Source organism: Hetaerina americana, unplaced genomic scaffold (assembly GCF_022747635.1).
Source record: "Hetaerina americana unplaced genomic scaffold, ioHetAmer1.1.p SCAF_7, whole genome shotgun sequence".
Classification (NCBI taxonomy): domain Eukaryota; kingdom Metazoa; phylum Arthropoda; class Insecta; order Odonata; family Calopterygidae; genus Hetaerina; species Hetaerina americana.
Genome location: NW_027287316.1, coordinates 22,438,741 through 22,510,829, shown reverse-complemented (window position 1 = coordinate 22,510,829; position 72,089 = coordinate 22,438,741). Strand labels below are relative to the sequence as shown.

At 39.9% G+C, this 72,089-nt stretch overlaps 1 protein-coding gene across 1 annotated transcript; it reads left to right on the top strand.

The window, feature by feature from the left end:
- Positions 1 to 41,418: 41,418 nt before the first annotated feature.
- On the top strand, positions 41,419 to 69,917 carry LOC139696568 (multiple epidermal growth factor-like domains protein 6). Its single transcript, XM_071595372.1, has 25 exons — positions 41,419 to 41,524; positions 46,321 to 46,455; positions 46,907 to 47,041; positions 47,493 to 47,627; positions 48,079 to 48,213; positions 48,665 to 48,799; positions 49,251 to 49,385; positions 49,837 to 49,971; positions 50,423 to 50,557; positions 51,009 to 51,143; positions 51,595 to 51,729; positions 52,181 to 52,315; positions 52,767 to 52,901; positions 53,353 to 53,487; positions 53,939 to 54,073; positions 54,525 to 54,659; positions 55,111 to 55,245; positions 55,697 to 55,831; positions 56,283 to 56,417; positions 56,869 to 57,003; positions 57,455 to 57,589; positions 58,041 to 58,175; positions 61,811 to 61,948; positions 62,391 to 62,531; positions 69,808 to 69,917. The coding sequence occupies exons 1-25, from the start codon at positions 41,419 to 41,421 to the stop codon at positions 69,915 to 69,917; spliced, it is 3,330 nt and encodes a 1,109-aa protein (XP_071451473.1).
- Positions 69,918 to 72,089: the final 2,172 nt, after the last annotated feature.

Below are 72,089 nucleotides of genomic sequence, written 5' to 3'. Positions count from 1 at the left end.
CCAAATCAATATTTTGTGACTCCTAACAAAAAACAAACCCCACATTCTACTCTACACACCTCCGATTCTACTCTTCATCTCTGAGTACTTCCTTCCTCCATTCATCCCATCCAACATCCCTACCCTGATCCTGCCCTTTCCTCGTTTGCATAACATTCTCCCCTCTATTAAAGTCTTCAACATCCCACCGCCAATCAATATGCCCTTCATCCACTATTCCCGCCTTCATAGGATTTCTCCCACCAAATCCCTCTATTTGCCCACCATACCAAGTACTTCCTCAATTGTTTTCTTCTCTGTCCATTTCACCTTCTCCATTCTTCTCCAAAACCACATTTCAAAAGCCTCCAATCTACATCTATCCTCCTGCTTCAATGACCACGTTTCCGCACCGTACATAGCTATGCTCCACATCAAAATTTTTGCGAGTCTTTTCTTAATATCCTTACTCAACATCCCTCTCTTCAACTCCCTCCTCCTTGTGAAAGCCTCTTTGCCTAATGCAATTCTTCCCCTTACGTCCCTACTGCTTTGACTGTGTTGATCCAAAACACTTCCGAGATACGTAAACTGTTCTACCTGCTCTAGTTTTTGCCCTCCTATTTTAATGTTTAGCTTAGCCTTTTTCTTTCTAGAACATTGCATTACCTTTGTTTCATTAATGTTTATTCTCAACCCATACCTGTCGCACTGATTTCCAATTCACTCAACAATGCTTGCAACCCCTTGCCTGACTGACAAACTAAAGCTTGTTCATCAGCAAACCTAACTGATTTTATGAATTCCCCGCCCACTTTCATCCCTACATCCAGTTCTTCCCATGCCTCTTTAATCATTTCCTCTGCATACAGGTTGAACAGTAATGGTGATATTGGGCAGCCCTGCCTTACACCTCTTCCTAACACTGCCCATCCGGACTCCCTGTTCCCCACTCGCACCTGAGCAGTCTGAGACATGTACAGGTTGCGGATTAGCCTCCTTTCCCTCCAATCTATTCCTATTTTCTTCAATATACTCATTAGTTTTTCCCAATTCATTCGATCAAACGCTTTTTCGAAATCAATGAAACAGGCAAATACCTCCTGATCCTGAAGAAAAGATACTCGCATATGTAGTTTTGACGTTTCAAGGGCACGGCTATCATGATCAGAATCTGATGATGGCCATGCTGTCAAAACATCAAAACTAAATATGTGACTATCCTTTCTTTGTGTCTCTTTGTTTTAAAAATTTATATCAGTATTTTTACATATTTGTATGTCATGACAGAGCATTCTATTTATATATATATTAACCATAAAGCCATAAACAAAGTAATCAACCCGAAGGTCGGTTTGATAGGTGATGGTAGAGTTCACTCAGTACCAAGGCCAACAGCACGTGAAATTTACACATCAAGGTAGGGGGCCAGTTCCTTTCCCTGTGCCGTTTATGGTTATGGTTTTTTTCTAGAGAATCGCATAACCTGGTACCCAAAAAATCACATAGCTTGGGTGGAGCTGCAGGGGCCTGGAGTGCTTTGCTCAGGGATCGAACCCGGGCCCCTCCAGTTGGCAGTCCAATGCTCTACACCCTGGACTACCACGGCCCACATATATAAATATATAAAAATATACATATACATACACACACACATATATACATATATATATATATATATATATATATATATATATATATATATACACACACGAGGGTCATCCGGAAAGTAGTACCCGTTCGTGAAATAAAGACACAAAAGTAAATATTAACAAACATAAAAAATTTTATTTGAAAGAGGATACTTTAAACTACTTCTCAACATAATCTCCAAGCAAATTAAGGCATTTGTCATAACGTGTGACAAGTTTCTGTATTCCTGCTGCATAGTCCTTCGCCGCCAGCTCATTGAGATACGCGAGGGACCCATCTTGCACAAATTTTTGCATAATGCAGATGGTGTTTAACAATTTCATGAACAATTGTTCGAGAAACATTGGGAAAATGCTCACAGATGTCATCAATTGTGACGCGCCGATCGTTCCTCACGAATTCGTCAACTGAGCTCACCAGTTGGTCTGTAATGACAGACGGTCTCTCCGAACGCTCATCGTCGTGTGTGTTCCCCCTCCCCATGTTGAAGTTGCGACACCACCGCCGAACAGACGACTCGTCCATTACATTGTCTCCATACACCTCCTTTAATTGGCGATGAATATCACATGGGCGAACGTTTCTTGCATTGAGGAATTTAATCACTGCCCTCACTTCACAACTGGCGGCGTTCTCAATTTTTTTAAACATTGTAAACAATCACAGAAACAACACAGGCAATGCTAGCGTCACGCAACTTGGCTCAGAGAAGGCAGACAAGCCACTGAAGCTATCTGACCTCGTCCAGCGGCTACTCGCGTCGTCAGCACTTCATGCGGCACGAACGGGTACTACTTTCCGGATGACCCTCGTGTATATATATATATATATATACATATATTTTTATTTTTTTTAAGGTAATCTACCGGATAAGGTAGGTTTTTGGATGGACACAACTACCAAACAAATATTTTATTACTCCTAACAAAACAAAAAATCCATCATCCTACTCTATATCAGGTCCCTCTTCATCTCTGAGTACTTTCTTCCTCCCTTCATCCCATCCAACATTCCTATCCTGTTCCTTCCCTTTCCTCTTTTGCCCAACATTCTACCCTCTATCACAGTCTTCAACATCCCACTGCCGGTCAACACCCCCTTCATCCACTTTTCCTGCCTCCTTAGGATTGCTCCCAACAAACCCCTCTCTTCGCCCACCATACCAAGTACTTCCTTATATACCCTACTATATACCTGTATATACATTATTATTATTCGGTAATCTACCGGTTAAGGTAGGTTTTTAGATGGACATAAATACTAATTAAATAATTTGTGACCCCTAGCAAAACACAACATCCTACTTTGCATCAGGTCCCTCTTCAGCTCTGAGTATTTTCTTCCTCCCTTCATCCTGTCCAACATCCCTATCCTGTTCCTTCCCTTTCCTTGTTTGCCTAACATTCTCCCCTAAATTACAGCCTTCAACATTCCGCTGCCAGTCAATACCCCCTTCATCCATTATTCCTGCCTTCACACCCATATTTCAAAAGCCTCCAATCTCTGTTCATCCCCCTGCTTCAGTGACCACGTTTCCACAATGTACGTAGCAACGCTTCATATCAAAGTTTTTATGAGTCTTTTCTTAATATCCTTAATCAGCATCCCTGTCATCAATTCCCTCGTCTTTCTAAAAGACTCTTTGCCTAGCACAATTCTTCTCCTTACGTCCTAATACTTTGACCATGTTGGTCCAAAACACTTCCAAGATACGTAAACTGTTCTACCTGCTCTAGTTTTTGCCCTCCTATTTTAATGTTAAGCTTGGCCTTTTTCTTCCTAGAAAATCGCATAACCTTTATTATATTAATATTGACTCTCATCCCATATGATTATGATTTCTCCCAACAAACCCCTCTCTTCGCCCACCATGCCAAGTATTTCCTCATTTGTTTTCTTCTCCGTCCATTTCACCTTCTCCATTCTTCTCCACACCCACATTTCAAAAGCCTCCAATCTACGTCTATCCTCCTGCTTCAAGGACCACGTTTCCGCGCCATATATAGCTACGCTCCAAATCAACGTTTTTACGAGTGTTTTCTTAATATCCTTACTCAACGTCCCTCTCATCAACTCCCTCCTCCTTGGGAAAGCCTCTTTGCCTAGCGCAATTCTTCTCCTTACGCCCCTACTACTTTGACCGTGTTGGTCCAAAACACTTCCGTGATACATAAACTGTTCTGCCCTTCTCTAGTTTTTGCCCTCCTATTTTTATGTCCAGCTTAGCCTTTTTCTTTCTAGAAAATCGCATAACCTTTATTATATTAATATTGATTCTCATCCCATACCTGTCGCACTGAATTTCCAATACACTCAGCAATGCTTGCAACCCCTTGGCTGACTGACAAACTAAAGCTTGGTCATCAGCAAACCTAACTGATTTTACGAATTCCCAGCCCACTTTCATTCCTATCTCCAGTTCTTCCCATGCCTCTTTAATCATTTCCTCTGCATACAGGTTGAACAGCAACGGTGATAATGGGCAACCCTGCCTTACACCTCTTCCTAACACTGCCCATCCGGACTCCCCGTTCACCACTCGCACCTGAGCAGTCTGAGACACGTACAGGTTGCGGATTAGCCTCCTTTCTCTCCAATCTATTCCTATTTTCTGCAATACAGGTATACTCATAAGTTTTTCCCTATTCACTCTATCAAAGGTTTTTTGAAATCTACGAAACAGGCAAATACCTCCTGGTTGTGTTCTACATTCCTCTCGATTAATAATCCCATTACTGCAATGGCATCACGCGTACCTCTCCCCTTCCTGAACCCAAACTGATCATCCCCTAAGTAATCGTTACCCTACTCTCTATCCTTTTGTTTATGATCCTGAGAACAACCTTAGCTGCGTGGGATATCAAACTAATTGTCCTGTAGTCCTCACATGACGTGGCCTTTACCTTTTTCGGAATATGGACTAAAACTGATCTCACAAAATCTTCCGGCCAGATTCCCTCCTCATAAATACTACGGATCAGCCCATATAGCCTCTTCCTCCCACATTTTCCTAAGCATTTCAAAAGTTCCACGGGAATGTTATCTACCCCCACGGCCTTATATAGTTTCATCTCCCTTAATGCCCTTTCTATCTCATTGTCCAGTATGCCTGGACCTAAGCTATCTTCTTCTACGTCATGTTCCTTTTCAATGTCTAACTTTTTTGGTCTAAGCTCTTTACTATACAGTTCTTCTACATATTCCTTCCATCTCTCTTGGATCTTTCCTGCGTCAACTATTACCTTACACGCCTTATCTCTAACTGCTATCGTTGATCTCCCTTTATTACTTCCCGATAACGATTTAACTTTGCTGTAAAGCGCACCGATTTCCCCCTTCCTCTGCAGACTTTCCATATCCTCGCACTGCGTCTTCCACCATGCTTCTTTTGCTTTATTTGTTGCCCGCCTCAATTTATTTTTTAATTCTTTGTACTTCATTTTGCCTAATTCTGTATTTACATTCTTCCATTTTCGTCGCTCATCCATCTTTGTAATCATCTCATCCGTGACCCATGGTTTCCTAGTCCTTTTAGTGTTAATGGTTCCAATAGTGTCTTTTGCGGCTTTAGACAACCCTTTCTTGAAACTTTCCCATTTTTCCTCGATATTACTTAGTTCTTTACCATCCTCCAAGATTTCCTCTACTGCCTGTTTGTATTCCTTCCTTTTCAAACCATTTAATGCTTCTACATTCCATTTTCTAACTTGCCAGCCCTGCCTTATCTTTTTGAAACGGACGCTACATTTCATAACCACTAAATTGTGGTCAGAGTCCGCATCCGCTCCCGGTAAGCTGTGCGAATTTATCACACTGTTCCTAAACCTGTGTCTAACTAGGATATAATCTAGCTGATACCTTTCTGAGTCACCTGGCATTTTCCAAGTATACCTGCGTCTTTTGTGGTTTCTAAACCTAGTGTTGGTGATGAGTTACCCCTGTCTTCTGCAGAACTCAACTGCTTTCTCCCCGCGGTCATTCCTCGTGCCTAAACCGTAGTCCCCGACCTCATCACCATCTCGTCCTTCGCCTACCGTCGCATTCCAATCCCCCATCACTATCAAATGTTTCCCTGCAGGAACACGCGATTATGTCCTCTAACTGGTCGTCTATCCTATCGACCTTTTATTCTTTATGGTCGCTCGGTGGCATGTATACCTGAATAATAACTAAGATCGTCGGTTCTGCTTTTATCTCCACTAGTAGTATTCTATCCGTTGCCTGCTCTATGTTGACTACGCTTCTTCCTACCTCTTCATTTAATACTATTGCAACCCCTCGTTGGCTCTTGTCCCCACCGCTGTATATTATTCTTTACTTATCACTCCATTAATCCCCGCCATCTTTCCATCTCACCTCGCATAGACCTAAAATATCTATATTTCCCCTTTCCATATATCGCTTAACACTCTCCAATTTCCCTGTCCTCATCATTGTCCTAACATTCCACGTTCCTATTCCAACTAATGTGGTCTTCTTCTCCTTCATCTTCTGTCCTGCTGCTGCTGGTTTTCCCTTGGAAGGGTTTCGTGGGGTGAAGACCGCGGAAGCCTTGCCTTTCCCGCTGCCGGGCGCGACACATGGCCAATTAGGCCGAGCCCTGTATTTGCCAGGACTCCAAATCTCTCTATTATCCATCATATTTGATCTTGGGGTTAATAATTGAGATGGATTCCCGTTGCCTTCCTCAATAGTGTTTTTAAGGCGACACCATCACTTACTGGCCGCCCCACTGGGGTCGCACGCCTTTGCAGGCGCCTCTCTGAGGAACCGACGTTGCGTGGACTACCTTTCGTCCGGGTCCTAGCCTTCGACCTATCTGGGTGACCCTACGAGGAGCAATTATTATTTCTCCCGCCAGCACAGCTCTAGGGGTCATCGGAACACCCAAGCACTTCCACCACGTCAAGGTTGTAGTCCGGGGAGGGTTGCAAAAATATGACTAGGAAAATGGAAGGGAAAAAAATTCAAGTATGTGAAAATGGAAAATTGCAAGAAATTATAATTGCATTATGTGAAAAAATGACTTGGCCAAGGATGCATGGTGTGGTTAGCTGAGTAACTACGAGGAAGGGAGAGAGGGTCACACAATGCAGGAAATGCAAACTTATTGCCTGGAAGCAGAAATAAAGAATATGATTCCCTCTATTATAGAAGTATCATTCAATTTGGAATAGTTTCATACAAGATTATAATAAGTGATATATGAAATAGAAATATTTTATAGCAGAATTATCAACTTGATTATTCACAAAGATAAGCAGATAAGCTAATAGGAAAGATAGAGAACAGACATAGGCTAATGCGTCACAGAAAACGGAAAAATAGCAGGAAAAATAATGTTAAAAGTTTTGTCAAAATTAAACCCTGCTATTTTACTTCATCTACATGGATTTTTATATATCTTCCTCGGTAATAAATTGAAAATTAACTTCATTTTCTAAATATTCACTATTTACAATTTTCATAAGCAAAATTGTTGCAATCATCATAAACAGTCTGTATTCTGTTTAATTGGGAGAAAAACGTGCTACAAAAGTCATAAATTCATTATGGAATCACATTTGTGAACTGATTGCGGTCATTTTTTGTCAAAAATGACAACGCAGACATTTTTTCTGTGATACACTAAGGTACCGTATCATCCCACAGGGAAGAAAACAACACTAGCCAAACTTTTTTCTCTGTGGTGATCCCCTGTGTGTGAAATACAAATTTACCTACTCCACAAACATATGTAGACCTAGTCGTGATAATTCCTATGCTATTAGCTGTAGGTTTTTTCAAAGTAATCGCAAAGTAAGTATTTTCCCTGAATAAAGCAAATTTTATGGCAAAATTTGAAAATACTAGACTTATATCCTTGTAAATTTTAATCTCATAAGTTTGTACAAAACAAAAAAAGAGAGACTGGATTTGGATTCGAAGGGTACAAGGTGATTAGTCTGCTTCCTCCTCGAATCCATTTGATCCCTCTGAGTTTATTTTTTTCACTCATCCGCATAGTTTTGGCGTACCTTTGCCTTAACCCCCAAAGTTTCATATTAATACATAATTAACATACACATTACATAATCATTAGGCATACATACATATTATACGTATTATACATATTAACACACGTTAATTGGTTAGAATACAATTGTTCAATAATGTCACTTTATCTTGTTTCATAAATAGTTTGCGTAGGCTTTTCTTCTTCTTACTCCTAGGTTGTCTTCGTCACAGGCGTGAATTTTTTCTTTCAGGAATTCTTCAATTGTTTCTAACTTTGTCGACAGTAGTCTTCAACTGTCTTTCAGGGATGTTATTGGACCTGTATTTATTTCCTCTAGCTGTCTCTGGTTTTCTGTATATAGTATATAGGGCAATGAAGTTTGAGGTGTTCGACTGTATCTTCGCCCGTTCTGCAACTGTATTCCCCGTTTTTGGTTTTACCAATGCGTTCAAGATAGGCCCATAAGTTCCCATGTCCTGTTGAGAGATCCGTTTACTTTTGGCTCATTTCAAATTTAAGTTCAAGGCATGCCTTAATGTCAGGGAAGAATTGGTGGATCAGCCTTCCTGTTGTTCCCGCATCCCATCTTTTCTGCCATTCGTTTAAGACCAGGGTTCTAATTTGTCTCTTGACTATGCTTAATCGGTTTTTTCAATTGGTTTGCCTAGTAGGTTAGTTACCCCTTTTCTCTTTGGATCTGAAATAGCTTTTGGTAGGGTTGTTGGCGTGATCCAAGTTATAACAGGTTGCCAACGGTTCTATACCCTAATACTATCCCGAGTAAACAGCATCTTTGGGCCTCGTTCAATTTGCAGTCTATTCTTTTCAAAGTTAGTTTTTCCCAGCAAATTTAGCATGCGTACGATAAGATTGGTAGTGGCACTGAGTAATAGAGGATATTTATACTATTATTATTAATGGACTAGTGAATTTTACAATATATTCGGAGGGTATGAAATATTGTTTTTATTTTTGCAACAATGTAGTTCATGTGTGTTTGGAAGGTCAATTTGTCGTCGAAAACGATTCCAAGGTATTTAAAATGAGAAACTCTCTTGACATTTTTCCCGAACAGTTTTATAGTAGGATTCCTTTGAAGGCTCCTCCCGAAACACACATATATATGTACAGTAATTCACGGTACTTTTTAGGTTGATTTTGCCTTAAAGCAAATAAAAAAATGACAGTGTGAGAAAAATCTAAAAAAATGCTACTACGAAGCACCAATTTTCGTCACTCTAGCATTAGAAAATACACATTGCTTTAGTAAGAAACCGTATTGATGTTTTTTTTCAATGAAAAACTAATTAGCTGATATGTAATAAACACTTCAGCTGTATACCAGTAAAAGGACCGAGGTCCTTATCATTAGGGTCGACTTGAGTTCAATTGGTTTCATAAGGAATAAACGGCCATCGTAATCCCATCGCATAGAGTTCAGTGGTACTTTTACAGGACTTAAATTTAAACTAGTATCTAATAAATCTGCGTCGATTGTTTCCTTTTACAGTCTTTTAAAATTAACCCAAACATTTTTCTATGCCCCAAATAATGAATTGAAAAATCTGGCAACCATGTGCCCTTTTTTCAGTAGAAATATATATAGATCAAAGAAATTAGACGCTCTGGAATTAATTATTAGGTTATAGACGAGATTGGTGACATCAAAGGTATGGGTAAAGCTGCTTTCCGAGGGTAAGATTGGTGCCCGTGGTGAGCATAGAGGAGAGCCATTTAGGAGTTCAGGAAGTCAGTCCATGGTGGGACACCGTCATTGGTGACGTGCACCACAAAAACGACCGAAAAGATTTCCAATATATCAGCGTTCGAGTGCATGAGAGAGTATCCTGGGTGCTGGAAGAGTATACTTGGTGCCAAGGGCTACTTTGTGTCCGTGTAGTTGATTCTAGTGGACTAACTGAAGATATACAGAGGGGGAGTGAAGAAAGGGGGCGAGGAAAAGGAAAGTCACCTGGAGGATTTAGATGAGAAAGATGCTGAGGAGAAAGTGAAACTGAGAAATGATTGCACTTGAAAATGGAAGCTGTGAAAGGTGAAGAGCGAAGATTAGAGCAACATATTTCTGACAAGAAGGAATATTAAATTGAAGGATAAAGAGAACGTCCAGAGAAATTATGTTGTGGACTGAGGACACGGAGAAAAAGAGGCCATAAGAAGGTAGTGAATAAGGATAAAGTGAGTAATATGGTAGTGACAGAGAGCTAGAGCGTAGATAACAAGAACAGCAATTAGTTTCAGAAGTAGAATTGTGGGGAAAATGAAAAAAATATGGACGGAATGCAGAGGAAAAAGGGAGCATAAATGAGAGAAAGGATGAGAGGATTATCAAATTTTCAAGTAGGCTTTCCTTCAAAGCCATAGCTTGATGAAATATTTCAAACTCAAATGATTTAAGTTATTAATCGATTATATTAGTAGCTTTGACGAATGGTTTTGTCAGGGCATCAGTAATATTAGTTAAATTTACTTTTTTATGTGAGACATCCAGGATTCCAGGGACAGAACTTGGTTCCAGGTCATTCGTTTTGCTCTTTCTTTTCTCAGATTAGGAAGTCATTCGCCGAACGAAACGTATTTATGATTGTCTACTTTAACACTCCACTCCCATGAAACAGCTTGGCAAGCATAAACTGAATGTCCGCGTTGCAGAATAAAAGATGTTATTGTGAAGAGCGCAGAGAAGCGGAAGCTAAGGACATTTGTGCAATTACGAATGCGAGGAGATTTTGAAACGAGGGTGGAAAATTGGTAAAAGCAGAAAGGGTGGAAAGAAATCCGAATTCGGCTTTGATCTATTGTTAACCAAATGTGTCAAGGTGTCACATTGTTCGATGTCCTACATTAGTTCACGAATTACCATCCAAGTGCGAAACCCCTCCTCCCGCGATCAAATCTCAGTCAAATCAAATGAATTTTCCTTGAAGGCTTACCTACAAAAGCGCACGGAACATTCATTTAAATTTGTGCATTCGCTCAAATGATCATGTGATTGTCCAATGACGCCTCAGGGATAAGAAGTAAAAATAATGGATTCTTATTGAAATATATTTTCCGAGTGTGATCTCATGAAACGGAATGTGTTAATCAAGTTTCCTTGACTTCAACGAGGCAATAAACACTTCGAAAATTATCGCGCGTACTTTCAGAAAATAAAGTTACCTCGTAATTTTCATAGCTTATCAGATAAGGGAGTTTAAAAGATCCTGCGGAGAGATTGACTATCCCTACACCGGCTGCAGGCGGACAGTCAGGAAATTGCCCATATGTAAGGATATGACGGTTTCTGTTGAAACTTTGAAATAAGGTTGCGCGATACTTGGGTTAGGCTGCGATAAGCGATTTAGATAACATTGTACTTGCGATGCCGATTTGCCAAAGCAACCGAATTATAGTTTAGCGGTATCACGATGTAAGTTTGGTCCACTCGCTCATTCGTTTCCAATATCGTTCCACGATATAATAAGGATGAAGAAGGGTATTCATGTATCGAAAATTTCGATACATGAACTATGCATTCCTATATTACTAGAGTCCATTTTAAGGTCGCTAAGGGGAAAAAAGGACATCGCTATTGACATCACTCATCATTCGTACTTTGAAGAGTGTATCCACCCAATTTTTATATTGGCTAACCACTTCACTTTCTAAATAAGTACAACATAAGCGCTAATTATAATTTCAAAGGGAAACCACTTCAATTATTTTCACAGAAAGTAAAAATGGACCCGAATACCTCTAAAAATAAAATGTTTTGGAGAAAATATCAATAATAAAGTGTATTTTCTAATATTATTCCACAAAGTGTCGGTCTTCTGATTGATATTTATTTGAATATTGAGTCTATACGTGTAAATTAGTATCTCAAATACTTTCATTAAATGTAAATCCGTTTATGAAAAATGTTTGCTTCGTGAATTTTGTAAAAACAAAACTTCAATTGAAAATATGCACGCTATTGGTGGAAAAGTTGACGGTAAAAGTATGAATTACGATTAATTCAATATAACAAAATCTCCGTTCTTTTTTACTTTCCACGTGGTTAAGGGGACATAATATTAAGTATATTACTGAATTTGGTGTTCTTCATTCCCAAACACAAAAAATAGTTTATATGCTAACGCTTTTCGTCTCGTTCTTCTGATAACTAGGAAAGTGATTGCAAAAAGGTCGCTGATCAAATCACCATCCCAATGTTAAAAGTAACGAGTGGGCATTCCTGATAGTCAGGGGAAAAAGTAAAGGGTACGATCAGTGAATATCCTGATGCTTGATGAACAATTTTTCTTTATTTTAAAGTTGAATAGTCATTTTCATTTAAATAGCATAATTTAATGAAATAACGTTTTTGAAAAGAAATATAAGTAGCTTAATTCTGCATCAAACATTTCTAATTGTCGGCTAAGTGTCACTTATCTTTGAACAGAGTCCAGGATATTTTCTTAAGTTTTAAGGCCCTTAAACATACTAGTTAGATTGCGTCGAACATGAATTTACTAAACTCAAACGGCATACTACCTTGATCAAAAAGTTCCCGGAATAACCACCGTGTGGCGCTCCCATCGTTCCGATTTGAGTTCTGTTTTTTTTGTTAAATTGGTACATCTGTTGTTGATAAACCCTGTAAATCTTAGTGTCATAACTTGACATTTGCAAAAGTTACGTAGCCAAGAGTACATCTATCTCTGTGTGTGTTGGCGATTTTTTACAATTGCAGAAATGGATTTAAATTTGCAACAACGAACTTGTATTAAATTTTGCGTAAAAAACGGATTTAGTGGCGCACGGACGTTGGAAATGTTGGAAAAGTGTTTCGGCAACGATTCTCTAAAAAAAACGGTCGTTTACCAGTGGCACGAGCGGTTCAGAAGTGGTCGTGAGTCAATCGAAGATGATGAACGCAGTGGCAGACCATCGACATCGAAAGTCGGTGAAAAAATTGATAAAGTAAAAGAAATGTTGGTCAATAACCGCAAATTAACCATCAGAGAAATAGCGGAGGACTTGAACATTGCCTATGGATCCGCCCAAGACATTGTGGTTAATGATTTGGGTTTCCGTCGTGTAGCAGCAAAGTTGGTGCCAAAAGACCTCAATTTCATGCAAAAAAAGAGACCGTGTTGACGTCGCAAAAGACATGATTTGCGAGGCTGAATCCGATCCCACATTCATCAAAAGGATCATTACTGGAGACGAGACGTGGGTTTATGAGTACGACACGCAATCCAGACATCAGGCAAGTGAATGGCGTTCACCAAATGAGCCGAGACCAAAAAAACCACGTCGTTTTCAGTCAAAAAAGAAGGCAATGCTGACGGTTTTCATGGATTACAACGGTGTAGTGCATCATGAATTTTTGCCAGAAGGCCAGACAGTAAACAAAGAGTATTATTTGGGCGTTATGAGACGTTTGCGTGAAGCAATTCGCCGAAAGAGACCAGAAATGTGGGCAGAAAACTCGTGGATTTTGCACCATGATAACGCACCGTCGCACAGTGCTATCATTATTCGTAATTTTTTGACGAAAAATGCAACAAATACCATCCAACAGCCACCGAATTCACCTGATTTGGCTCCCTGTGACTTCTTTCTGTTCAATCGAGTTAAAAAACCATTACGGGGAACGCGTTTTAGCAGCCGAGAGGAAGTAATGGAAAAATCGCAGGAAGCACTGATGGACATACCGAAAACCGAATATAAAAAATGTTTCGAGGATTGGATCAAGCGCTGGCATAAGTGTGTTGCAGTCGATGGGGATTACTTTGAAGGGGACAATATAGATTTAGATGAATAAACTTGATGAATAAATTCCGGGAACTTTTTGATCAAGGTAGTATGCCTGTAATTAAAGAAGCTGACTAACTAAGGAACCAGTGAATAGAAATCTTTTTATGGAGTAAAGTATAAGACGAATCAAAGGTGTGGACCATAGGTAAACAGACTAGAGAAGAACAGTCGACTACAAAACTTTGCCCTGGTGAGGAATTACTACAACTGTATCGCATGCATTAAATGTGAGGAAATACAAGAAAAACTAGGAGCAATAAGGGAATTGGGATCACTATACGGAAAAGAAATAGTCCTTATTTTGAGACACAATGGAATTGATGGGAAACTAAAAGAAAAAGAGAGAAGTTCCGAAGAAGGGGGGGGGGCAAGGCTCTACTGCGTAGAGGAAATAAAGTGGGAGATGAAGAAGTGGGGGAGAAGAAAAGTAGAAATGATGAAGAGAGGGTTGCAATTAACATCCAGACAAAGGGTCTAATGAATTCACTCTACCACAATCAGCGACGAATCTGGTGGAAATGGGTGAACATCTAAACTATTGGTGGGTGCACCTTTAAATTTTTTAAGATTTTTTATCTTCAGTAACTGTTTGCTTCTCTGATGGATCCATGACACAAGTTCAAAGTAAACAGTTGATTAGCGAGTCCACTGAAAGATATGGGAGCATATGAAGGAGATAAAAATCTCGTGAAAAAATGCGTCGCAGAAAAGCGTCCGAAAGCACAGCAAGCCAAAATGGCTGACCAGGCCTCTGGTCCAATCCTTCAGATGTTATGTTAGAATGAATATAAAAATCTAAGCAGTTGAGACGGTTTTTGATGAAAAAATAAAAGATTAAACTGTCGAAATAATTTTCCTAAATCCTTGTTTAAGAAATCTTTTATGTTTCCTCCAACTCCCGGAGCTTCCTCCGAAGTAATTCAGTTTTTTTTTGTATTTCCATAGTCTCCCTAATGAACCTTATTCAGTATTATTTCTTGTATACCAATATATTCTGTCCTTTATCACCATGTCGTCACTGTTGTGTCACTGCTTACTTGGGTATGGAGAATTGACGTCGGCGCCCCAGTTTGACGGCACTCTTGTGTTCTTCTATTCACACATGGTCATTCCTGTTTCCCCGATGATGCATTGCTGGCATGTTTCAAACAACTTCTTGCATTCTGTGTGTTCCGTCTGTATCCAGAGTATCCCTCCCTTTAAATTAACTTAACTGTCCCCTAATCCAGTTTGCAATTCTTTCTCGAATTTTCAAATAATTTCCACATCGCCTCAAAGGGAAACTCAAAAACATGTACAAAGACTCCTTCAATCCACATTCACTTACCTTAGAGGAAGTATTGGAGCAGAAACAAGGGTCCCTTAAAAAAAACACAAGGGAAAACTCAAAGTATTTTGCTTATTTATACGTGAAATTAGTTCGCTAGAACGCAACGCGTTGGAAAAATGTAAATTAACCGGGAGATGCACTTCTGTTCCAGTGAATACTTACATATATACTACCTTGATCAAAAGGTTCCCGGAATAACCACCGTGTGGCGCTCCCATCGTTCCGATTTGAGTTCTGTTTTTTTTGTTAAATTGGTACATCTGTTGTTGATATTCCCTTTAAATCTTAGTGTCATAACTTGACATTTGCAAAAGTTACGTAGCCAAGAGTACATCTATCTCTGTGTGTGTTGGCGATTTTTTACAATTGCAGAAATGGATTTAAATTTGCAACAACGAACTTGTATTAAATTTTGCGTAAAAAACGGATTTAGTGGCGCACGGACGTTGGAGACCGCTGATCGACCACCTGCACCTGACCTGACCTGACCGGTGTCTGATTCGGAACGTTGGAGACGGAGGATAGACCATCAGACCTGGATATACCTACTGAAATTTCGACGTACGCCTCCCTTGGAATATACTACTGGATACTTCTAACCCTGGTTGCTGACATCATTAAATAATCGAGGGACAGCGAAGCAAGGCGCCGGTGGCGCCCAATATGGACATCGTGCCGCTGCCAGCGGACACTATAAGGACTCCTCTCGACCAGCAGCTGGAAAATACTTCTTCAAACCCTGTTCATACTGCCGGCGCTCTAAATATGGACGTTTCCATGCATCAGAACGGGCCGTCTGCCCCTGCCGCGAAATTCAACGACTGGCGACACGTCAAGGATCCCAGAGGAGCCGGGAAGCGTAGCGCACCATTCCTTTCCATTGAAGAAGCAACTAATAAGCGCCCGGTAAGTACGAGTAATAAATTCTCACCGCTCGTCACGGATCCGGACACGGACATCTCTTCTGCTCCCGTGGCGATGGAGGCTGAAAATTCATCTGCACCATCTGGATCCCCGGCAAGCCGAAAAAAGGAACCACGCCCCCCGGCACTCATCATATACGATGTAGTAGACCACGCGGCCTTCCTGAAACTTGTCCGATCCAAGGCAACGGACAAGTCCTTTACTGCAATCCACACAGCCGACTCGACGAGACTTCAACTAAAGACTGCGGCTGATTATGCGGCCGTAAAGCAGCTGTTGGTGCAGTCAAATGCACAATTCTCGACCTGGGGCCCGAAATCCCTACGAGCCAATTTCTACGCGGTTCGTGGACTTCCGTGCACCTACCCAGTTGAGCTACTGAAAGAGGATATGGACGCCATGGGGATTCCGGTGGAACGAGTGCATCTGGTGCGGCAGGGAACCTTCTTCCTTGTCGTTGTCAAGGAAAACCCTGAATGGCAAACAAAAGAAATGCTTGCCATAAGATACATCGGCAATTCCCGTGTCAGGGTGGCAAAATATCAGCACAGGGAGCCACAAATGTGTTACCGGTGCACCCGATTCGGACACGCATCTTCCAACTGCACGGCAGCCCCGCGATGCTACAAGTGTGCTGGTGCACATGAAGGCATCCAATGTCCGGATACGGAAAGGAAGAAGACTTGTTGCTGTAACTGCGGAGGAAACCATCCTGCATTTTTCAGGACCTGCCCTGTCTACGCCAAACAGAAGGAGATGAAAATGGCTAGCCTCCGGAGGAAAGGCGCACCAACCCAGGGGGCGAAGAACACCGCCGCTGAAACAGAGCTGCCTTCTCCTCAATAGAAGACGCTTGGTACCTTCAACGCGTGGAAGCCGGGAGACCCAACCAACGCAACCCAACGTCTGACCATGTGCAAGCATCTTGACTTTCCTCCACTCTCGACGCCGGCTCCGGTCGCCAGGGAGACAGCAGAAGAAATAAAAATTCCTCTTCTCCAGAAGAGGCGGGCTGCAGACTCGCAGATGCCGACTCCAACTTTGGCTACATCCCTCTCTTCCATCCTGGAAGCATTGACGTCCTCTGCTGCGCTATTGCAACAACAGCTGCAAGCTTTAACTGTCGCCCTTACCACTATTTTCCCAAACCAAAATGGACCATAGGCGAGAATTAAATAAATCTATCATCCTAGCCACATGGAATGTCGGCGGCGCATTGAAGCGAAAGACCCCTGAATTGCTTGCCTTTCTACGGAAGGCAAGAATCTCAATCGTCTGTCTGCAAGAGACTCATCTCCGTCCTGGAACTTCATACGGCGTTCCAGGCTATGCAGTTTACCGAGATGACCGGCAAACAAGAGGAGGGGGCACGGCGGTCCTCGTTTCGCTTGACCTGGCTGCGAGAAAAATTGACCTACCAGCTCGACTGCATCTAGAGGCGACAGCCATTGAAGTAGATACTTCGATCGGCTCTCTCACAGTGGGGTCACTCTATCTCCCCCCAAAACGACCTCTAGCCACACAGGATTTCGAAGTCATCTTCTCCGGGTCACGGCCGTCGCTTTTTCTCGGGGATCTAAATGCAAAGAATGCTGCATGGCATTCAATTACACCGAACCCTCGGGGTGAAGCGCTGCTCACATGGGCTCAGAACAACGGAGTACGCGTCGCGGGTCCACATGGGCCAACGCATCAGCATCACGACAGGAGCGAAGACGTCTTAGATATTGCGCTGCACCGTAGGCTCACGAGTTCGCTTTCTCTCGTGGCGACACCGACGTTGGACAGCGACCACTACCCAGTCTGCGCCTATTTGGGATGCTGCCCAACGTTACTTCCCCCACGGCCGGTGCGATGCCTGGATAAAACAGACTGGACAGGGTACAGGCAGATCCTGTCCGACATTTTACCGGAACAGCCGCCATCACTGACGTCACAAGCTATGCTGGACGAATATGCTTCTGTCATAACAGCTGGCGTGGACCAAGCATTACAGAACACCGTGCCAATAAAAGTGATCCGCCCTTCTGGACATCTGACGCTGCCTCATTCCATCCTTCGCCGCATCCGCGAAAGAAATCGGCTTCGACGACGATTTCAAAGAACCAAATGTCCCGCGGATGGGGCACGGTTTAGAAGAAAACGAGCCGAAGTGAGGCAGCTCATCCAGGACCACAGGCAGACGACGTGGGAAAGGAAGGTTGCTTCCCTCCGAACCGAAGATGGGAGCATCTGGAGAATGGCAGCTTCTCTTCGCCACAACATTCGGATCGACCCACCGATCGACTCACCTGGTGGCCCTCCACCCTCCTTCCATCACGGAAGAGGAAAAGGCTGAATTTGCAGCAACTACGCTGGAGGCCACTTTCACATCGACTCCGGATCCACTGGTACCAGATGATCCTAGCGACTTTCCTGAAGAAGATGAAACAACGGAGGAGGGCACCATGACGGTAACGAAGGTTACCGAAAACGACCTGAGAGCAGCCCTTGGACGACTACGCTGCAAGAAAGCACCAGGAGAGGACAACATCCCGAACGAGGCCCTTCGACAGATGCCTGTCTCGCTCGCAACTCACCTGATTACGCTCTTTACGGCCTGCTTCTCCATGGGACATTTTCCGGCCATCTGGAAATCGGCAAAAGTCATCCTATTGCCGAAGCCGCCGAAGTCCGCTAGGAACGTAGAGAACTACCGCCCGATCGCCCTGCTAGCGACCCTGGGAAAGCTGCTTGAGAGGGTACTGCTGCCACATCTCCTGAAGCACATCGCGGCCTACTCAATCTTGCCGGCATCACAGTACGGTTTTCGAGAGGAACACTCCACCACACACCAGCTCGTCCGTCTCGTGGAACAGGTGACGGCCGGATTCAATCGGCGATGCTGCTCAACGGCGGCGTTCTTTGACATCAGGAAAGCCTTCGACCGGGTATGGCACGCTGGTCTCAGGCGAAAACTTGCAATACAGCGGTTTCCAAATTGGCAGCGCCGCTTGCTAACATCATACCTGACAGGAAGGACTTTCCGTGTCGCCTGGGGACGCGCGCTGTCACAGCCGAAACAGGTCCACGCAGGCGTGCCGCAAGGATCGGTGCTCGGACCGATACTTTTTAATCTATATATGGCGGACCTCCCGGTAGACCTTGGACGACATACCATGGTTGCCCTGTATGCGGATGACGCAGCAATAGTGACCACTTCGCGGAGAGCACACATGGCGGCAACATACCTACAGCGAGCAGTAGGCAAACTGCTGGAGTGGTACGCCCTGTGGCGAATCAGCGTCAACAGCGCCAAGACACAGACGATTCTTTTTTCACCTGGAGGACTGCGAGAACCAGGAGAAATCCTCGTGGGCACCGAGGAGGCGCCATGGAAGGAAGAGGTGACCTATCTAGGCGTGATACTGGATAAAAGACTAACATTCAAAAGTCACGCCCTCGCTGCCACCAGGAAGGCAAGAGGAAGACGACTACAACTCTCGCCGCTGCTGCGTTCACCGTCCCTCTCTATCAAGACAAAGACGTATCTGTACGTGGCGGCAATTCGCCCAATCTTGATGTACGCTTCACCGGCATGGAGTGGCAGAATGACTCAGACGGCCTTCCACCACTTGGAGGTGACGGAAAGAGGGGCACTCAACAGTGTACTTGGGCTTGGCTGGAACTATGCCGCAGAAATTCTCCACGCCTTAACTGAAACTGCGCCCATTGGAGATGTCATCAAGACTCGCGCGACGGCCTTTTATGAGGAGCTTGAAGGAAAAAAGAAGAGCACTTGCGGTCGATCGGTGGCTTAAAACCTGTCTCCTGGGAAAGGCACAAACGCCCAAGAGCAGCAACGGGACGGGACGACGACCAACCACCATTGAAAAGGAAAAGGAGTTGATTGGACCTTCCTTCATCGACGGGCTAAGAAGCCGCAAACACAGCAGCGGAAGTCGGTGAAAAAATTGATAAAGTAAAAGAAATGTTGGTCAATAACCGCAAATTAACCATCAGAGAAATAGCGGAGGACTTGAACATTGCCTATGGATCCGCCCAAGACATTGTGGTTAATGATTTGGGTTTCCGTCGTGTAGCAGCAAAGTTGGTGCCAAAAGACCTCAATTTCATGCAAAAAAGAGACCGTGTTGACGTCGCAAAAGACATGATTTGCGAGGCTGAATCCGATCCCACATTCATCAAAAGGATCATTACTGGAGACGAGACGTGGGTTTATGAGTACGACACGCAATCCAGACATCAGGCAAGTGAATGGCGTTCACCAAATGAGCCGAGACCAAAAAAACCACGTCGTTTTCAGTCAAAAAAGAAGGCAATGCTGACGGTTTTCATGGATTACAACGGTGTAGTGCATCATGAATTTTTGCCAGAAGGTCAGACAGTAAACAAAGAGTATTATTTGGGCGTTATGAGACGTTTGCGTGAAGCAATTCGCCGAAAGAGACCAGAAATGTGGGCAGAAAACTCGTGGATTTTGCACCATGATAACGCACCGTCGCACAGTGCTATCATTATTCGTAATTTTTTGACGAAAAATGCAACAAATACCATCCAACAGCCACCGAATTCACCTGATTTGGCTCCCTGTGACTTCTTTCTGTTCAATCGAGTTAAAAAACCATTACGGGGAACGCGTTTTAGCAGCCGAGAGGAAGTAATGGAAAAATCGCAGGAAGCACTGATGGACATACCGAAAACCGAATATAAAAAATGTTTCGAGGATTGGATCAAGCGCTGGCATAAGTGTGTTGCAGTCGATGGGGATTACTTTGAAGGGGACAATATAGATTTAGATGAATAAACTTGTATTTTTAATTTTCTGAATAAATTCCGGGAACTTTTTGATCAAGGTAGTATATATATATATATATATATATATATATATATATATATATATATATATGTGTATATATATATGTGTATATATATATATACATATATATATGTATATATATACATAGGGTAAATACTGTGAGTACATATATAATACATATACATGCATGCCTTACATATAAATATAAGTTATAAACGTATACCCCCTAGGCCTCGGATTAATGTGCAGATTAATATTGTCGAAGTAAATTCGAATGAATAACCTAGAGGTATGACCACTGAGCTCTTCTAACTTGAAAACTTCGATTAGCACTCGTATTTTTGAACACTCAAATTTCGTATAACATAAAGGAAATTAAAGGAAACATAAGTTTTGAGATTATGATTTGGAGAGATCAAAAACGCAAATAAGGCCGCAAAATGTTAAATGCGCTTCAAAACCCTACCTTGAATTAAATTGTGACGTTACAAGGCTTTCATCGCAGCTTACCAAATCCATGCTACGTATTTGTATGAGTGAATAAAATGAACGAGTAGAGTTTTTTTTCTGCCCTCGGTATGACTGAAGATAACGAAAATTGTTATTTTTTAAAACGTTTTAAAATATCTGTATCAGTAAGTATACAAACTATATGGTGTAATATCTCACACTGTGTATTGCAAAAAAGTAGTAAATCCACTGAAATGTACTTTTTGTGCATCTGGAGCCTTGAAAATGTTTTCAAGAGTGAAATGAATTCATGATTACGATGTGGAAAATAGTGAGAGGGAGAGATAGGTAGGTGTGAGAGGGATACGGAGAAACTTAAATTGTCTTACGCTGAGAAAGGGGGGTTATAATGTGGTCTAAACGTACGTAATTCTTGCACGATCCCTTCATGGAATAAAATTCTGCTACGTTTAAAAACTTATTTCCGGAGAAAGAAAGAGAGGAGGAAGAATTTCTCATTTCGAAAATTAGGAACGAGTGAGTTTGAAAATAATAATTCTGAGTAAAGATTTTGGAAAGAAAACTTTTTATACACTCTTTTTTGTTCAATACATTTTATTGTAAAATATACCTGTTTTAAAAATAAATCATCGCAAGAAAATTAGTAGTCTTTCTAAAATAATATGACGACGACATATTTTTCATAAGAAAAGAAAAAGAGCTTATGAGCATGAAAGGAAAATCGTCGAGATATATCACGTTTGGCTTAAGATACAACAATCAGCAGAACTGTGAGCATCGCTCTAAAATAAGACCGTTAAATTCCTATTCTGACAAAGATATTTTAATACTGATTCATTCGACTGCTCGAAATTTGTTAGCTATTAAATGTTTCGAAATATTAACGACCACACAATTCAAACTGTGCCTAAGAACCTTTGAGTACACACGTCTCTATTTTCCCATTTTCGACCAGTAATATAGCATGTAAAGGAGCAAAGAACTACATTTTTGGTGTACATTGTGGTGCATAAGGATTGGCTGGTTCTATCGACTGTTAAGATCTTACGTCTTTTTATGCACATATTGTTTCTGGTTGATGACGCGTAATGAAGATGCCTACTAAAAATTCGTGCATTTGGGAGCCCTAGTGGCTCGGCCGTTCAACAGCCAATCATCAAAAATTATATAAAGAGTGATCTCGAAATGTATTGCAGAAATGTATGCCATAAGATTACTTTGACTAACGGAAAATATTTACTAAGAAACTAACAAAACCCCAAGTTGAAGTGTTTTCCCATATTCTGGAGAATAGCGATCTTTCTGATATAGCTTATGTTCGGGACATACTCTTTCCGTCATTCAGCAGACTTGGTTATCTTTTCTAGTTTGAGAACACTGTGGCATTGCTGCCTTAAAATTCGTTGATATCAATGAAAAAATCATAAAAAAGCAATGAAAAACGGAATTCGTCATAAACTCCATTTACAAAGTATTGTAATTATTAGACCTGTACTCCAAAAAAAAGGGTAAAAGAATCATGGTCGAAAGAGCACTGTGAGAATATGGGATATTTACAGAAAAAGGGCGTAATGGTAGGAAGGTGGAGCCAGAAAGTAAGAGAGGAAATTCCGTTTGCACTATTAGAGATACCGCGGGTGAAATATCAATCGAAGAAGAAGTTCCGACAAGATGAAAGGGTGCACATAGGAATTTTATGGTCAAGATAATAGGTCGGGTAGTTAGGTCATAAAATGGGACTATCATATTGATAATGATAGCTTAGGGCCAGGAATAATTGAGTTCCAGATAAAAATGGAAAAACAAATAAAATGAAGGCGAAGAAGGCTGGAATGAATAGATATATCCATGCAAAACCACTGAAGAATTTATGAAAACGAGTTCCCGTTTTCCTTTGATGAGCTTTTATGGGCTCATGTGTATCATTTATTAGAGAGAAATTTGTCCGAAAAACTTTGTTAGATCAGTTTATACCCATTCCAAAAAACAGAAAAGCAGTAGCATGTGAGTACTGCGGGACATGGTTGGATTCCACTCACCGAAAATTATAATAGGATATTCTACAAATGAAGGGAGAGGAGAGCAGAAGTGTACTTGGGAGGTGATCAGTTTGAATTTAAAAAGAGGATGATACGCGTTAGAATAAGGCCACTAGTACAAAGGAGCATGTGTATAACTAGAATGTGTATGCATGCCTCGTGTATTTGGAAGAGGCATTTGACAGGGAAAAATTAATGAACATTTTCAGAAGGCAGGAGTAGACTAGAGCGAGAGCCAATTTATCCAGAAGCTGGACATGACCCAGACTGCACAGGTGTAAATGGTGAATATTTAGTCATTATGGGCAGTGTTAGACAGAGGATAAAAGACTCTGCAATTCCCAGGTATGTCCATTATCACCTGTGATTTTCAATATATATGCAGACGAAACAGAAACAGAAGTCTGGGAAGGGCTGGAGGCAGGAGTGAAGCCAGTCATCCAAAGGGTTAGAACCATTACCCTGCGCATTGCGGAATCAATGTGATGGGTATGTGATGATAAATTAATCGCAAAAAACACAAAGGTAATGATGATATTCTCAAGAAGTTGGAATTAAACTAGGGTGACTTAAACTAGAGCAGATAAAACAGTCCACCAATTTGGGATGTGTTTTGAATGAGGGTAAACAGAGTGGTGTGGACATTAAAAAAATTGCGTTGGGTAAAGAAGCTTTTATAAAGAGGGGGAAGAAGATGGCAGGCTCTATTTATAAAGATAGAACGAAAAGACTGTTGGAATCTTAATATGGAGTACAGTTATATATGTATAGTTCAGAAACTCATTCGTCGAGACAGGAGGATAAGCTCAGATTTGGAGCCTTTGAGATGTGAGTGTGGAATAGAATGGAAAACATACGACGGCGGTCCAGAAAGTAACTTACGTTTTAAAATGAAATATTAACTTAGCAACAACTTAAAGTTTATTATATATATGAGAAATGCACATTTTAAAACTATTTTTCTGCATAGTTGCAATTTATATTTAGGTTTTTATTATAACGATACACAAGCTTTTTAGTTCCGTCTCTGAAGAGATCTGCCACCGTACATTTTAACCACTTGCTTACACCAACATGCAATTTTGCATCACTGTCAAAGCTCTGTGTTGCAAACGAGAGATTTGTTATCGTACACCGGCAATTTGCGCGATTTTTTTCATTGATTTTCACCCTCAATTCATCTGTCACAAGGCTAGGCCGATCACTGCGGTCCTCTTCGTCACCTTGATGCGGCCATTTTAAAATTGAATGCACCACTGCCTCACTCCACCTTCACTCATTATTTCGTCTCCGTACACTTCTTAAATTTGTATATAAAATTTAATTGGTTTGTGGTTTTTTTGCCAGTGAAAACTTAATTACAGATCGCACTTCACAACTCGCGGGATTTTCTATTGCAGCGTACATTTTAACAGTTTGCAGTGAACAAAGTAGGCACCGAGTTTAGACACCAAGATGGTGGCTCAAGCCCTACCCACCGCCACGCTAGACCGAAACGCAAGTTACTTTCTCGTCAGTCCTCGTATTCTGGGTATACCCAGCTACCATTATCTTTTCTTTAAGGCACTTCCGGCAATAATTCCTATTTTTCCTAATTCATCAAAGTATTACTATTAACCTAATTGAGACCCTGCGACAGTGGTCGGCAAACCGCGGCTCGCGAGCCACATGCGGTTCTTTGGCCCTCGAATGTGGCCCTTCCATAGAATACCACGTACGAGGGCGTGTGTACAGTTCAACTGAAACTTGCCCATGCGAAAGCGATGGCCCATGCGAAGAAGTCTATTTTCGACCTGGGGGAGTCTTATTTCAGCACCTTTAAATACGAGGAAAGCTTTTCTCAACAGGTTTCTATCATCTAAATCTCGTGCAGCCCTGCATTTACATGGAATAAATGGTTTCCGAATGATCATGAGAAAACTGAAATAGCCAGAATTATGGTAGATTTTCATTTAAGAGTTTTTAAGCATGGTTGAATTTCAGTTATTAATCTGATTTTGAACTTCCAGGGATCCCAAAATTCCCACTTTGAGATGATGGATGTCTGTTTCATAAAAATTTGATTACGCAGTTTTTCTCATCATGAATATATATATATATATATATATATATATATATATATATATATATATATATATTTATATATATATATATATTCTAGATTTAGCTTTCATTCTTTTTGTGGTATAGTCAGATATATATGCGTCTTCTGTCGTGAGATTCCTCTTCATAATCTTCAAACACACAAAAATAGTCGGAGAGTGACACGGAGCAATGTGACCCTTGAAACCAGCCCAGGCTCCACTCCACACACGGCGTGAGTATACCGAATGTACGAAATATTCAGTCCGCGTAATTCAGCCTGTCCAAGAACTCGAAACCCCAAATGCAGAACAGTTAGGAAATCCCCGAGCCAGATTTTTCTATAATCCAAATTTTCTTTCTGCCCCCAAATAAATTACTCGTCCCACATACAGGCATTTTCCAACGATAGAATTCCGAATAAAAGGCTGGACAGTCTACATGTTATGGACACCGCCATTTGGACGCCTCCTTAGGAGAGGAGGGGGTAGAATAAGATAAGAATTTTGCGGAGACGTGTGCTCACCTCGGCGGCTCGAAGTCCACCAGTCCCATCTCTAAAAGATGAAGAAATAAACGAGATAATCCCAAAATTGAAACATTTTAGTAAGTGTTTGTTAATCCGAAAGAAGGAGGGTGACTGATCTTCTTTTTTTTTACTTTTTAGGGTGGGATAGAGAGGAAAAGATATCGTTATCAGGTAGATTGCCGACGGTCCGAAAAATACCAAGGGCGAATGAGACAGACGGTTTTCAGCGTTATCACTTCGAGGAAATATTTCATTTTTAGGCATCACGTGAAACGTGATATCTCAAATTACTTTGCCGTCGAATCTTAGTATTAATGACATATCAGTCACAAATACGTAAGCCTCTCATTCTGCGGGAACCCATACCATTACTATTTCATCTAAAAGATTAGTTTACTGAATTTATTCACTCTTTCCTCACTATAGAGAAAAATACCTATTTTGGTCCATACAGGGATATTTTCAGGAGTACTCTTAAACGATTTCATTAAAACCAGCGGCGTCGTGGCCATGTTTGCTTAGATTGGAATGGAAAAATTAACTTTTCTACTGCCTGAGTAACGGAGGTACACCCGTGAAAGCAATTCAGGAGGAAAAATTGGAGCAACTTGGGTTTTAAGTTGACTGTAGATTCACGAAAGTTTTATCCAAATACCGAATATTTCATTAGAGTCGAGCTTGCTATCTCATTTTCACATAATTCGAATTTGGTAAAAACTCATAACATTGTTTTTTTTACATTGGTTCTCACTCCATAACTAATGCACTGGTTTTATAATGCGCTAAGTAATGGTTGTAGAACATGTAGCTGATTGGCTAAAGCTTAATTATACGCAAACCTAACTGATTTTATGAATTTTCCACCTTTTATTCCTGTATCTTGTTCTTCCCATTCCTCTCTAACCATTTTCTCCAATTACACATTAAATCTCCAATTGCACGCGAGGTAATGGATGCCTCTGTCTCATCCCTCTGGTCCATCTGCCCATCCCGACGCGCCTTCTCGTGCATCACTGGTTCCTGAGCTGTCTGAGATGCGCACAGATTGTGGACAAGTCGTTTATCTCTCAAATCTACTTTCACTTTTCGCAATACGTTCATTAAATCTGCCCAATCAACTAATTTGAACTCGTTCTCGAACCTAAGAAACAAGCAAATACCTCCTGATTGTATTCTGTCACAGTGTCTATCAGTGAGCTCGTTACTGTTACTGTATCACGAGTTCCTCTGACCTTCCTTAACCAAAATTGACCAATTAAACATTTGTTTCTGTACCTTTTGGGTGTTTTAAAAGTAAAAAATACATCTATACTCTCACGTTATACGTACAACATCATCATCATGACTTGACGTCAATGATCAAAGTGTATGTTCTTTCGCCTCATCGTAAAAGTCCAACGTTAAGATATTAACAACAGAATTTCGCGGAATGGTTATTCGTCCGTCTTTTTCGTACTAATCACGTGGCTCCGTCATGATCCGCGTTTAACTTCAAGGCCAATCAGTATCAACGTTATCGATAATCAGCTCTGACGGTCGTCACGCGTTCTCCGGCCTTTGCGCTTGTTTAACATATTTTCAATCTCCCAAATAAGGCCGAGAGTGATTTTCTGAATGTGAATTGCCTTCATTTAACTCGCACTATCACAAAATTGCCATTCTTGTCGAGGATGGAAGATTTGCATGGAAAGTGCAAGCATAAAAACAGAGAATGCTTTCCAGAGACCGAACATCAGTTTTCACAGTGTTTTTTTGAAAATCAAATCGGTGAATAATAAAATAAATGAAGGCGGATTGGTATTAACTTGAAATGCAATTAAGGGAATATAAAAATGACAAAGGGGGATTAGTTTTGAGATAACGAAGTGAGTGTTCATACTTTTTTTTTTAGAAAAACGACTTGCATCAGTCCATAAGACCATAGATCTACTAAGGAAGTACGCTCAGGCACCGACACCGTTGACACTGATAGTATTATTGGAAGGCTACGCAGTAAAAATGAACAAAATATGCCACTCTTCCGATTATCGATCGCCATTGAAAAAGGGTTAAACTTCATATTATTTATTATCCGTTTTATCAATGCACCATCGGATGATTTGAGTCTCTCAAACTACTTGCGGATCGTGGATTTAAAACTTAGGAGAAGAAAAATAGCGAGAGCAAAAAAGAAAATTATCAATGGATTTAAAAAAATAATCGGTCTCCGACAGGATGATTTCAACATGCACGTATTTGACTACTGCAATATTGATTTTTTGCTATTGGATTTTTGAGGGAGATAAGCGGGGTGGATATCGCATTCAGATTTTCATCTTGAAAAAATCAATTTTACACGGAGCTCTTACAAAACTTGCCAATGGAATTTTTTTTTTAAATTCGACGGCGTGCAAGTGTGTGCGCAATCGCGTCTTTCACAAGTGAAGATTATTGAGATAAACGCCGAGGTAGCATGCACGGGTACCGGCCCCATTCCTAACGAAGTCAAACTTTTTCCAAATCGAGAGTAGAGCATGGATCATTAACGGGAAAAATTGAAAATTTGCTCAGAAGAGAATGTCTCCGAATGTTATGTTTTGTCTTAGCGTTCCACCTTGGAGGAATCATGTAACATATGCAAAGCCGACATTTCCTTTTAGCAAAAAATAAAAACACTTATGTTACAGCAGTTACGTTTTTCGCCAAACGGGTTAAGTTAAAAAATAAAAATGACAAAAGACACAATTTACTTGTCTGTAGGATTTCAAAAATGGATGTTCACGTCAATAACCCCAATTTTGTTTTCCAAACATTTAAATTTGTCCCTCATAAATGGCTCAATATAAACACACACAAAAGCACATATATATGCCATGTGTATGTGTGCGTGTGCGTATATATGAATGTGTGTATTTATATACATACATATATATATATATATATATATACATATATATATATATATATATATATATATATATATATATATATATATATATAAATATATATATATATATATATATACACACATAATTTCTTCCTTCTCTTCCTTGAGAAAGGTGCCTTGGACCACCGAAAGTTCGAAAACTTGTGAGTATCTTTTCTTTTTTGTGTGTTTCAGTGTTTTTATCTTTGTCCTCTTTGTCCGCTAGTGCTAACTTCATATACATTATTATTCACATCTGTGAGACTTTCACATAAGTTATATATACAGGAATTATTATTATTGTTAGGTAATCTACCGGTTAAGGTAGGTTTTTTGGATGAACATAATTACTAATAAAATAATTTGTGTCCCCTAGCAAAACACAACATCCTACTCTACAATAGGTTCCTCTTCAGCCCTGAGTACTTTCTTCCTTCCTTCATCCCGTTCAACATCCCTATCCTGTTCCTTCCCTTCCCTCGTTTGCCTAACATTTTCCCCTCAATCACAGTCTTCAACATCCCGCTGCCGGTCCATACCCCCTTCATCCACATTTACGGCCTTCTTATGATTTCTCCCAACAAACCCTTCTCTTCGCCCACCATGCCAAGTATTTCCTCATTTGTTTTCTTCTCCGTCCATTTCACCTTCTCCATTCTTCTCCACACCCACATTTCAAAAGCCTCCAATCTACGTCTATCCTCCTGCTTCAATGACCACGTTTCCGCACCGTACATAGCTACGCTCCATATCAAAGTTTTTACGAGTCTTTTCTTAACATCCTTACTCAAAGTCCCTGTCATCAACTCCCTCATCCTTGTGAAAGCCTCTTTGCCTAGCGCAATTCTTCTCCTTACGTCCCTACTACTTTAACCTATAGTTCTCGCATATTGATGTCTACCCTTTTTTTGGGATGGAGCTAACACTAGTCTGACTGAATCTTCCCTCCGCTTAATGCTATAAATTTCCCAAATAAACTCTTCCTTCCACTTTTTTTCGAAAGCCTAAATTAGTTCCAAGAGAATGCTATTAATTCCCATAGCTTTATTTAGTGAAATTACCGTAATGCTATTTCCATCTTGCGGTCAAGTATGGTTGGACCTTGACTATCTTCATCTCATGTAATGTCCTCCATATTGATCCTTAGGCTTCCGCGCCGTCTATCTGATGAATCCATGCTGGTTTCCGGGAATTACCGTCGCGTAGGTTAGTCGGTTGACAATTGTTTCGCCCCCAGTCCTGGAGGCGTCTTCAGGTCGAAGTGATGTGCGTTGATTTCGATTTTTCGATTTAAAAGGTTTTTATTTCCGTAAAGAACAGTATACAAGAGTGAATAAAATATAACATTGAAACATAATAAAAACAATACGGAAACCCCGTTATAGGATGAAACTCCTCTTCGGGGCGGAAAGAAATAAATAAGAAAAGGCTACAAAGGTGGTAGCGGTTGCGGAAAACCTTTGATATCTTTTCTGCGGGAGCGGTATTGGCCCGGTATTCACCCACGGGCGGAGGGAAACCCGCAAAACCTCCGCCAGGCCACCGAAGAAGAAGGAACAAGAAAAAACAGTAACCATAAGGCTAACATAACAAGAGTAACAGAGAACAGATAACAATATATATATTGAGTTTTTAGAGTGTCACTTCACTTTAGTCACTTCACTGGGGTTAATTCACTGGTTGGGTAAGGTCGGTCGACGGGCTCTCCTGCGGATGTGCGTTGCGTTTTGGCCGCTATATAGTATATAGGAGACGCTGGCTGGCCGGGAGCTCTCTGATTGGCTCTTTCTTGACGGCGAGTGGGAATCACCTCGCCACAAAAGTACCTTTGTCATCTGGCCACACGGGAAAGAAGAATTAGAGCTGTTCCTGAAACACCTCAATCAGCAACATCCTGCCATACAATTTACCATGGAAACTGAGCAGAATGGTGTTCTCCCTTTCTTAGATGTGTTAGTGACCAAAAAACCGGATGGCAGCCTTGGCCATACGGTATATCGAAAGAAAACCCACACCGACCGGTACTTGGATGCGCGATCACACCACCATCCCGCCCATAAGAGCTCGCTAGTAAATACACTAGTGCATCGCGCCTACGCCATCTCCGACGCCGAATCACTCCCATCAGAAAAGAGATACCTCGTTTCCACGCTGGGGAAAAATGGATACCCAGAACACATGGTCCGAAAAAGGACCGTCATAAAGGAAATGGAGTTGACGAAAGAGGGGATTCGGGCAAAAGAACAGAACGAGGAGAAACCTGGAAAAGAAAAACCAGCGGCATATGCTACCATCCCCTATGTCGCCGGAACGGCTGAGAAGATAAGCAAGCTACTACGGAAGCACAACATAACTACTAGGTTCTCCACAGCCAGAAAAATCAGCGACATAATATCAAAGCCAAAGGACAAAATCCCCGATCTCATGCACGAAGGTGTATATGAGATAAAGTGCACGTGTGGGAAGTCATATATCGGTCAAACAGGGAGGTCCATCAGTTGCAGGACCAAGGAGCACCAAAGAGCCACTGATAAGAAACAATTCCGACTTTCGGCAATCGCCGAACATGTGTGGTCGGAACCGGGACACTCTATAAAGTTCGACCAGACTAGAGTGCTGGCAAGAGAAAGGCGATATTTTCCGCGACTCATCAGAGAAGCGGTGGAAATAATAAAAAATCCATATAATTTCAACCGTGAGGACGGCTACACCCTGACCTCCACTTGGAAAAGGGTGATTCCAACTCGCCGTCAAGAAAGAGCCAATCAGAGAGCTCCCGGCCAGCCAGCGTCTCCTATATATAGCGGCCAAAACGCAACGCACATCACTTCGACCTGAAGACGCCTCCAGGACTGGGGGCGAAACAGTTGTCAACCGACTAACCTACGCGACGGTAATTCCCGGAAACCAGCATGGATTCGTCCTCCATATTGGTCTAAAACAGCCTTATATTCATTAATTAATATGTTTACTACGCATGCCCTCTATGCATTACTTCCACTCCGTTGAATCTCACTTGGTCCAGTTAATAATTTTGCTGTCGTATATTTTATTGTGTGCAAGGATTTTACGTTCATACTCCCTAATAGTTATATTCCCCTTTCCCTAAATGATGCCGATTTTTCCTTCCATTCAAAAATCTACATTTACATAGTACCCCGCAAGTCGCCGTAAGGACGTGTGGCGGGTGTTTTTAGGGCACCACCCGTAAAAAGGAACAATGCCACATGCAAAAACAATAACATGAAAAACTACACCCACAGCAGCGCACACACTCATGCAATAAACCCTCATCCAACACTCATGCAAACACATATACCTTAAAACAACAAACCACTGCACCCGAGGATGCAGCACTAAAGCCATCCAACAACACGCAAGCCAGGACCCAACAAGCAAGAATGCGAAACTCCATCACCACATGAACTTAGAACACGAAACACTCTCCCCCCGAGGAGACAGTGAAAGGCAGGGAATGCTACCCAATGTTGCAGGTAAAGGGCAGATCCCCCGGCGGAGAGGAACGAGGGATTGAAGGGAACTATCCACATTCTTGTACTGCTTCATTTGCAATATTAGTTTCCCTCATCTATTGATTGTTAACCTCTTCGTACTTCCTTCTATCTAATCCTGGGTTTAGATTCTACCAATCCTTTCTCTCTATTTTCCTAATCTTCTCGTCTGTAATCCATGGTGACTTTATCCCTTTCCTATTTACTCATGCTATATTTTCTTTTGCGGCTTTCGATATCCCTTTTTCGGTATGCTCCCATTTTTCCTCTGTAATACTCAACTCCCCTCCCCGGACTACAACCTTGTGTGGGGCGGCCAGTAAGTGATGGTGTCACGTTAAAAACACTATTGAGGAAGGCAACGGGAAACCACCTCAATTATCATTCCCTAGAAAAATATGATGGACAATAGAGATATTTTGAGTCCTGGCAACCACGGGGCTCGGCCCAATCGGCCGTGTGTCGTGCCCGGCAGCGGGGGAGGCAAGGCTTCCGCGGTCGTCATCCCACGAAACCCTTGCAAGGGAAAACCAGCAGCAGCAGGACAGAAGACGCAGGAGAAGAAGACCAAATTAGTTAGAATAGGAACGTGGAATGTTAGGACAATGATGAGGACGGGGAAATTGGAGAATGTTAAGCGAGAGATGGAAAGGGGAAATATAGATATTTTAGGTCTATGCGAGGTGAGATGGAAAGATAGCGGGGATTACTGGAGTGATAAGTATAGAATAATATACAGCGGTGGGGACGAGAGCCAACGAGGGGTTGCCGTAGTATTAAATGAAGAGTTAGGAAGAAGCGTAGTCAACATAGAGCAGGTAACGGATAGAATACTACTAGTGGAGATAAAAGCGGAACCGACGAACTTAGTTATTATCCAGGTATACATGCCACCGAGCAACCATAAGGAAGAGGAGGTCGATGGGATGTACGATCGGTTAGAGGATATGATTGCATGTGTTCCTGCAGGGAAACATTTGATAGTGATGGGGGATTGGAATGCGACGGTAGGCGAAGGAAGAGATGGTGATGAGGTGGGGGACTACGGTTTAGGCACAAGGAATGACCGCGGGGAGAAAGCAGTTGAGTTCTGCAGGAGACAGGGCTTAGTTATCACCAACACTTGGTTCAGACACCACAAAAGACGCAGGTATACATGGAAATTGCCAGGTTCCTCGGGAAGATATCAGCTAGATTATATCCTGGTTAGACACAGGTTTAGGAACAGTGTGATAAATTCCCACAGCTTCCCGGGAGCGGATGCGGACTCAGACCACAATTTACTTGTTATGAAATGTAGCGTACGTTTCAAAAAGATAAGGCAGGGGCGGCGAGTTAGAAAATGGAATGTAGAAGCATTAAATGGGTTGAAGAGGAAGGAATACAAACAGGCGGTAGAGAAAATCATGGAGGATGGTAAAGGGCTAAGTACTATCGAAGAAAAATGGGAATGTATCAAAAAAGGGTTGTCTAAAGCGGCAAAAGACACTATTGGAACCGTTAACGCTAAAAGGACTCGTAAACCATGGATCACGGATGAGATGATTACAAAAATGGATGAGCGGCGAAAATGGAAGAATATAAATACAGAATTAGGCAAAATGAAGTACAAAGAATTAAAAAATAAATTGAGGCGGGCAACAAATAAAGCAAAAGAAGCATGGTGGAAGACGCAGTGCGAGGATATGGAAAGTCTGCAGAGGAAGGGGGAAATCGGTGCGCTTTACAGCAAAGTTAAATCGTTATCGGGAAGTAATAAAGGGAGATCAACGATAGCAGTTAGAGATAAGGCGTGTAAGGTAATAGTTGACGCAGGAAAGATCCAAGAGAGATGGAAGGAATATGTAGAAGAACTGTATAGTAAAGAGCTTAGACCAAAAAAGTTAGACATTGAAAAGGAACATGACGTAGAAGAAGATAGCTTAGGTCCAGGCATACTGGACAATGAGATAGAAAGGGCATTAAGGGAGATGAAACTATATAAGGCCGTGGGGGTAGATAACATTCCCGTGGAACTTTTGAAATGCTTAGGAAAATGTGGGAGGAAGAGGCTATATGGGCTGATCCGTAGTATTTATGAGGAGGGAATCTGGCCGGAAGATTTTGTGAGATCAGTTTTAGTCCATATTCCGAAAAAGGTAAAGGCCACGTCATGTGAGGACTATAGGACAATTAGTTTGATATCCCACGCAGCTAAGGTTGTTCTCAGGATCATAAACAAAAGGATAGAGAGTAGGGTAACGATTACTTAGGGGATGATCAGTTTGGGTTCAGGAAGGGGAGAGGTACGCGTGATGCCATTGCAGTAATGAGATTATTAATCGAGAGGAATATAGAACACACCCAGGAGGTATTTGCCTGTTTCGTAGATTTCGAAAAAGCGTTTGATAGAGTAAATTGGGAAAAACTAATGAGTTTATTGCAGAAATTAGGAATAGATTGGAGGGAAAGGAAGCTAATCCGCAACCTGTACATGTCTCAGACTGCTCAGGTGCGGGTGGGAAACGGGGAGTCAGGATGGGCAGTGTTAGGAAGGGGTGTAAGGCAGGATTGCCCATTATCACCGTTGCTGTTCAACCTGTACGCAGAGGAAATGATCAAAGAGGCATGGGAAGAACTCGAGGTAGGAATGAAAGTGGGCGGGGAATTCGTAAAATCAGTTAGGTTTGCCGATGACCAAGCTTTAGTTTGTCAGTCAGCCAAGGGGCTGCAAGCACTGCTTAGTGAATTGGAAATTCAGTGCGACAGGTATGGGATGAGAATCAATATTAATAAAACAAAGGTTATGCGATTTTCTAGAAAGAAAAAGGCCAAGCTTAGCATTAAAATAGGAGGGCAAAAGCTAGAGCAGGTAGAACAGTTTACGTATCTCGGTAGTGTTTTGGAGCAACACGGTCAAAGTAGTAGGGACGTAAGGAGAAGAATTGCGCTAGGCAAAGAGGCTTTCACAAGGAGGAGGGAGTTGATGACAGGGACTTTGAGTAAGGATGTTAATAAAAGACTCGTAAAAACTTTGATATGGAGCGTAGCTATGTACGGAGCGGAAACGTGGTCATTGAAGCAGGAGGATAGACGTAGATTGGAGGCTTTTGAAATGTGGTTTTGGAGAAGAATGGAGAAGGTGAAATGGACAGAGAAGAAAACAAATGAGGAAGTACTTGGTATGGTGGGCGAAGAGAGGGGTTTGTTGGGAGCAATCCTATGGAGGCAGAAAAAGTGGATGAAGGGGGTTTTGACCGGCAGTGGGATGTTGAAGACTGTGATAGAGGGTAGAATGTAGGGCAAAAGAGGAAAGGGAAGGAACAGGATAGGGATGCTGGACGGGATGAAGGGAGGAAGAAAGTACTCGGAGATGAAGAGGGACCTGATATAGAGTAGGATGATGGATTTTTTATTTAGTTAGGAGTAATAAAATATTTGTTGGTAGTTGTGTCCATCCAAAAACCTACCTTAATCGGTAGATTACTTTAAAAAAAAAATACTCAACTCGCTGTCCTCTCTTAAAATTGTCTCTAAAAACTGGATATTTCTTTTTTGTCTTTCCTGCCAGTGCTTTCAAATTTCATTTTATAAACCGTTTTCCATGATTGAACCGGACGCTTTACTTCATAATTACTAAATTGTGATTGAATCCACACCCGTCCTCAGGAAACTGTGCGAATTGATCCAAATCTGTGCCCTAACCATAATATAGTCTAATACATACCTTTCTGGATCCCAGGGAATTTTTCATGTGTACCAACGCCTTTTGTGGTGTGTAAAGCAAGTGTTGGTGATCACTAACCCCTGCCTCCCGCAGAACTCTATTTCTTTCTCCCCGCGGCAATTTCTTGTTCCTAAACCGTGATCTCCCACCTTTTGTGCATCGTTGCGTTTAAAGCCGTGATAACTGCCAAATGTTTCCTACCGAGGAGACACAAAACTGTTCCTAATTCTCTCTAATTTTCTCTAATTCATTGTATATCCTATATATTTCTAGCCTCCCCGTTGTGAGCCATAGCATGAAGGCTTTCGTGATAACCATGTTAGTTGAATAAATAATACAGTTTCCGGGGTAACATGGTGGAAATCTTGCATGACGAATGATGACACCTTGCTTTTCCAGATTGAATATTTATATTACGACCTAGGTTTAATTGCAGCGTAGACCTTAAGATGTTTCGCTGTAACGAAACCTAGGTCGTCCTAAAAATATTCAATGTGAAAAAGTAAAGTGTCTTCTTTCATCTCCATATTATTAAGTTCAAATTTTACTTCCACTTATAAAATTATTTCTCTCACCTGCTGTATGTTTTACGATGCTTCGGCCTACCTTTTCTTTCAATACTACCGGTACCCCTCACTAGCTCTCTTCTCCTCTACTATTAATTATTCCATTAGTCGCTCCATTTATGCCCAATATTCTTCCATCTCCCACTGTACATGCTTAAAATATCTATAAAGTATTTCCTCTCTCTATCTCCCGCTTTACATATACAGGGTCGCACCCAAAAGTGGTAGGACTGATTTTCTCTGGCGCGGAATTTTCTCTGGCCGGGTTTCTCTGGTGGAGGAGGGTCTGCCTGGCAGGGTAAGGTGGAGGGGCCTCTTAGCAACATACCGACACCAACCTCAGTCGCCTGCGGGCTGTCGTTGAGTGAGGACACTGTTTTTAGTGAAGCAAGTTTTTTGTCCGCGTCCAAAAAATAAATGAATCTGAATTTAGAGCAACGTTATTCCGTGAAGTTTTGTGCGAAACTCTGTAAGACGGAAAATGAGACCCTCGATATGATCAAGCAGGTTTATGGGGACACAGCCTTAAGCCGTTCCACAGTATTTGGTGGCACAAGTTTTTTAAAGAGGGTAGGGAGCTCGTTGAAGACGACCATCGCTCCGGACGGCCGTCGACGGCAAGAACCGACACGAATGTGGACAGAGTGAGGACACTGCTGGACACAGACCGACGCTTAACCAGTGAAGAAATTGCAGACCAGTTGGGTCTGTCTGCATCCAACGTCCAACTTTTCCCAGGATTTATATTTCCCAGGATTTGGCCATGCGCAAGGTGTGCGCCAAGATGGTGCCGAAAATTCTGAGTGTCGACCAACAGGCAACGCGTGTGCGCATTTCCGAAGAAGTGTTGGCCAATTTGCACCGAGATGAAAATTGTTTGGACAATGTGATAACTGCTGATGAAACATGGGTTTTTCAATATGACCCCGAAACGAAAAGACAATCCGCGGAATGGCACAGTTCCGCGTCCCCACGTCCAAAAAAGGCTCGCATGAGCAAATCAAAAATCAAAACGATGTTGATTGTGTTTTTCGACCGTCATGGAGTGGTTCACAAGGAGTTTGTCCCACCAGGGGAGACTGTGAATGCGAACTTTTACGTGCAGGTGCTCACCCGCCTCCGAGAACGCGTGAAAAGAGTCCGACCGGCCATTGCAAACTGCTGGGTGCTTCATCATGACAACGCGCCGTGCCATGGCGCGCTCGTCGTCAGACAGCTGGCCAAATACGGCGTTGCCACTCTGCCGCACCCGCCCTATTCTCCCGATCTGGCGCCACCGGACTTCTTCTTCTTCCCCCTGATGAAAAGACAGCTCAAGGGACGACGTTTTGACGCGATAAAAGCCGTTCAAGAGGCTTCGACGAGGGTCATCAACGGCATCCCCAAAGAAAATTTCCAGTGGGCGTACGGGGAATGGGAGCAACGTTATACTAAGTGTGTAGCAGCTCAAGGAGCATACTTTGAAGATTATTAAGTCGATGTAAGTATATCGTCAATAAAATTCTTGTAAAAAAATCAGTCCTACCACTTTTTGGTGCGACCCTGTATTATAAAGAAATGGTCAAGAAGGCAGAGTGAAATAGAAGAGAAGGTTTTGGAATTCATGGCACATGATTATAACTAACTCCTGAAATGCATATGGATCTGTACGTAGAAATTATAAAATTTCAATGCTTCACTGAGGTAAAATCTTAAGTATTGCTATCAGTGGATCGTTGGAGTGTAAGAACCGACGATATTGTGCGATGATCATTCGATCGTGAAATGTTTGATGCAAAGGTAGACAAATTGGAGGAATGATTTTGTGAAAAGAAATATTGTCGAACGAGGGTGTATTTCATATGGGAATAAAAGTGTACAAGACAAGAGTGGGCACACGAGCCGGCTTTGTTTGATTGTTCTGCGTGATTATATTTTTCCGCTGACTTATGCAATTTCTCTTTTTTCCATGAAAATTACAAATGAACGTACCGTGAAAACCTTGACGAAAAGTTGAAACCGACGACCAACATTTCCTCCAAAAAATACCGAGATAAAGAAGGCCTGTAAGAAGATTAGCCGTCGCTAAAGATTACCTAGATCTCGCACTAAAGGAGTGACTGATTATAATAAAAAAGTAAGCAAGATTTGCCGCGGCGTTGTCTTATCTTAGTTTCATCCCTTTGTAATCAGCTCCAAAGCTTTCAAAAAGTATTTCGAATTAATTAAGTTATATAGGTTTCAACACAAGTTGAGTGCCCTAATCGAAAAGTTATGTCCCAAGTGAGATGCTTATTTTTCCCTCCAAAAAAAAATAATCGATATTTTCCGAAGCAAGTACTCATATTTCTAAATAAAATAATAAGTTCGCAGATTATTCAGAGCAGACGTAACCCCAACATTGCGTGATGACAGGCATCTTAAGTATAGATTTAAGAAAGGAGCTTTGATGGTAAACGTAAAAACTTTGATGATTTTGGAATGCAGCACTACACTTGTTCGTGTGTCTACGTAGCTCAGAAACTTGATCGTTGAGGTAGAAAGATGTGTATAGATCGGAAACTTTGAGATAAGGGTGTCAAGAAACATGAAAAAAAACATAAGAGACAAGGAGGGAGGTTAATTAAAGAATATGGAGCGAAATGAGGATCTTATAAAAGTGCATTCGGAAGTATTAGTGACACGAAATTTAACTTACTTAAAAAAGCTGACTATCTTAAAAAAATCCGCCGTAAGGTAGAGGGGTAAACAGGGTTACGGGATATTTAAAGTGTCTTAGAATGGTTTCAGGCGTCACTTTGTGGAAGCGATTCATTTCAGAAAAGAAATACTCAGTTATTCCACATATATTTTATTAAATACGACCTGGGTTTCGACTTACAAAGTTACCTGATAATGACTTAGTAAGTCGAAACCCGGGTCGTGTTTAATAAAATATATGTAGAATAACTAAGTATTTCTTTTCTGAGATGTGATGTAAAGTGCCTTACGAAAGGTAAGGGGTGTTAAAATTGGTATCCACGTGAATGTATTTTTATACAATGCTTGAGAGGTTTAATGGCGCAATAAAATTCTTCTTTCAAAATAATATTATATACTCCTCTTCGCTTACTTGATTTATTTAAGTATATTTTTCATATCTGGGAATTATGAGCAAGAAGTATTAGAAAACATGATATGCACACCATAAAAGGGAAGACAAATTATAAAATACGCCTTATACTATGCCTAAAGTAATTCGTACATAGATACAAAGAAATTATGCATAAGAAACGCTCATTCCGTAGCTTATTAGAAACGTAATAGGTCGGCAATTTTCTGATTTGACATTGAATGGAAACATCGTCTCTTTCCCCAAATCATGTTCGTCCGATGACACCCAGGAAATATTGACGGTGCACAAACTAAATGTATACTGTACTCATTTTTGTGATTCAGCCTCTGTGGAAACCGAGACCAGATATGTCCCCGGCCGCATAGGGTGACACTAGAGGCGAGGTGGCCGTAATTGTGGAAGCCTCTTCCATGACCCATGTAAATCCACGTTTGTCCGTTCTTTTTTTCCATAAACTTTACTTACTAGTAAAGATGAGATCAGTTCAGCGAAAGTGAATGGAAGTTTGGACGCATGTTTGCCTCGTGATAGCAAAAGCCGGAGATCTGTTCCCACGCCAACAATCGATGTCATGGTAACCGCGATATCGAATCTAATCGATCGCTGGCACACAATGATCCCGGTATATTGAGATAAATGGAAAGAATTGAGATACGGGAGATTGAGACTGGCGCGCGAAACCAAAAGGGTTATCTTTTTTGGGGAAGTCGCATTTATACTGAGCATACACCAGATCTCGCGGGGAACTTCACGAACTGGCCACTATTTGGTGTGTTATACGAGTAAATTCAGCGCCCTATGAACAAAAAGACCCGACCACTAGTAGGCTGAGGGATGCCATCCTCGCCAGAGAAAATTTGACGCCCGAGCTCAAAATGCTATGAATCTAAAAAAAAGGAGTGGTTTCAATGCGGAACGAAATATCCAGCATGACATTGATTTATACTTCGACTTGATATCGTAATTTAAAATGTCATTTAACGTTGAAAATCTTCGATGGAGAATAAAGAGAGAGAAGATTTTTTGCCTTGTAAATCGAATAGCATCTTGTGAATTTTTCTTAAATTCAGCTTCTGCAGAAATTAGCTATTATGTATAAGTATAGGTATTCAGGTCACTTACGGAATATTCTGAACACCTTCATATTTCTGAAAACGTTTAGCTGAATTCCCAGATTTCCAATGTCTTCTTCACATGCACGTACCAAAACTCTTGGTAACATGTTTTTCAGTTCCACTCCCAACTCTTCTTTCGAGCATTCGATTAGTTTTTATTATTACTTCTACTTATGTTTTCAGTTCGGAAAGCAAACACTGCTCGACTCCAACCAAAAAAATACCTATAACGACCGAATAGAGGATTATTTAAGCAACTTCTAGCACGAAAGTAATAAGTCTTCTGCAATAGGGCTCGTTGATTGAAAAGACATTTTTCACCATGTGATTTTTAATTCTAATAACATCAGAATGCGCAAAATTCATTTTTTAAGATGGTCATGTTGTCAAAGAAAAAGTGCACCACATTACCATCAAGCGAAGGAGTAGCAACTGGTCAGTTCCTCAAAATTAAAAAAAAAATTAATTTTAAATTTATTCAGATAGAAGATGGAATGAAAATCTCTCGAGTATAGTATTCCAGAGGTAAACTAGTTCCTTATTTAAATCTCTGGGTGGGGATTAGGCGAGGGAGTACATGCAATATATTCTTAGGTTAGGTATATGCTTCCATTAACTTAGGATCGGAACTTTGAATGTTAAGCCAGTCCGTTAGGCGGGGTTACGTAAAGGTAGAGATGGAACAAAAGTGGGGTTTCACACTTTAGTTGTAAGTGGAAAGAATTGCCCCGAAGAAGAAGAATTTTGTAGCGGTGGCTACGGTCACTCATTAACACGACCTCATTTGCAGAGTGAATGAACTCGTTTGGAAATGCTGGAGGTGGCATAATACTGCAGAATAGTGTTGTAGTGAGATTGAAGTGCTTCTCAAAACACAATGAAAGAATCAACATGGTGAAGACGGTAACCACAGATGCTTTAGTGGTGCAAATTTGCAATCCGGCGACAGACTACTATGATGACAAAGTGATGACGTCTGAATGGCCATTTAGCGAAAGTAATGAAATAGTGAAGGGAGAAGAAAATATAATAATACTTGGATACTGAAATAATGTATTTGTAGAAGGCCAAGAAGGAGAAATATTATAAAGAAATCGTCAAGAAGGCAGAGTGAAATAGAAGAGAAGGTTTTGGAATTCTGCAAAAAATAAAAATTAGTTTTGCCAAACGCAATATTTAAAAATTATCCTCAATACATGTACATGCCCCAAAGTGTAATGAAATGCCACATTTACCACATGCAAGTGAACTAGAGATTTAGAAATAAAACAAAAGACTTCAAAATCAATCCTGAGTCAGATAACGACAGTTGCCAAAATTTAGTGATATTGAAGAGACAACTTACATAAATGAAGCTTAAGAAGGAAATTAAGATTCGATGTTAGCTATAAAGTATGAAGAAAATTTAACCAAGGCTGAACTTCAACGAAAATTGAACAAGGAATTTGAAAATTAGTTGACAACAGAGGATTGACGGGAGAAACATGGTCACTGAAGAAGGATGATTGACATAGATTGGAGATTTTTGAAATGTGGGTGTGGAGAAGGATAGAGATTGTGAAGTGGACAAAAAGGGGGGATTGTTTGGAGAAATCTTGAGGAGGATATTGGACAAGACGAAGAAACGAAATCTCTCCTACCCCTGTGATCTATTTCCATTTTCTGAAATATATTCGTTAGTTAGGGGTTTGTTGGGAGCAATCCTATGGAGGCAGAAAAAGTGGATGAAGGGAGTATTGACCGGCAGTGGGATGTTGAAGACTGTGATAGAGGGTAGAATGTTGGGCAAAAGAGGAAAGGGAAGGATCAGGATAGGGATGTTGGACGGGATGACGGGAGGAAGAAAGTACTCCGAGATGAAGAGGGACCTGATATAGAGTAGGATGATGGATTTTGTGTTTTGTTAGGAGTAATAAAATATTTGTTTGGTAGTTGTGTCCATCCAAAAACCTACCTTAACCGGTAGATTACCTTAAAAAAATTCGTTAGTTAGTCCCAATTCCCTCTATCAAACGCCTTTTCGAAATCTACGAAACAGGCAAATACGTCCGGATTGTTTTCTGTATTCCTCTCGATTAATAATCTCATTACTGCAATGGCATCACGCGTACCTCTCCCCTTCCTAAACCCAAACTGATCATCCCCTAAGTAATCATTTGCCCTACTCTCTATCCTTTTGCTTATGATCCTGAGAACAACAATAGCTGCCTGGGATATCAAACTTTGTTCCGTAGTCCTCACATGAAGTAGCCTTTACCTTTTTAGGAATAGAAACTAAGACCGATCTGAAAAATCTTCTGGCCAAATTCCTCTCTCATCATTTCTACGCATTAGCCTGTAAAGACTCTTCCTCAGACAATTTTCTAAACCGTTGAGTAGTTCCGTAGGAATGTTGCCTATCTCCAGGGCCTTATTTGATTTTATTTCTCCTCATACCCTTACTATGTGGCCGTCGAGTAAATCTGGATCTAAGCTATCTTAATCTACGTTATAATCTATTTCTATGTCTAACCTTTTTGGCGTAAGGTCTTTATTTGGTTTTCTATATTCCTTCCATTTCTCTTGGGTCTTTTCTTGTTCCATGAGTACTTTTCTCGGCTTATCTCTAGTTTTAACAAAGGCTTAACCTTCTCACAACCTGATAGTGTTTTGATCATCTTCTACAGCGCAAGAAGCTCTCTCTTTACTCAGTATCCATATCCCTGCACTGCGGATTTCACCATGATTCTGTTGATTTATTTGTTACTCGTCTAATTTTTTTTTTAACGCGGTGCTTTTCTACCTAACTCTGTATTTAAATTCTTCTTTTTCCATCTGTAATCTATTTTTTTAATCATCTCATCTTGTTCCAAGGTTTTCTTGTCTATTTCCCATTTAGAGGTTCCGATGAGTATAGTTTGTTTTTCGGATTCCGATTTCCCTTTTTTGATATATTCCCGTTTTCCTTCGCTAGAATTCAATTCCTTTTCCTCACTCATGATTTTCTGGGTAACTTGCTGACACTATTGCCTTGTTAATCTAGCGAATGCTTCCACATCCCATTTCCGAGCCTGCCTCCCCTGACTCATCTTTTTGGAACGGACGGTAAGCTTTCTAACTACTAAATTGTGATCAGTGATGGCACCCGCTCCCGGGTAGCTGTGCGCATTGATCACGCTATTCCCAAACCTGTGCCTAACGATTGTTTAAGGTAACTGATACATCTAATTGAACTGGCATTTTCCATGCATTCCTACGTCTTTTGTCTTGTGTAAACCAACCGTGGGTGATGAAAGACGGCCGATTGAGCGCAGTCCCGTAGTTGCCAGGACTATTTTTAATCTATTGGTCGTTATTACAATCTTGGGAATGATAATAGAGTTGGTTTCCCATTGCCTTCCTCAATAGTGTTTTTGACGTGACACCATCACTTATTGGCCGCCCCACTGGGGTCAGACGCCTTTGAAGCCGCCTCATTGAGGAACAGACACTGTGTGGGGTACCTTTCGTCTGGCTCCTATACTTCGACCTATCTGGCATGGGTAACCCTACCAGGAGCAATTATCATTGCTCCGGTCAGTACAGCTCTAGGTGTCATCGGAACGCACAAGCCCTTCCACCACATCAAGGTTGTAGTCCATGGGTGGTTTACATGTATAAAATCATAATTGCAGTAATCAACCCGAAGGTCGGTTTGGTAGGAGATGACAGAGTTCACCCAGTACTAAGCCCGACGGTGTGTGAAATTCACACATCAGGGTAGGGGGGCCAGTTCCTTTCCCAGTGCCGGTTATGGTTTCCAGGAAGATCTGGTACCCGAAAAATCACAGAGCTTGGTGTTGCACAGAGAGACTTGTCTGGTAATCGAACCCGGCCCCTTCCGTCAGTAGTCCAACGTTCTACCCCTAAACTACCGCGACCCGCTGAATATATTCATGCACAGTTTACATAGTGTATATATATATATCATTCCCGTCAGGAGGAGAGGCAAGTTTTCTGAGTTCGTCACCTTATGAAACTTTTGCAAAGCAAAGCTGACAACAGCAGCGCAGGAGACACAGAAACCCGTCCCTCTCTCTTCTCACTTTTCTTCAACCGTTCTATCCATCACCCGGATCATCAGTTTTATTTCTTCCGCTGAGAAAATTGGTCAAACCATCGAAGAATTCAAAAACCTATACTGCGAGTGTTTCTTCATTTTTGATGATGTAGAAGCACTCAGAAGAGCAATATAACATTTGGACGGTTCAATACAACACAAAATAAAATAGATAACACGTAAAGAGACACATTTTTTTTATTCTCACAAGTTCTTAGGCAGGGATAGAGAACGTATGTCTCTGCAAAAACTTTCAGCTGTACTCAACGAACGACCGTAAACAAATCAAATTTTTCAATCTGCCTTTGCTACGTAAAACTATTTAATATGCCATTTTAATGCGTCACGTTATACGGAACAAGATAACCTAAAATTTAGGGGACATATCACCAGCCTTATTGATCTCTTCTGAGGACAATGTGAGAGTAGGTGAAGAGATAAGGGGGTTGGAGGGTGGGTATGAAAGTCAAGAGTAATGGGAGGAGGGGACCGGATTGATAAAAGATACTTTTTAAACTCCTGGAAGTTTGGGGAGACACACAGTTGGATTCATAAGGGCGACAGTGGATCTTAGTGCATCACCGTCCGTCTTCCAGGCAAGAAGGAAGTAGCAGACCTCTACCTTCACCGAATACGACACGGAGGACGTCACGTCTCCTAGAATTGCCTAGGTAAATAAAGCCGTCTTAGATGTATCATTGATGCAGCAATATGACTTTCCAATAGAATGTTTTGATTTCTTGAGCGAACGCTAAATTTAACTTTTCCATCGACTTATATTGCCATTTGCTGTCATTATGAACCATTATTTGAGCGGAAATATGTAATTAAGCTGAACCTGTCTACTGCAGTTACGACATTTTATGAATTTTAACTAAATACATGTAATTCGCATTTATATCTCAAAAAATAACACCCTGAATCGGAGTAAGGTATCTTCCGTACAGTATACTGTGTTTATGTGAGGTAAATGCCATAACTACGTGGTCAAAAACATTAGGGAAGGCAGGAATAACATCCACCATTGGTATTATGAGAAAAAATGCTGTAATACTTTTATATCCTCTTAGGAGTGAGCAGTGTTCTTGAGAGAAACATGAAGGCACATTCGATCAGCTGCGTCCTCGGCATCTTCGTCGTCCTGTCCGTAGAGGTCATCCAGGGAAGAGGATATGTCGTCGTAGAAAGCGATTCTGGTAACTACCTACTAAAGATATTAATTCAAAAATACACCACAATGTCCTCTGGGTTTAAAATAACTACCGCATTTAATACCAATGTCTAGAAAATTCTTTTCCCCATCAAGTCAAAAGTGTAAATATCCTAATGATAATTTAACTACCACACGAGTGCAATATTAACCAAAAAAAATAACACAACAGCCACAAACAACGTACAAACCGAATTTAGTACAGAAGTTACGAAATGTGAGATTGTATTCAGAAAAAAAGTGCCATCGCTAGTTATTCCCGTGAGGTACGTAACATCTCATTTCAACAATTAACATCGGGCTGTAATTTATTTTTTTAAATCCTAAATCGTTCAGTCATCCAGTCGCTACATAAGAATGCGAAAATTAGAGAAAAATAATAATGGATTAAATATATGTAGATTTTTTGTTAAGAGTTGTCTCATTTCAAATAATCATTGATGAAGTCCCATTGGACGCATGCATGAAATTAAACTTAAATACGCTTAATATTTTATACTTTCAGACCCTTATACCCCTGGTGCCGCCTGCAGCAGCGACAAGAAATGCAGCGATGATCTTCACACTATGTGCGACCAAACAACGACAACGTGCAAATGTATAAGCGGGTATATTGTTGATGGCAAAACATGCGTGACTGGTAAGTAATAAACAGTGGGATTAGGATCCCATTTCTTGGCACCTAACCGTGACGAATTTACAATTTATTTCTATAAATTATTATAAGTATGAGTGAACATACACAAGGTAAACTTGCATTTTCAAGTTAAATTAAACACGTGAAATTGCAAATAGAAGATCAGAATAATATGATATCCTTCATTTTTAGACGGTACAAAATATTCCCGTGCACTACGTAACATCTCATTTCAACAATTGACATCGGGCTTTAATTTATTTTTTTAAATCCTAAATCGTTCAGTCATCCAGTCGCTACATAAGAATGCGAAAATTAGAGAAAAATAATAATGGATTAAATATATGTAGATTTTTTGTTAAGAGTTGTCTCATTGCAAATAATCATTGATGAAGTCCCATTGGACGCATGCATGAAATTAAACTTAAATACGCTTAATATTATATACTTTCAGACCCTTATACCCCTGGTGCCGCCTGCAGCAGCGACAAGAAATGCAGCGATGATCTTCACACTATGTGCGACCAAACAACGACAACGTGCAAATGTATAAGCGGGTATATTGTTGATGGCAAAACATGCGTGACTGGTAAGTAATAAACAGTGGGATTAGGATCCCATTTCTTGGCACCTAACCGTGACGAATTTACAATTTATTTCTATAAATTATTATAAGTATGAGTGAACATACACAAGGTAAACTTGCATTTTCAAGTTAAATTAAACACGTGAAATTGCAAATAGAAGATCAGAATAATATGATATCCTTCATTTTTAGACGGTACAAAATATTCCCGTGCACTACGTAACATCTCATTTCAACAATTGACATCGGGCTTTAATTTATTTTTTTAAATCCTAAATCGTTCAGTCATCCAGTCGCTACATAAGAATGCGAAAATTAGAGAAAAATAATAATGGATTAAATATATGTAGATTTTTTGTTAAGAGTTGTCTCATTTCAAATAATCATTGATGAAGTCCCATTGGACGCATGCATGAAATTAAACTTAAATACGCTTAATACTATATACTTTCAGACCCTTATACCCCTGGTGCCGCCTGCAGCAGCGACAAGAAATGCAGCGATGATCTTCACACTATGTGCGACCAAACAACGACAACGTGCAAATGTATAAGCGGGTATATTGTTGATGGCAAAACATGCGTGACTGGTAAGTAATAAACAGTGGGATTAGGATCCCATTTCTTGGCACCTAACCGTGACGAATTTACAATTTATTTCTATAAATTATTATAAGTATGAGTGAACATACACAAGGTAAACTTGCATTTTCAAGTTAAATTAAACACGTGAAATTGCAAATAGAAGATCAGAATAATATGATATCCTTCATTTTTAGACGGTACAAAATATTCCCGTGCACTACGTAACATCTCATTTCAACAATTGACATCGGGCTTTAATTTATTTTTTTAAATCCTAAATCGTTCAGTCATCCAGTCGCTACATAAGAATGCGAAAATTAGAGAAAAATAATAATGGATTAAATATATGTAGATTTTTTGTTAAGAGTTGTCTCATTGCAAATAATCATTGATGAAGTCCCATTGGACGCATGCATGAAATTAAACTTAAATACGCTTAATATTATATACTTTCAGACCCTTATACCCCTGGTGCCGCCTGCAGCAGCGACAAGAAATGCAGCGATGATCTTCACACTATGTGCGACCAAACAACGACAACGTGCAAATGTATAAGCGGGTATATTGTTGATGGCAAAACATGCGTGACTGGTAAGTAATAAACAGTGGGATTAGGATCCCATTTCTTGGCACCTAACCGTGACGAATTTACAATTTATTTCTATAAATTATTATAAGTATGAGTGAACATACACAAGGTAAACTTGCATTTTCAAGTTAAATTAAACACGTGAAATTGCAAATAGAAGATCAGAATAATATGATATCCTTCATTTTTAGACGGTACAAAATATTCCCGTGCACTACGTAACATCTCATTTCAACAATTGACATCGGGCTTTAATTTATTTTTTTAAATCCTAAATCGTTCAGTCATCCAGTCGCTACATAAGAATGCGAAAATTAGAGAAAAATAATAATGGATTAAATATATGTAGATTTTTTGTTAAGAGTTGTCTCATTTCAAATAATCATTGATGAAGTCCCATTGGACGCATGCATGAAATTAAACTTAAATACGCTTAATATTATATACTTTCAGACCCTTATACCCCTGGTGCCGCCTGCAGCAGCGACAAGAAATGCAGCGATGATCTTCACACTATGTGCGACCAAACAACGACAACGTGCAAATGTATAAGCGGGTATATTGTTGATGGCAAAACATGCGTGACTGGTAAGTAATAAACAGTGGGATTAGGATCCCATTTCTTGGCACCTAACCGTGACGAATTTACAATTTATTTCTATAAATTATTATAAGTATGAGTGAACATACACAAGGTAAACTTGCATTTTCAAGTTAAATTAAACACGTGAAATTGCAAATAGAAGATCAGAATAATATGATATCCTTCATTTTTAGACGGTACAAAATATTCCCGTGCACTACGTAACATCTCATTTCAACAATTGACATCGGGCTTTAATTTATTTTTTTAAATCCTAAATCGTTCAGTCATCCAGTCGCTACATAAGAATGCGAAAATTAGAGAAAAATAATAATGGATTAAATATATGTAGATTTTTTGTTAAGAGTTGTCTCATTTCAAATAATCATTGATGAAGTCCCATTGGACGCATGCATGAAATTAAACTTAAATACGCTTAATATTATATACTTTCAGACCCTTATACCCCTGGTGCCGCCTGCAGCAGCGACAAGAAATGCAGCGATGATCTTCACACTATGTGCGACCAAACAACGACAACGTGCAAATGTATAAGCGGGTATATTGTTGATGGCAAAACATGCGTGACTGGTAAGTAATAAACAGTGGGATTAGGATCCCATTTCTTGGCACCTAACCGTGACGAATTTACAATTTATTTCTATAAATTATTATAAGTATGAGTGAACATACACAAGGTAAACTTGCATTTTCAAGTTAAATTAAACACGTGAAATTGCAAATAGAAGATCAGAATAATATGATATCCTTCATTTTTAGACGGTACAAAATATTCCCGTGCACTACGTAACATCTCATTTCAACAATTGACATCGGGCTTTAATTTATTTTTTTAAATCCTAAATCGTTCAGTCATCCAGTCGCTACATAAGAATGCGAAAATTAGAGAAAAATAATAATGGATTAAATATATGTAGATTTTTTGTTAAGAGTTGTCTCATTGCAAATAATCATTGATGAAGTCCCATTGGACGCATGCATGAAATTAAACTTAAATACGCTTAATATTATATACTTTCAGACCCTTATACCCCTGGTGCCGCCTGCAGCAGCGACAAGAAATGCAGCGATGATCTTCACACTATGTGCGACCAAACAACGACAACGTGCAAATGTATAAGCGGGTATATTGTTGATGGCAAAACATGCGTGACTGGTAAGTAATAAACAGTGGGATTAGGATCCCATTTCTTGGCACCTAACCGTGACGAATTTACAATTTATTTCTATAAATTATTATAAGTATGAGTGAACATACACAAGGTAAACTTGCATTTTCAAGTTAAATTAAACACGTGAAATTGCAAATAGAAGATCAGAATAATATGATATCCTTCATTTTTAGACGGTACAAAATATTCCCGTGCACTACGTAACATCTCATTTCAACAATTGACATCGGGCTTTAATTTATTTTTTTAAATCCTAAATCGTTCAGTCATCCAGTCGCTACATAAGAATGCGAAAATTAGAGAAAAATAATAATGGATTAAATATATGTAGATTTTTTGTTAAGAGTTGTCTCATTGCAAATAATCATTGATGAAGTCCCATTGGACGCATGCATGAAATTAAACTTAAATACGCTTAATATTATATACTTTCAGACCCTTATACCCCTGGTGCCGCCTGCAGCAGCGACAAGAAATGCAGCGATGATCTTCACACTATGTGCGACCAAACAACGACAACGTGCAAATGTATAAGCGGGTATATTGTTGATGGCAAAACATGCGTGACTGGTAAGTAATAAACAGTGGGATTAGGATCCCATTTCTTGGCACCTAACCGTGACGAATTTACAATTTATTTCTATAAATTATTATAAGTATGAGTGAACATACACAAGGTAAACTTGCATTTTCAAGTTAAATTAAACACGTGAAATTGCAAATAGAAGATCAGAATAATATGATATCCTTCATTTTTAGACGGTACAAAATATTCCCGTGCACTACGTAACATCTCATTTCAACAATTGACATCGGGCTTTAATTTATTTTTTTAAATCCTAAATCGTTCAGTCATCCAGTCGCTACATAAGAATGCGAAAATTAGAGAAAAATAATAATGGATTAAATATATGTAGATTTTTTGTTAAGAGTTGTCTCATTTCAAATAATCATTGATGAAGTCCCATTGGACGCATGCATGAAATTAAACTTAAATACGCTTAATATTATATACTTTCAGACCCTTATACCCCTGGTGCCGCCTGCAGCAGCGACAAGAAATGCAGCGATGATCTTCACACTATGTGCGACCAAACAACGACAACGTGCAAATGTATAAGCGGGTATATTGTTGATGGCAAAACATGCGTGACTGGTAAGTAATAAACAGTGGGATTAGGATCCCATTTCTTGGCACCTAACCGTGACGAATTTACAATTTATTTCTATAAATTATTATAAGTATGAGTGAACATACACAAGGTAAACTTGCATTTTCAAGTTAAATTAAACACGTGAAATTGCAAATAGAAGATCAGAATAATATGATATCCTTCATTTTTAGACGGTACAAAATATTCCCGTGCACTACGTAACATCTCATTTCAACAATTGACATCGGGCTTTAATTTATTTTTTTAAATCCTAAATCGTTCAGTCATCCAGTCGCTACATAAGAATGCGAAAATTAGAGAAAAATAATAATGGATTAAATATATGTAGATTTTTTGTTAAGAGTTGTCTCATTGCAAATAATCATTGATGAAGTCCCATTGGACGCATGCATGAAATTAAACTTAAATACGCTTAATATTATATACTTTCAGACCCTTATACCCCTGGTGCCGCCTGCAGCAGCGACAAGAAATGCAGCGATGATCTTCACACTATGTGCGACCAAACAACGACAACGTGCAAATGTATAAGCGGGTATATTGTTGATGGCAAAACATGCGTGACTGGTAAGTAATAAACAGTGGGATTAGGATCCCATTTCTTGGCACCTAACCGTGACGAATTTACAATTTATTTCTATAAATTATTATAAGTATGAGTGAACATACACAAGGTAAACTTGCATTTTCAAGTTAAATTAAACACGTGAAATTGCAAATAGAAGATCAGAATAATATGATATCCTTCATTTTTAGACGGTACAAAATATTCCCGTGCACTACGTAACATCTCATTTCAACAATTGACATCGGGCTTTAATTTATTTTTTTAAATCCTAAATCGTTCAGTCATCCAGTCGCTACATAAGAATGCGAAAATTAGAGAAAAATAATAATGGATTAAATATATGTAGATTTTTTGTTAAGAGTTGTCTCATTGCAAATAATCATTGATGAAGTCCCATTGGACGCATGCATGAAATTAAACTTAAATACGCTTAATATTATATACTTTCAGACCCTTATACCCCTGGTGCCGCCTGCAGCAGCGACAAGAAATGCAGCGATGATCTTCACACTATGTGCGACCAAACAACGACAACGTGCAAATGTATAAGCGGGTATATTGTTGATGGCAAAACATGCGTGACTGGTAAGTAATAAACAGTGGGATTAGGATCCCATTTCTTGGCACCTAACCGTGACGAATTTACAATTTATTTCTATAAATTATTATAAGTATGAGTGAACATACACAAGGTAAACTTGCATTTTCAAGTTAAATTAAACACGTGAAATTGCAAATAGAAGATCAGAATAATATGATATCCTTCATTTTTAGACGGTACAAAATATTCCCGTGCACTACGTAACATCTCATTTCAACAATTGACATCGGGCTTTAATTTATTTTTTTAAATCCTAAATCGTTCAGTCATCCAGTCGCTACATAAGAATGCGAAAATTAGAGAAAAATAATAATGGATTAAATATATGTAGATTTTTTGTTAAGAGTTGTCTCATTGCAAATAATCATTGATGAAGTCCCATTGGACGCATGCATGAAATTAAACTTAAATACGCTTAATATTATATACTTTCAGACCCTTATACCCCTGGTGCCGCCTGCAGCAGCGACAAGAAATGCAGCGATGATCTTCACACTATGTGCGACCAAACAACGACAACGTGCAAATGTATAAGCGGGTATATTGTTGATGGCAAAACATGCGTGACTGGTAAGTAATAAACAGTGGGATTAGGATCCCATTTCTTGGCACCTAACCGTGACGAATTTACAATTTATTTCTATAAATTATTATAAGTATGAGTGAACATACACAAGGTAAACTTGCATTTTCAAGTTAAATTAAACACGTGAAATTGCAAATAGAAGATCAGAATAATATGATATCCTTCATTTTTAGACGGTACAAAATATTCCCGTGCACTACGTAACATCTCATTTCAACAATTGACATCGGGCTTTAATTTATTTTTTTAAATCCTAAATCGTTCAGTCATCCAGTCGCTACATAAGAATGCGAAAATTAGAGAAAAATAATAATGGATTAAATATATGTAGATTTTTTGTTAAGAGTTGTCTCATTGCAAATAATCATTGATGAAGTCCCATTGGACGCATGCATGAAATTAAACTTAAATACGCTTAATATTATATACTTTCAGACCCTTATACCCCTGGTGCCGCCTGCAGCAGCGACAAGAAATGCAGCGATGATCTTCACACTATGTGCGACCAAACAACGACAACGTGCAAATGTATAAGCGGGTATATTGTTGATGGCAAAACATGCGTGACTGGTAAGTAATAAACAGTGGGATTAGGATCCCATTTCTTGGCACCTAACCGTGACGAATTTACAATTTATTTCTATAAATTATTATAAGTATGAGTGAACATACACAAGGTAAACTTGCATTTTCAAGTTAAATTAAACACGTGAAATTGCAAATAGAAGATCAGAATAATATGATATCCTTCATTTTTAGACGGTACAAAATATTCCCGTGCACTACGTAACATCTCATTTCAACAATTGACATCGGGCTTTAATTTATTTTTTTAAATCCTAAATCGTTCAGTCATCCAGTCGCTACATAAGAATGCGAAAATTAGAGAAAAATAATAATGGATTAAATATATGTAGATTTTTTGTTAAGAGTTGTCTCATTGCAAATAATCATTGATGAAGTCCCATTGGACGCATGCATGAAATTAAACTTAAATACGCTTAATATTATATACTTTCAGACCCTTATACCCCTGGTGCCGCCTGCAGCAGCGACAAGAAATGCAGCGATGATCTTCACACTATGTGCGACCAAACAACGACAACGTGCAAATGTATAAGCGGGTATATTGTTGATGGCAAAACATGCGTGACTGGTAAGTAATAAACAGTGGGATTAGGATCCCATTTCTTGGCACCTAACCGTGACGAATTTACAATTTATTTCTATAAATTATTATAAGTATGAGTGAACATACACAAGGTAAACTTGCATTTTCAAGTTAAATTAAACACGTGAAATTGCAAATAGAAGATCAGAATAATATGATATCCTTCATTTTTAGACGGTACAAAATATTCCCGTGCACTACGTAACATCTCATTTCAACAATTGACATCGGGCTTTAATTTATTTTTTTAAATCCTAAATCGTTCAGTCATCCAGTCGCTACATAAGAATGCGAAAATTAGAGAAAAATAATAATGGATTAAATATATGTAGATTTTTTGTTAAGAGTTGTCTCATTGCAAATAATCATTGATGAAGTCCCATTGGACGCATGCATGAAATTAAACTTAAATACGCTTAATATTATATACTTTCAGACCCTTATACCCCTGGTGCCGCCTGCAGCAGCGACAAGAAATGCAGCGATGATCTTCACACTATGTGCGACCAAACAACGACAACGTGCAAATGTATAAGCGGGTATATTGTTGATGGCAAAACATGCGTGACTGGTAAGTAATAAACAGTGGGATTAGGATCCCATTTCTTGGCACCTAACCGTGACGAATTTACAATTTATTTCTATAAATTATTATAAGTATGAGTGAACATACACAAGGTAAACTTGCATTTTCAAGTTAAATTAAACACGTGAAATTGCAAATAGAAGATCAGAATAATATGATATCCTTCATTTTTAGACGGTACAAAATATTCCCGTGCACTACGTAACATCTCATTTCAACAATTGACATCGGGCTTTAATTTATTTTTTTAAATCCTAAATCGTTCAGTCATCCAGTCGCTACATAAGAATGCGAAAATTAGAGAAAAATAATAATGGATTAAATATATGTAGATTTTTTGTTAAGAGTTGTCTCATTGCAAATAATCATTGATGAAGTCCCATTGGACGCATGCATGAAATTAAACTTAAATACGCTTAATATTATATACTTTCAGACCCTTATACCCCTGGTGCCGCCTGCAGCAGCGACAAGAAATGCAGCGATGATCTTCACACTATGTGCGACCAAACAACGACAACGTGCAAATGTATAAGCGGGTATATTGTTGATGGCAAAACATGCGTGACTGGTAAGTAATAAACAGTGGGATTAGGATCCCATTTCTTGGCACCTAACCGTGACGAATTTACAATTTATTTCTATAAATTATTATAAGTATGAGTGAACATACACAAGGTAAACTTGCATTTTCAAGTTAAATTAAACACGTGAAATTGCAAATAGAAGATCAGAATAATATGATATCCTTCATTTTTAGACGGTACAAAATATTCCCGTGCACTACGTAACATCTCATTTCAACAATTGACATCGGGCTTTAATTTATTTTTTTAAATCCTAAATCGTTCAGTCATCCAGTCGCTACATAAGAATGCGAAAATTAGAGAAAAATAATAATGGATTAAATATATGTAGATTTTTTGTTAAGAGTTGTCTCATTGCAAATAATCATTGATGAAGTCCCATTGGACGCATGCATGAAATTAAACTTAAATACGCTTAATATTATATACTTTCAGACCCTTATACCCCTGGTGCCGCCTGCAGCAGCGACAAGAAATGCAGCGATGATCTTCACACTATGTGCGACCAAACAACGACAACGTGCAAATGTATAAGCGGGTATATTGTTGATGGCAAAACATGCGTGACTGGTAAGTAATAAACAGTGGGATTAGGATCCCATTTCTTGGCACCTAACCGTGACGAATTTACAATTTATTTCTATAAATTATTATAAGTATGAGTGAACATACACAAGGTAAACTTGCATTTTCAAGTTAAATTAAACACGTGAAATTGCAAATAGAAGATCAGAATAATATGATATCCTTCATTTTTAGACGGTACAAAATATTCCCGTGCACTACGTAACATCTCATTTCAACAATTGACATCGGGCTTTAATTTATTTTTTTAAATCCTAAATCGTTCAGTCATCCAGTCGCTACATAAGAATGCGAAAATTAGAGAAAAATAATAATGGATTAAATATATGTAGATTTTTTGTTAAGAGTTGTCTCATTTCAAATAATCATTGATGAAGTCCCATTGGACGCATGCATGAAATTAAACTTAAATACGCTTAATATTATATACTTTCAGACCCTTATACCCCTGGTGCCGCCTGCAGCAGCGACAAGAAATGCAGCGATGATCTTCACACTATGTGCGACCAAACAACGACAACGTGCAAATGTATAAGCGGGTATATTGTTGATGGCAAAACATGCGTGACTGGTAAGTAATAAACAGTGGGATTAGGATCCCATTTCTTGGCACCTAACCGTGACGAATTTACAATTTATTTCTATAAATTATTATAAGTATGAGTGAACATACACAAGGTAAACTTGCATTTTCAAGTTAAATTAAACACGTGAAATTGCAAATAGAAGATCAGAATAATATGATATCCTTCATTTTTAGACGGTACAAAATATTCCCGTGCACTACGTAACATCTCATTTCAACAATTGACATCGGGCTTTAATTTATTTTTTTAAATCCTAAATCGTTCAGTCATCCAGTCGCTACATAAGAATGCGAAAATTAGAGAAAAATAATAATGGATTAAATATATGTAGATTTTTTGTTAAGAGTTGTCTCATTGCAAATAATCATTGATGAAGTCCCATTGGACGCATGCATGAAATTAAACTTAAATACGCTTAATATTATATACTTTCAGACCCTTATACCCCTGGTGCCGCCTGCAGCAGCGACAAGAAATGCAGCGATGATCTTCACACTATGTGCGACCAAACAACGACAACGTGCAAATGTATAAGCGGGTATATTGTTGATGGCAAAACATGCGTGACTGGTAAGTAATAAACAGTGGGATTAGGATCCCATTTCTTGGCACCTAACCGTGACGAATTTACAATTTATTTCTATAAATTATTATAAGTATGAGTGAACATACACAAGGTAAACTTGCATTTTCAAGTTAAATTAAACACGTGAAATTGCAAATAGAAGATCAGAATAATATGATATCCTTCATTTTTAGACGGTACAAAATATTCCCGTGCACTACGTAACATCTCATTTCAACAATTGACATCGGGCTTTAATTTATTTTTTTAAATCCTAAATCGTTCAGTCATCCAGTCGCTACATAAGAATGCGAAAATTAGAGAAAAATAATAATGGATTAAATATATGTAGATTTTTTGTTAAGAGTTGTCTCATTGCAAATAATCATTGATGAAGTCCCATTGGACGCATGCATGAAATTAAACTTAAATACGCTTAATATTATATACTTTCAGACCCTTATACCCCTGGTGCCGCCTGCAGCAGCGACAAGAAATGCAGCGATGATCTTCACACTATGTGCGACCAAACAACGACAACGTGCAAATGTATAAGCGGGTATATTGTTGATGGCAAAACATGCGTGACTGGTAAGTAATAAACAGTGGGATTAGGATCCCATTTCTTGGCACCTAACCGTGACGAATTTACAATTTATTTCTATAAATTATTATAAGTATGAGTGAACATACACAAGGTAAACTTGCATTTTCAAGTTAAATTAAACACGTGAAATTGCAAATAGAAGATCAGAATAATATGATATCCTTCATTTTTAGACGGTACAAAATATTCCCGTGCACTACGTAACATCTCATTTCAACAATTGACATCGGGCTTTAATTTATTTTTTTAAATCCTAAATCGTTCAGTCATCCAGTCGCTACATAAGAATGCGAAAATTAGAGAAAAATAATAATGGATTAAATATATGTAGATTTTTTGTTAAGAGTTGTCTCATTTCAAATAATCATTGATGAAGTCCCATTGGACGCATGCATGAAATTAAACTTAAATACGCTTAATATTATATACTTTCAGACCCTTATACCCCTGGTGCCGCCTGCAACAGCGACAAGAAATGCAGCGATGCTCTTCACACTACGTGTGACACAACAACGGCAAAGTGCAAATGTGATCAATGGTATAATAACAATGGTGGAATTTGCGTTCAAGGTGGGTTCCTATTAAAATAAAATATTTCTAAATTCAAAATTGAAAGTACCAGCAGTACCAGCAGGCTGTAGAGAAGTTCATGGAGTTGATACCTTGCTGTGCCACCGGCATTTTCCATGTATACCTACGTCTTCTGTGGTGTCAATACGAAGTGTTGGTGATGGAACCGTAGTCCCTGATATAATCACCATCTTTTCCTTCGCCTACCGTCGCATTCCAATCCCCCATCACTATCAAATGTGTCTCTGCGGGAACACACGCGATTATGTCCTCTAACTGATCGTATATCCTATCGTCTTCCTCTTCCTTATGGTTGCAGGTATACCTGCCACCGAGCCACCATAAGGAGGGCAAATGATTACTTACGATTAGCATGATCAGTTTGGGTTTAGGAACGGGAGAGGTACGCGTGATGCCATTGCAGTAATGACATTATTAATCGAGAGGTTTATAGAACACAACCAGGAGGTATTTGCTTGTTTCGTAGATTTCGAAAAAGCTTTTGATAGAGTGATTTGGGAAAAACTAATGAGTATATTGCAGAAAATAGGAATAGTTTGGAGGGAAAGGAGGCTAATCCGCAACCTGTACATGTCTCAGACTGATCAGGTACGGGTGGGAAACGGGGAGGCCGGATGGGCAGTCTTAGGAAGGGGTGTAAGGCAGGGTTGCCCATTATCACCGTTGCTGTTCAACTTGTATGCAGAGGAAATAATCAAAGAGGCATGGGAAGAGCTGGAGGTAGGAATGAAAGTGGTCGGGGAATTCGTAAAATCAGTTAGGTTTGCTGATAACCAAGCTTTAGTTTGTTAGTCAGCCAAGGGGTTGCAAGTATTGCTGAGTGAATTGGAAATTCAGTGCGACAGGTTTGGAATCAAAATCAATATTAATAAATCGAAGATTATGCGATTTTCTAGAAAGAAAAGGCTAAGTTAACATTAAAATAGGAGGGCAAAAACTAGAGTAGGTAGAACAGTTTAAGTATCTCGGTAGTGTTTTTGGACCACCACGGTCAAAGTAGTAGGGGCGTAAGGAGAAGAATTGCGCTAGGCAAAGAGGCTTTCACAAGGAGGAGGGAGTCGATGACAGGGACGTTGAGTAAGGATTTTAGAAAAGACTCGTAAGAACTTTGACATGAGGCGTAGCTATATACGGTGCGGAAACGTGGTACTTGAAGCTGGAGGATAGACATAGATTGGAGGCTTTTGAAATGTGGGTGTGGAGAAGAATGGAGAAGGTGAAATGGACAGAGAAGAAAACAAATGAGGAAGTACTTGGTATGGTGGGCGAAGAGAGGGGTTTGTTGGGAGCAATCCTATGGAGGCAGGAAAAGTGGCTGAAGGGTGTATTGACCGGCAGTGGGATGTTAAAGACTGTGATAGAGGGGAGAATGTTAGGCAAATGAGGAAAGGGGAGGAACAGGATAGGGATGTTGGACGGGATTAAGGGAGGATGAAAGTACTCAGAGCTGAAGGGGAACCTATGGTAGAGTAGGATTGTGTGTTTTGCTAGGGGTCACAAATTATTTAATTAGTAATTATGTCCATCCAAAAACCTACCTTAACGGTAGATTACCTAATAATAATATTTATATATATATATATTATTATTATTATTAGTTAATCTACCGGTTAGGAACCAGACGAAAGGTAGTCCACGCACGTCATATTCCTTTTCTATGTCTAATTTTGTTGGTCTAAGCTCTTTACTATACAGTTCTTCTATATACTCCTTCCATCTCTCTTGGATCTTTCCTGTGTCAACTATTATCTTACCCGCCTTATCTCCAACTCTTAGCATAGATGTCCCTTTCTTACTTCCCGATAAAGATTTAACTTTGCTATACAGCGCACCAATTTCCCCCTTCCTCTGCAGACTTTCCATATCCTCGCACTGCGTCTTCCACCATTCTTCTTTTGCTTTATTTATTGCCCGCCTAAATTTATTGTTTAATTCTTTGTAATTCGTTTTTCCTAATTCTGTATTGACATTCTTCCATTTTCGCCGCTCATCCATCTTTGTAATCATCTCATCCGTGATCCATGGTTTCCTAGTCCTTTTAGCGTTAACGGTTCCAATAGTGTCTTTTGCGGCTTTCGATAACCCTTTCTTGATCCTTCCTCATTTTTCTTCGATAGTACTTAGCTCTTTACCCTCCTCCATGATTTCCTCTACCGCCTGTTGGTACTCCTTCCTTTTCAAACCATTTAATGCTTCTACATTCCAATTTCTAACCCGCCGCTTCGCCTTAACTTTTTGAAACGGACGCTACATTTCATAACAACTAAATTGTGGTCAGAGTCCGCATCCACTCGCGGGATGCTGTGCGAATTTATCACACTTTTCCTAAACCTGTGTCTAACCAGGATATAACCTAGCTAATGCCTTTCTGAGTCACCTGGCGTGTATACCTGCGCCTTTTGAGTTATCTAAACCAAGTGTTGGTGATGACAACCCCCCCTCTCCTGCAGAACTCAACTGCTTTCTCCCCGCGGTCATTCCTCATGCCTAAACCGTAGTCCCCGACCTCGTCACCATCCCTTCCTTCGCCTACCGTCGCATTCCAATCCCCCATCACTATCAAATGTTTCCCTGCAGGAATACAGGTGATTATGTCCTGTTAACTGATCGTATATCCTATCGACCTCTTCTTCCTTATGGTTGCTCGGTGGCATGTATACCTGAGTAATAACCAAGTTACCTAATAATAATAATTATGTATATATATATATAATTATTATAATATTATTAGGAAATCTACCGTTTAAGGTGGGTTTTGGGTGAACACAACTACCTAATAAATATTTTGTGACTGCTAACAAAGCAATCCAGCAACGTACTCTGCATAAGGTTCCTCTTCATCTCCGAGTATTTTCTTTCTCCCTTTATTCCGCCCAGCATGCCGATCCTGTTCCTGCTCTTTCCTCGTTTGTCTAACATTCTTCCGTCTATTACATTCTTCAACCATAGAGCTCTCTTCTTATTTTTGCGGCATGTATCCTCTCTTTCCGTGCTCACTCGTTCCCTTTCGGGTAGTAGTAGTATTTAGGGGAGGCGACCGGCAGCTGAGGTCATTTGCGCCATAGGGGATGGACAGGAAAGGATGGAGAGAGACCCGGCGTCGGCATTAGCCTACTGTTTATAAAAGGAGCCTAGGGGTCCGCAGCTTAGCGTCCCATCCGACGGACGGCGAACTCACTCAAAGTGCCCTCCACAAAGCACCTCAAGTAGGGTTCGAGATACCTCTGAAAAATATTCAACGCCGCCGGGATTTGCACCCGGGTCCTCTGGGTGGGAAGCCAGTACGTTAGCCCCCGCACCATCTCGATCCCCCGCCCTTTCGGGTTCCCCCGAATTTTCTGATATTAACTTATATTTTGTTGTTTGCAATAACATATTTTTGCGACATCAGGAGTTTAAGGGTACCATTAATTTGGCTGGTACACCATCCGTTTCTCTATCAATGTCAGGAAAAATGGAATGACATTTTGTCTAACCTTATAAAAGTTTTTAAAAAAACCTCAGGAATTTTTTAGATTTCGACATAAAACAGCATTTGTCGTGAAAAATTCGTTAATTTTGTGGTTTTTACTTTTTTCTGAATGCATAACAGTTTCCACCTCTTACCTACACAGATTTGAAAATAGGAGAACAGTGTACCTCAAAGTCCCAATGCCCGCCTTACGCGGATTGCCTCGGTGACAAGGGGTCTACAACTTGCCAGTGTAATCCAGACTACGAGGCTGCGGCCAACAATTCAAGATGCGTTGCCGGTAAGTATTTTGAATCTTCTCCGTCCAAATGTGGTCCCGAATTCATGTAAACGTAAATCATTCGACGGCAGTATCTTACACGTCTGGGCACTATTGTGGAATTACGGGCAGTCATGGTAAAACGAGAATAGCCCACATTTCAAAAATTAATGCGGATTGAAAAGGAAATAGAACATCATCTTGTTGTTTCCACCCCCACAATGCAAATGTATTTTTGCAAGAAAAACATCGCCCTCGGAAGGCGCCATTGTTTAGTGCCCTGGGAAATCAATTAATACTCTAATATCACCTCTGATTACAGCAAAAGCTCCTAAAATGGTCAAGTACAAATCGTTTCCATAGTTTCAAATTAAATAGTGTTGTTTGTATTTAGGTCTATTTCTGTATGGAGCATGGCCGGACATTCCGATTCTTCAATATTTTATTTCTTTCCGCTTTTCAGGACTGCACAAGCCGTGTGCCAACGCCTCGGACTGCAGCCATCCACTAGTGGAAATTTGTAACACCACAGTAGCCACAGCAGGCGAATGTCAATGTAAGAATAATTACACGGAGGACCCAGACCATAAGAAGTGCCTGGCACGTAAGTACTGCACTATATATATAATTATGTAAAGCTAAATGAAAATCAATCCCATCTTCATAAAAACGTGTTTTCTTACTTAGTGAAAGAGCGTAAATTGTGATGGCGTCCCACGGAGTGATTTTTTATTTCAGTGGTAATTTTACAAAATCCAGGATCCTGAAATCTGCTGGGTGAATTTGAACGTTCCGGTATGGCAAAACATGGAATGAAATTATCTAAAAGGAACAGATCGTTAAGATCATCAGCTATTTAATCTATAAGTTAATCGGCTATAAAATATTAACGACAAAAAGTTTCGCAATTGAAGAGGAAGTTTTTAAATGAAACCCGTTAACGTATTAACCAGCGCCAAAGAGTTTAGTGATTCTTCGCTATTTTTAAATCTGCGTAACAGAATATTTACAATGGCTAATCAAAAATTATAGCTGTATGCATATGAGCCTTGTGTATTTAATTTAATGCAGGAGGAGCTTTGAAGATGTGGAATAAATTCAAGTCGGTATACTAATTGCTACGAAATAAGAATAGCGAGTACTTGCTGTTCATCATTCTGTAACAATGTTTCTTTATAAATACAAATACACAATTAAAATAATTTTAGGAGAACCGGAAACAATAATTGAAGCCTAAATGCAATAGAATTTTCATCCAAATCTTTATCCTGAGCTTGGAGTATTATAGCGGTTAATGATTCAAAAGAGAGTGACTTAAACCAGCAATAGCCTAATGGCACAGAAATGTGAATAATCGAGGAAGAAAAAACGAGAGAATTAAGAATTCAAAATAAAGATATATCTCATCTGAGTCAAATTAGAATTTAGAATATAACAACCAAAATGAAGATTACGGAAGGACACATTTGTCATGAACACTAGCAAGGAAACACATTAGCAAGGAAAAAAACAGACGACGTAATCACACTAAAAAGTGCGCAAGTCCTGTTCAATGTCTTCAGCATCTAAATTTCATGAGACAACTATGAGCGCTATGCTCATTCAAGAAACAGACTTATATAAGGGGCGTAGGTTTTTTCAAGATAGGAACTAGCTATAGCTATAGATAAACTAATATTCCTAGTGGCTTGGATGTCGTACATTTAGCCAAGACGGAAGTGGGAAGGAAGAATGGATTCGAGATTCTAGATCGAAAACAATTACTAGCATATAAATAAATATATACATATATATATATATATATATATATATATATATATATATACATATATGAAGAATAGATTCGAGATTCAAGGTCAAAAAATTATTAAATAAAATAAATAAATAAATAAATCTCTATGCATATATGTATATATATATATAAACACGGACAGCACCAAACATTATAGAAACACGTAAAAAGAACACTCACACGTTATTTCTTGATCATTTCGACGGAATTCAGCTCTGTTTTTCATGAATTCCGAATTCCGACGGAATCCATGAATTTCATGATTTCTGTAGAAATGCGCCATCTCGCGGGTTCTGGGTGGCCAAATCATTCAAACCGCCCGGGCTGAACCAAGCCCACTGAATGCATCAATTGGCTGCCTACATATCCCCCCCACCCCCTTGTTCATTTCCTATTGGTCCCTTTACCTCTCCCTCCCCCACCTCTCCCCCGCACATTCTCTCCGCTCTTCCCCGAGAACGCCATTCTGAAGACGACAGCCGTGCTGTCGAAACGTAAAATAACTAATTGTGAGTGTCCTTTCTTTGTGTTTCTATATTCTAAGAATCTAAATCTATTTTTTAAATATTTGTGTGTCGCCGAAGAGCGTTCTATTTCGAAGATATTATATATATATATATATATATATATATATATATATATATATATATATATATATATATATATATATATATATATGGAGCATTCTGTAAGATACATAATGGATCATTAGGAAAATTGGACGACTGGCAAAATAGCGTAATACCTTCCTTAGTAATACCTTCCAATACCGATGGCACCCATTTCATCGCCGAAAGCAAAGAAGATATTTTTAATATCGTGGGAGGGGAATAGAAAGTGAAAGGAGTACTCAAACAACGCAGAAACGGTGTATGGGGGAAATTTAGAGATTTTGGGGGATGTTGAAGGCTGCAACACAGTGGATCATTTGAAGTAGGACGGCTATCAATCAATAAATAGTGTTTTTAGACCAGATGAAGACAGAAAAAGAGGAAAATCTGTATAGCTTAAAGATAAAAGTAACACGGTACGGAAAAGAGCCTTCACAGACCGTCCTGCCTACCTTAAATGGGTAACTCGTGTTGAATAAATATTGACATTTTGTTAAATGTAAATAAAAAAGTACATATGGCGTTAATACTATTCTTAGGTAAGTTTATGTTTGTGAACAGGGTTCCGTAATTCAGTCTAGCGTGAGCGACTACGTGAATGTTTAACGGGCGGCAAAAGATGTCGATTGGTTTCAGAAAATTTCCGAGGTAAAATAGTGTGCAATTTTCTCATTTCACATAAGCAAGAATATATCACGATTTTCAAATTAGTCCCAGAAAAGACACTTATTCGGAATATTACGCATCTTCAAACAAGTCGGGCAATTCATGACTGACGTTTCGGAAGCAGAGTCCGCCACGCAAACCTTTGAGGTTGCGGTGGTGTCTAACCTTTTCAAAGTCCTTAATCACATCATAAATATTGGTAGCACTAAATTATTGGTCCAATAATAACTTCAAATAGATTCAGCGACACACGTTTACAGCCCTCAGCGACACACGTTTACAGTTAAACAGTATATTTAAATAAGAGTGTGTGCGTGAGTTTGCGTCGGTGTGTGAATTACAATATTTTCCCTGTCAATAAATTCTGTGTTTCTTCACTTCTCTGTGACCTGGCGGACCTGTATCGCATGTAATAACCAACTCAGCGGTGAAAATGGACTGCTACTCGGATTACGGATGCGTGGACAAAAACGCAGAGTGTGCCGCTGATCCGATGAACAACCGAATAATCTGCCAGTGTAAGAAGAATTACAAATTAGTGGGCGACTCGTGCAGCGCGGGTAAGTTGAGGTTTAAAAGTTCCAGTTGGGGTGGGAACCGTTAGGCGAAAGGTGCTGTAATGCTTGGTTGAACTTAATAAAAAAATGCAGATCCGCATGCTTCAGCTCCCAGGTCACGAAAAATATCATCTACATCTACATAATACCCCACAAGCCGCCGCAAGGGTGTGTGGCGGGGGGTGTTAGGTCATCAACCGTAAAAAGGAACAATACCACTTGCAAAACAACAACATGGAAAATTACAGCCGCAGTAGCGCACACACTCATGCCAAAATCACTTCATCCTACACTCATGGAGACACATGTACCATATACTTCTATATATATATATATATATATATATATATATATATATATATATATATATATATATATATATATATACATATATATAAACCATAAACACAGCAATCAACCCGAAGGTCGGTTTAGTAGGTGATGGTAGAGATCACCCAGTACTAAGCCCTATACGGCGTGAGAAAATTCACACATCAGGGTAGGGGGGCCAGTTCCTTTCCCTGTGCCGGTTATGGTTCCCCAGGAAGACCTGGTACCCGAAAAATCACCTCAGCTTGGGTGGAGCTGCAGGTGCCCAGAGTGCCTTGCCCGGGAATTGAACCCGGGACCCTCCGGTCAGCAGTCCAATGCTCTAACCACTGGACTACCGCAATATATATATATATACATATATATAAACCATAAACACAGCAATCAACCCGAAGGTCGGTTTAGTAGGTGATGGTAGAGATCACCCAGTACTAAGCCCTATACGGCGTGAGAAAATTCACACATCAGGGTAGGGGGGCCAGTTCCTTTCCCTGTGCCGGTTATGGTTCCCCAGGAAGACCTGGTACCCGAAAAATCACCTCAGCTTGGGTGGAGCTGCAGGTGCCCAGAGTGCCTTGCCCGGGAATTGAACCCGGGACCCTCCGGTCAGCAGTCCAATGCTCTAACCACTGGACTACCGCAATATATATATATATATATATATATATATATATATATATATATATATATATATATATATATATACACATACATACAACATATACCATAAACCAACAAATCCCAACCTTAACATACATCGGATCATGTAAAAATGTCCCGAGAAAAAGGACAAACCGCCTTCTACAACTGACATACACTCAAAGATATTCTGGGGACCAACAAAGTAAAACTAGACACATTGGGGCTAAGCGGAATATAAATGCTCCTTTACGTTTACTGCAACGCCATATGCATGGGACAAACTGGGAGAATATTCAAAAAGAGAACCAAGTAACATTTAGCCTACTTAACAAAACAACAAATGCACTTCTCAATCCGCTGAAAGCGTATAGACCTTTCAGTGTGGGTCAAGCCCCCACGAACTGCCCATCAATCCTTCTCCACCCACTCTCACCCTTCTTCCAAACGCGTCACTCCTTCAAGCTCTCCCCATTTCACTCCACTACCCACCTATTGTTCCTATGAGCATATATGTATACCTTTACTGGCTTAATATCTTAACATCTACATAATCTCCTTCGAGCCAATGAAGTGTGGCAGGGGGTGGTAGTTCCCCCATCATTTTACATATAATGCCTCTATTTCCTCATGCACATGGTACCCCGCGACTACCTGATCGTGGCCGCTCGCAGTGGCAAAACCATGGTCGGCAATAAATATTAACTGTGGAATGTGTCTATTTTCTATCTACCTAACATGGGTAGTAGGTTTGCACCTTTGTGAAAGTATTTTTAAAATCTGTAACTATTGCACATTTCCCATGAGTCTAATGATTGCGACCTAGTCTTTTGATATTATACCTTCGGCATCTGATACTCTTCGTCACTTGAAGAAAGAACAAAATCGTAGATACCAAAGAATATTGATTGACTATCCATCCAATTTCCTTTCTTTCTAGGTGCTGTCGCATCCGTGGCTTTCGCAGCCGTTATCTTGTCGATGATAACGAAAATTACGTACTGAATCCCATTCATCATATCAAAGGCCGAGCCAAACCCACTACCCTTCCTTATATTTAAAAATTATAAAAAATGCTGGGCCTATTTCCTGAGATGTACACTACACGTTTAGTACGCAGCAGAGACGCCGACCATCGAGCGGAATCGGACAAAGTACACTGAAGACAACGGAAATCACATTTATGCCAACTAGTTATGATTTAGTGTCCTCAAACCTCAACATCCGCCATCATTCCATCGCGATAACATGCCTCTGTGTTAGATGTGCTCTGGCGGTAAAACAAATGAAATGTTATCAGATCTTATAACCCCGATTTGTGTGCCCTTTCGTCATATCATAACAGATTGCCATAAAAAGTAGTAAAGATTCTTTTCTAAACTCAGCCCCTTGGAGCTGCAATGAGGAACCTTTCAAATTATATTTAATTACCTCGCTAACCATGTTTCCACCTCAATTGGTAACTAAAGTTTTATACACAGCCAGTCTCATTAAAATTTCCGTAACGAATAAAAAAGTAAGCAACAGCTCTTGGTGGAAAAGGGGAGTAACAGGCTCTGGATTTCAACCGATTCTCCGTGTGCTCTGCAGTGATCCATGATCATCATTATTTTCCAAATTGTGTGCATGTAATATATGTGCATTGCATGCACACAATTATATTAATGTAATATTATTATTATCGCAAAATTATATGTAATTATTTGTGCCGAAAATTCAAATAAAATGACCACCCAATATTTCTTAACCAAACATTTTCTCTGATGACCCTCAAGTAAATACTCTCCAAAACTTCTTCTGAGTAAATGAATGCAACACGATAACATAAAATATCCACCGAAATATGAAAGGGAAGAAATGATAGTGTGATTACAACATGTCATCAATTCCATAATTTGGTATTTCCGTCATATGGGTTGGAGCACAGGCAGTAAAAATGCAGATGGAAATTTTATTTATTCAACTGAGTACTTGCAAGTACTTAATATTACAGCCGATTCTGTTCGTAGAACCCTCATTGTGACCTGGGCCCTTAAAAATTCATAATTTCTTGTTCATAATTAGAAATATTTCTTTTCCCCAGAAATAGTTCTCCCCAGGAATATCTGTTAAACATCAAGAGAATGGTCCACTTGATTCCAAGTTGCGGTATCTTAAGTCCAGGTGTCTCAATGAATCAATCATGAAAAAATAAAGATGGGCTAAAGCTCTGAAATATACCATGAATGCAAAATATGATATACTTGTAGCACACATGAATACTATATTTTACGGCAATGAAATAAGAACATATTTGGGATCGACAGAAAAGCATTTCCTTCCAGCAGTGCCTTTTAATTGGTATGTATGAATGGATCATTGCCTGGGAAACTCGACCAGAAAATTACGAGTGAACTAACCCCAATTAAAAAATAATGCTGAAGGAAAACAAAATGAAAAAAATCCCTACATGCAGCTCCTATGGTTTTTACAGCATTTCAAGTCTCCCCTCGTCCCTCTCGGCGGGGGTACCCGCCCGCTACCTGCAACGTTGGGTCGCATTCCCTGCCTATCACTGTCTCCTGGGGGGGGGGAGAGATTGTATTATGTTGCATGTTCATGTGGTGGTGGAGTTTCTCCTTCTTGCTTATTGAGTCCTGGCTTGCGTATTGTTGGATGGCATTCGTGCTGCATACTGGGGTGCAGTTGATTGTTGGTTTATGGTGTATGTGTTTGCATTGCACCCTAACTAGGCTTTAAACGTAAAGTGCTTTGCAAGTATTTGGACAATGACCCACAAGCTTTCTATTATGGGAAGAATCAACCCCAGCCGTACTCATAAATGGGCAAAGGATGGGTGAGGGAAATTAGAGAAGATATATGCAGTAAATCAAACAAATAATATAACTGAAATTAAAATCAAATAAAAATCAAATAAATATTAAAAAATGCTAAAAATAAATAAATAGATAACGCAAACGGTTAGAACCAAAATGCTTGGCTAAGGCTCACTAGATAGCATTGACCCTCGCCCTTGTCAAACACTCAGCAGTCAGGGGCTGACGAGAGAATTATCTCTGCGCCAGCTGCCCGCCGGTCACACGTAATGAAATGAAATAAATGCAAATTAATCACGTACTCTCTAGCTTTGATGTACTATACAGCAACGATCCTTGCTAGTCTTAAGCACTTAAACTATCAGGGCTTTCGAGAGGTTTCCCTCTGAGCCAGGGGCCCACCAATCACAATAAAATAAAATTAAAAATTATAATAATAATAAATTAAAATTAATCACGCACTCTCTAGCTCCAGCAGGGGCCCACCCCTGGCTCAGAGGAAAGCCTCTCGAAAGCCCTGATAGAGTTTCAGTGCTTGAGAATAGCAAGGACCAATGCTGCATAGTACATCCAAGCTAGAGAGTGAGTGATTAATTTTCATTCATATTTTATAATTTTTAATTTTATTTTTTTACGTGTGATTGGTGGGTCCCTGGCGCAGAGGGAAACCTCTCAAAAGTGGCGACAGGGAGGACGACAGTAATTACAGACCTATATCTCTCCTTCTATTTGTTGCAAAATCTTAGAGCACATAAAGATCAGTTGTATAATGAGATACATTGATAACATTAACTTTTAAACACGGATTAAGGAAAACCCGGTCATACGATCCCAATTAGGATTATTTGCACATGACTTACTATTATCGGGTGAGACAGGTAGGCAAGTGGATGGGATCTTTTTAGATTTTCATAAGGCATTTCATAAGGTTCCCCAAGGTAAACTCATTCATAAATTAACGGTCACGGGTATAAAGGGCGCCATAAATTGGGTTAAAGATTTTCTTTCAGAGCGGGAACAGGAGGTAGTCCTTGATGGCGCTAGTTCCGACAGCGTTCGAGTCACCTCGGGGATTCCTCAGGGAAGTGTAATCGGGCCGTTTCCTTTCTTGATTTTTGTTAACGATTTGAGCCGCGAAGTGAAGATTAAAATCAGGATGTTCGCAGATGATACGGTGATCTATCGGGAGATATCTGGGGATGAGGATCGTTTTATTTTAGCGCAGGATTTATATTGCATTTCTAAATGGCGTTCTAGCTGGGGATTGTCATTAAATTATAATAAATTTTCGGTGGTAGATTTCTTTAAAAGATCAACGGGAATTGCTTACAAATTAGCTGGAGTTGACCTAGAAGTAGTTGATACGGTGAAATACCCAGGTGTTACATTCACTAAAGACTTAACTCGGAGCACTCACATACGTAAAGTCTGCGGGCAAGCATATCAAAAATTGGGATTTTTTAGACGCATTGTCAGAAAAAGTGACTCGAAGGTCAAGGAACGTTGTAACTACGCTCTTGTAAGGCCACCTTTAGAATACGCATGTAGCGTATGGGATCCGAGTGAAAAAGGCCTCTTTCGGGAAATTGAGAAGGTTCAACGCCAGGGAGCCCGGTTTGTTAACATTCTTACGATAAAACGGAAAGCTTCACCGAAATGCTCGTGGATTTGTGGTGGGAATCATTAGAAGAGAGACGATTCAATGCAAGATTGAAATTATAAAATAAATTCAGATCCGCATGTTTCAGCACCGAGGTCTCGCAAATTATTCGTACTCCTACATACATTGGATCATGCATATAAAATTCGGGAAATAGATGCCAGAACAAGCAGAGTCAAGGACTCCTTCTTCCAACGGACAATACGGGTTAGCAACTCCAGGGTCATAGATAGCAAAAATTCCACTTGCCACGCTCAGCGTCTAGGAAATAATTAGTTCTACTCAATTACATGCCCTTTCACTAACCTCGTGTGTTTAGTTATCATAACCCATTCTTTCCGAATTGCCTCATTCGTGTTCTGTTCATCTGTTTTTAAGTCTCCCTTACAATCCCTCGTCCCTCTCTGCTAGAGGAACTGACTGCTACCTACAACGTTGGGTCGCATTCGCTGCCTTTCACTGTCTCCCCGGGGGGTGAGAGTTTTGTGTTACATGTTCATCCGGTGGTAGAGTTTCGCACTCTTGCTTGTTGTGTCCTCGCTTGCGTGTTGTTGGATGGCTTTCGTGACAACCCCCGCCACACGCCCTTGCGGCGGATTGCGGGGTATTAAGTAGATGTAGATGTAGAAAGCAAAAATTCCACTTGCTACCCTCTGCGTTGAGGGAATAATTAGTCCTGCTCAACTGCATGCGCTTTCATTAACCTCGGTGTTTCGTTGCCAAAACCCTTCCTTTCCGCATGACTTCATTAGAATGCCTTTAAACAATTTAGTGCTCTTAACAGTATTGCCTCCTCTGCCTTTTCTGTTTTTAAGTTTCCCCTTCCATCCCTCGACTGTCTCCGTCGGGGAACCCTCCCGCTACCTGCAGCGTTGGGTCATATTCCCTACCTGTGTCCTTGGGTAGGATACCGTTGTATGTTGCATTTCCATGTGATAGTGGAATTTCGATTTCCTACTTATAAAATTCTAGCTTGCGCATTATTGGATAAATTTCTTAGTGCATCCTAAGGTGCACTTATTGTTAGATGATGGTATATGTATTTTCATGCTTGTAGAATGAAAGGATTTTTGCAAGAATGTATACACCAC

Excerpts from the sequence above, each read along its gene's own strand:
- LOC139696568 (XM_071595372.1), top strand. The coding sequence starts at position 41,419 with ATGGTGAAGACGGTAACCACAGATGCTTTAGTGGTGCAAATTTGCAAT. Across the intron at positions 48,214-48,664 it reads TGGCAAAACATGCGTGACTG|ACCCTTATACCCCTGGTGCC; the intron begins GTAAGTAATAAA and ends ATATACTTTCAG. Across the intron at positions 61,949-62,390 it reads CAATTCAAGATGCGTTGCCG|GACTGCACAAGCCGTGTGCC; the intron begins GTAAGTATTTTG and ends TCCGCTTTTCAG.